Raw genomic sequence first — 72,089 nt, forward strand, 5'->3', positions numbered from 1 at the left:
CATTCATGCCAGAAGCAACAGTAGGAACCCACCATGCTTTGCCCATCATTCTACTGCCAACAATATCTCCTTTTTACCAAGGCTGCCTCCCCAGAACCTGTGCCGCCAACACCACCATGGACGGGATTCTGCCTCTGTGGCATCACAAGCCTTAACCATAACAGAAGGTCCATCTGATCCCACTGCATGCTGCTCATCATATCTTCACCATGCATGACCTCCATAGATCCTACATGCCTCTAAAATGTTATCAATATAAGGAAAATCGTAGCACAGTTCCCAGGGTGCTTTGCTCCCCAAATACTTGCATAGATACAAAACACCCTCAGCCAATTCAAATTTTACAATACCTCCTCCTCCCTCTGTTTCTGCTTCTCCAAGTAGTCCAACTCTGGTTTCGTAAAATTGATCTAACGGCAGGAGAAAAAAACCTCCACAAACGTCAACTTCCTAATCTTCTCTCTCACTTCCTGCTTCACATGTGCCCTCAACGGTCCTGAAAAAGCCACATAAGACCATTGCCATGCCACATCCATCACTTGTGGGGCTCTTCCACCTCTATCTCCTGCAATGGACAAAAAAACCAATTCCAACCTCCCTGACACCTCACTCTGCAACGACCCCCTGTCCAGAAATCCCTGAGTCACCTGGACTCAACCACATGTGATACACCTTTGTCCGACTGTAAAAGGGCAGTCTGTCCACACCCTGCCTCGAAACAGGTCTCTTGTTAAACCCACCAGTCCTTAAATTCACCCCAAACCCCTGTGAAGTCACTCAACCAATGCCTTTCATCAGCCCCACAACCCGTACCTTCCAACACCCCCACTATCTATATTGCTCCACAAGCGCTGTCTCTGTGTTGTGACCCCCACAAGCTCCTTGCGGCATCACCCCATGCCACCGCCTCTCACCAAATCTGGTGATCACCTTGGTGATGATCTCTGCCGTAGTAACTGCAGCTGATGACATTATCTTAGCACTGTCTTTGTTCCCTGGCATTTTCCGCACTGTGTCCCAACTCATGACCCACGGCAAGCCTTCCCTCAATTCGGACAACATTCCCTGCTCAGTGTCTGCAAACATCCCTCAGGTGCTCTTGTTCTCTGCTCTTCTGGCTGACTCTGATCCTAGCAAGTTGGACTGGAATACTTGTAAGCAGATTGATAGAGATGACACCTCTTCCTGGGCTGGTGCCCCACTGACACCACAGGCCCCACTCTGTGCCACCCACTTGCCATCCATATCCTCCATCACTGCTGCATTCTGGCCTGACGACTCATCTTCATCCATAAGGGCCTGCATGCACCTCATGTTCTGCCTCTCTACATCTCTTCAATCAGGGACACCAATCACACGATCAATGCCACCTCAGTGTGGGAAAAGGTCCTGCTTTTAAATATTTGGCCTCTCAGCCAATCAGCATAATGCTTACCATCTTACTGCAATATTAGATTGAGACATGTGACCTCCTCAAAGGTCCTTACGGGAGCATGCAACACACAGTTCAGCTATAATTGTATATACGATACATTGGTGGTTTAACCTCGAATCGTATCCTCACTCCGATCTCCTTGGCCGGGGGCCCGCTCCTCGGACGCTGCACTCTGTCCCCCTGAACTGATCTCTATGATCTCCGGCCAACAACTCCTGTATGTACATCTACTCGGCCCAAATAACAGGATATTAAAAGATACTAAACTCTCCTAAAAAACAGGTAAAACACATTTATTGTCCCAGAATGAGGCTAACATTTTGTAGTGGCCCTTCTGGGTCCTAGCGCATGTCGCCAGAAGAGCGGAGGACGTGATGTGTGAGCATAAAACATGGCGGTGCAAGGGATCCGGGAAGTCCCCCGCTTAGAGACCATGCAGCCCGTGTGCCTCGGAGCGCCGGGACAAAGCCCTGCTGTAACGCTGCGTGACATGGCGGCCAGCGAAGACTTACAAAAAAAGGCTTCAACTGCTAAAATCTAATAGGCCGATGATAAAGGCCATGGCTGCCATCTGGAAGGGAGCTGTCATGGTGGATGCCGCTAGAGCTGCCACAGTCCTCCGGTGGGGATGCCACAGTAACTCCCCCCTGGCAATTGTTAGTGCAGCAGCGGGAGTTGGGGATCAGCTTGGGTTCACAGTAGTTCTGAGACCCATCCGCCCCGCTACAAGTGACAGGGGTGATGAGGAATGATGGTGGTTGTAGTTCTTGCCCCTTTCTACATCATGCCTTGTATCCGGCTCCTGTATAATTAAAGGGACACACACATTTTAATAAAACTCTAAATAGAATTTAAAGAAACATAAATATTTAAATGAACTATGTACATCCTCTCTGCAGTGACAACTCTAGGTCACTACATTAAGGCCGGGCTCACATGAGCGGCTCGGATTCTGTGTGCGGATATCTGCAAATGATCATGGAAACTAATTGTAGATAGTTGCGTATCTTCTGCTCAGAAGAAAGAATGCAAGCAAGGAATGACATCAGAAAGTTGCCAAACACCCTGGAAACAACCTTCTATTACCCAGCTGACATTCTCTTGCACGGTCGCAGTGAGCGCTGCTCTGACACCTTCAGGACGGGTCGCTGCTCTGACACCTTCAGGACAGGACGCTGCTCTGACACCTTCAGGACGGGTCGCTGCTCTGACACCTTCAGGACGGGACGCTGCTCTGACAGCTTCAGGACGGGACTCTGCTCTGACACCTTCAGGATGGGTCGCTGCTCTGACACCTTCAGGATGGGTCGCTGCTCTGACACCTTCAGGACGGGTCGCTTCTCTGACACGTTCAGGATGGGACGCTGCTCTGACACCTTCAGGACGGGACGCTGCTCTGACACCTTCAGGACGGGACGCTGCTCTGACACCTTCAGGACGGGACGCTGCTCTGACACCTTCAGGACGGGTCGCTTCTCTGACACGTTGAGAATGGGACGCTGCTCTGACAGCTTCAGGACGGGACGCTGCTCTGACACCTTCAGGATGGGTCGCTTCTCTGACACGTTGAGGATGGGACGCTGCTCTGACACCTTCAGGACGGGACGCTGCTCTGACACCTTCAGGACGGGTCGCTGCTCTGACACCTTCAGGACGGGACGCTGCTCTGACACCTTCAGGACGGGTCGCTGCTCTGACACCTTCAGGATGGGACGCTGCTCTGACACCTTCAGAACGGGTCGCTTCTCTGACACGTTCAGGATGGGATGCTGCTCTGACACCTTCAGGACGGGACGCTGCTCTGACACCTTCAGGACGGGACGCTGCTCTGACACCTTCAGGATGGGACGCTGCTCTGACACCTTCAGGACGGGTCGCTGCTCTGACACCTTCAGGACGGGATGCTGCTCTGACACCTTCAGGACGGGATGCTGCTCTGACACCTTCAGGACGGGTCGCTGCTCTGACGCCTTCAGGACGGGACGCTGCTCTGACGCATTCAGGACAGGACGCTGCTCTGGCACGTTCAGGACGGGTCGCTGCTCTGGCACCTTCCGAACCGGTCGCTGCTCTGGCACGTTTAGGACGGGTCGCTGCTCTGGCACGTTCAGGACGGGTCGCTGCTCTGACACGTTCAGAATGGGTCGCTGCTCTGACACGTTCAGGACGGGTCGCTTCCCTGACACGTTCAGGACGAGGCGCTGCTCTGACACCTTCAGGACGGGATGCTGCTCTGACACCTTCAGGACGGGACGCTGCTCTGACACCTTCAGGATGGGTCGCTGCTCTGACACCTTCAGGACGGGACGCTGCTCTGACACCTTCAGGACGGGTCGCTGCTCTGACACCTTCAGGACGAGACGCTGCTCTGACACGTTCAGGACGGGACGCTGCTCTGACACCTTCAGGATGGGACGCTGCTCTGACACCTTCAGGACGGGTCGCTGCTCTGACACCTTCAGGACGGGATGCTGCTCTGACACCTTCAGGACGGGTCGCTGCTCTGACGCCTTCAGGACGGGACGCTGCTCTGACGCATTCAGGACAGGACGCTGCTCTGGCACGTTCAGGACGGGTCGCTGCTCTGGCACCTTCCGAACCGGTCGCTGCTCTGGCACGTTTAGGACGGGTCGCTGCTCTGGCACGTTCAGGACGGGTCGCTGCTCTGACACGTTCAGAATGGGTCGCTGCTCTGACACGTTCAGGACGGGTCGCTTCCCTGACACGTTCAGGACGAGACGCTGCTCTGACACCTTCAGGACGGGATGCTGCTCTGACACCTTCAGGACGGGACGCTGCTCTGACACCTTCAGGATGGGTCGCTGCTCTGACACCTTCAGGACGGGACGCTGCTCTGACACCTTCAGGACGGGTCGCTGCTCTGACACCTTCAGGACGAGACGCTGCTCTGACACCTTCAGGACGGGACGCTGCTCTGACACCTTCAGGACGGGACGCTGCTCTGACACCTTCAGGACGGGACGCTGCTCTGACACCTTCAGGACGGGACGCTGCTCTGACACCTTCAGGACAGGATGCTGCTCTGACACGTTCAGGACGGGATGCTGCTCGGACACCTTCAGGACGAGACGCTGCTCTGACACCTTCAGGACGGGACGCTGCTCTCCAGGCTTGTGGAGGAGCCCAGAAGAACAAGCAGAGGTTACAGACAGTCTGGATGGTTGTTGCTCCCAGACTCCGTCCTGCATTGTCTGCACACAGGTTCCTGCTTTCTTTATACCATTTGTATCTGGTCTCCTAGCAACATACATACAATCCGCGCGGCTGTACAATATGGTAATTATGTATGAACTGTGGATCAAACACATCTATAAAACCAACAGAATCTGCAGTAAAACAGCATGCTGCCATTTTTCTTCCACTTGTAGAATCCACAATTCCTACCCACAAGTGTAAGCGAACCACTGAAAGTCTATGCATTTCAATGCCGCGCATTATCGCATATCATGCGTGTGAACGGAGATCGCGGAATCCACAATTCCAATCGGCTCATGTGAGACTGCCCATAGACAAGGAGCCCTGTAAAGTTCTGCTGCAGCAGATGAAGTTTGAGAGCAGACATTGCAAGCAGAGAGGAGATCTTGGTCAAGCCAACCAAGAGAACGATGTATCAGGGAGGGACTGAGTAATGGTGAAGACTGTTCCCTGCTATCCCCTTTCCATAAAGACCGTCTGCTGCCCTTGTTCTGTAGAGACTGTAACCCGTAAGGTAGCAAGGCCTAGACCAGATACTGTTATCCTTGTGGTCCCTGGTCTCACGTCTTGTTCAGGCAACACAACACACTTTGGGTTGAGTCTGTCGACCAATGGAAACGTGTCAGGAGGCCGTCGGCTGCGTTGTTTTATTTTTAATAGGCTTTTTGTCCCTCGTAGATATCATTAGTGGGGCGATTACTGCAGTCTCAATGAACATTACAGATGTTGAGCGGCGCCAATAGTATGTTTTGTAGGTGTTGCTAACTTGTATAGCCTCAGATGGCGACGGTTTGGGTTGCCGTCCGCGGTCTTTTTTCAATTTATTTTTAGTTCTATTCTGTATTTTTAAACTTATTTTTCTTAGCATTTTTTTGTCTACAAGTCCCGCATGCAACGCAGTCAGACCGCTGGAGCCAGCGCCCCCTGGTGTGACAGGCTGGCCTTGTCACGGGCTCTACCATCTGCTGCCCAAGGGGTAGCTTGGGACTCAATCCCATTGGGGGAGATCACAGGGTTAGTAACAGGAGGTTACCCATAGTCCAACTGCCACTCGTGACGCCACTGTTCCCTCCTCTGCGACGGATCCCTCAGATGTAATAAAGTAGTCCAAACACGGTAATTTCTGAACGAGAACCGGAGACGGTTGATGCTATTTGTTTACTTAAACTCTTGGAAGTATATTCAAATAAAACAGTCTTTGTACAGAAACAAGTTATCGTGGTGCGGCAGGGCAGATTCTCTGGGTACTTGTATCATCCACAGTCTTAGTTATCTGTAAGATTTCTCTCCTGTCATACACTCACTCTCCTCTCGCTTAGTAGTGGGTTTCCATTCCTCCAGATGCATGCAGTCCCGGTGCTGCACACCCACGTGCTTCTGTCATGTCCGGGCGTTCACTCTCTACACATGGAAGCCATCAGTAGTCTCTCTGCAGGGCTGGGCCCTGGCAGGAGCTGCAGACCATCTCTCTGACTCTTCCATGTCTCCTCTCCTAGATTCTCTCTGCGTTCTTCTCTCACATAGACACGTGACCCCTCTTTTATACTGCACACCAGACAAAACAATACATTTTCCAGACATGACCAGACCATAACCCATTCATACCTGAAAACACCCGATACACATAAATCTGTCTCACTGTACACAAGTGCACGAGACAAACACATGTATTCTGAGGTGGTGGAGGGCACCCCCAACTCTGGGCCACTACACACGTTGGTCAGCTTTTTCCTGTACACTGTAGGAAACTTCATGTTGAGAAGTGGAAACTGTCATCAAGCTGCTTTTGTAGATCTGATTTTTGTAGTTTCTCATTTGTAAGCCGCGCCGTTGGACTGTAATACATAAATGGCAGATCAGATTGGGATGATGGGGCGTTGACCTAATATAGCTCCATGTGTAGGGGCAACTGATAAACATTGTCCCAAAGGACCAAAGTAACTCCCAACTAACGTCCCCTCCTCAACCAAACTAATGCTCAACTAACGCCCCCTCCTCAACCGAACTGACACCCAACTAACGCCCCCTCCTAAACAGAACTGACACCCAACTAACACCCCCTCCTCAACCGAACTGACACCCTACTAATGTCCCCTCCTCAACCGAACTAATGCTCAACTAACGCCCCCTCCACAACCGAACTGACACCCAACTAACACCCCCTCCTCAACAGAACTGACACCCAACTAACACCCCCTCCTCAACAGAACTGACACCCAACTAACGCCCCCTCCTCAACAGAACTGACACCCAACTAACGCCCCCTCCTCAACAGAACTGACACCCAACTAACGCCCCCTCCACAACCGAACTGACACCCAACTAACGCCCCCTCCTCAACCGAACTGACACCCAACTAATGCCCCCTCCTCAACAGAACTGACACCTAACTAACGCCCCCTCCTCAACAAAACTGAAGCCCAACTAACACCCCCGCCTCAACAAAACTGACATCCAACTAATGCCCCCTCCTCAACCGAACGAACGCCAAACTAACACCCCCTCCAGAACCAAACTGACACCCAACTAACGCCCCCTCCACAACCAAACTAGTGCAAACTACAGCGTCAGAAAGCTGAGCCCTGCTCCTTTTATTGATACCAGCTTCTGGCAGTTTCCGTCTCCACCCGCCAGCGCTGGAATTGTGCTCTACTAACAATGTGTATAATGGAAGACGCCTGAAGATGGGACCAAGAAAAGGTGACTGGAGAAGAGAGGAGCAAAAATCTAAATGGAAAAACAGCTGTCAAACCTTAAAACGTCTTAAAAAGTCTGCACTGCAAACCACAGGAGGAGCTTCACTGATTGCAGCCGGCACCTGAGGTCTCCGTTGAGTGACTGAGACGTCCAGCTGTAGTCGGTGCAGCTCGCGCCATGTTTTGCTGTAACGCTGCGTGTAATCGCCGCCTTAAAAAAATGGCTAAAACAAATATTTAAAGAACAGACAAAATGCGGATCGCCCGTCTGCGCCTCCCCTGTAGATTTGTCAAATAGGAGCTGAAAGGCAGAACTCAGCTGTCGGCCCGCAGCTGAATCCGAGTCAGAATCCGCACCAGCATCCACAGCATTCCTGCCATAAGTGACCACTTTTAGAAGAGCGAGGTGCTGCGCTACTTTTCCGTGCAACACCCTGTAGATTTGGCATTCATTACATTAATCTTTTTTGTATTACTAGTAAATACTAGGAAATTATAGTAGCAGTGTTTCTGGTGGCGCCCCTGACTGATATAATATAGTGAAAGGGATTGGAGTTGTAAGCACACGGCTGCTGTTTATGGACCTGCTGGTTTAGGACTTACTATGACGTCATTGTCTTTGCTTACATGCGCATGTCACACACAGCTCTGCTACATGTGCATCATACCCAGGACACACAGCTCTGCTACAAGCGCATCACACACAGCTCTGCTACATGTGTGACATACAGCACACACAGCTCTGCTCCATGTGTATGACAGCACACACAGCTCTTCTACATGCGTGTGACACAAAGCACACACAGCTCTGCTACATGTGTATGACACACAGCTCTGCTACATGCGATTCACACACAGCACCAATATATGTACATGACACACACCATACACAACTCTGCAACATGCACGTGTCAGACAAATACAGCTCTGCTACATGCACGTGACAAACACCACACACAGCTCTGAACATGTGCACATTATAGCACTGTTACACGCACGTCACACGCAGCTCTGATACATACATTGTTCATCAGCCTCTGCTGGTTTAGGATCTGTGATGATATCATCATGTGATCAGGGGGTGGAGCGAAGAGCCGGTGACTGATCACATGACGGTGATATCACAGGTCCAGTCAGCAAATGGCTGCTCTCAGGCTCCACATATCTTATGCCTTAGGACCTGCAATGATGTCATGGTCATGTGATCAGGGGTGGGGCATGTAACACACTCACTCATGGACAAGTGGCTGTTAGCACTTTGATTTGCTCTTGCATCAGCACACCATTATGTATAATGAACAGACCGACACTACGTGGAAACTGTACTGATAAGTCGCCCTCTCTAACCCTCCGGCACACAGTGCGGCTGCACTGACTCACCAGCCCTGCCGGTAGGGGCTTCACTGCTCTACTCACTTCCTTACCATTAAGATGTGGATACAAGGGACTACAGCAGTGACTTCAGCGACTCCAGAGGCAAAGGCTGCACATGGAAGATGCCGGCAGGATCATATAGAGGGATTGTTTTTTAAATTAAGTGGCACGTGTTTTCTTTGAGGTGATACAGTAGCAATATTTAATTAAAGGGATTGTCTGGTTACAATTAACTTCTTAAAATTAGGGCTAAATGGGTTGAAACAATAAAACAAATGGGTACTTACCCCCCGAGTCACAGTGATCCAGCTCTGCAGGCTCATGATTCAGTCAGGTGATCGCTCCCTGCCAATCAGAGGCCGCAGTGTTGCCACCTTTCTTCTGGCATCAGAGCTCACATCTTGGGTGCCATGATGCCAGGGGTTGGTGACACTGCGGAGTCTGATCGATTCTATCAAATATCAGAGAGAGATCTTGCGTCAGCTTAGAGATGTCAATAAATGTTTGGACGGAGACCTTACTGAACGTCTTCAAATTAGTCCAAAGATTTGGTTTGAGGAGAAAGGATGTGTTTGACCTTGTCAGTAAAGCAAGGCTGGGCCTGGAAACACAAAGGTGGCCACGACTCCAGCGCCTGATGTGCTCTGCTGGCCGTGGAATTCACCGCAGGATTTAACATCTGAATTCCACCTCAAAACCCTCAACTTTCTGCTGCGTTTTTGGGTGCAGATCCCGCGAGGAATTTGTCTTCTCAATTAGCAAACTCTGCATGTGGAATTCCAGTGTGGAAACGAGCCTTCCCACGTTAAGAAGAGACGTCACATCTTGACGAGGAAGATGTGAAAACATGATTTTGCATGTGAAATGAATTTTGCATGCAGAATATGTCCACTAACAGAGCAAGTTCCGTATGTGGATCCATGCTGCTGGGAAGTACATGAGTGGCCACTTTGTATCTGTCATATTATTGTCATTTTTCTTTTGTAACAATTTTTCAGATATGCAATAACTGTTCAAGAGGCCTTGAGTGAAGCGGGTGTCCCAAGCTGAGGAGATGCCGAGAATCCAGACTGATGCTCAGTGGCAGCACCATCTGTGCAGTGGGAAGGACGCACGCTCCGAAATATCTCATTATTTATACATTGTGCACATTCTTGGCTTGGGAGAAGTCTGCCTGACAACTACGGTGTTAATATTCTTGTTTAGTTTTTCAAACCAATGATAATAAATGAATTGTAATAAATTATAATTATTACAAGTGAGGCGTGTTTTAGCCTCATTGGAAATGTATATATACTGCTGCTGGCTATAAACAGATGACTTCCCATCGCATCCAATGCCTGTGTGCTCTGTAAGCATCCTCAATGCTTGAATATAAATAACTAATTTGGAAACCTAACTTGTAAAGGAAAAAATCCCCACGCTCCAGAATCCAGAAGGATCAGCCACAGACCCGCATGTTCATAGGGTTGGTTTATTCAATGCAACTCGTTTTGGAAATCTCAACTTGCCTTTCTCAAGCCTATAATACATAAAACACACATATATATGTGAATTAAAGTCCATAGCTGGTGGTGGACGCCGATGCAGGGGCAGTCCCAGCGTCATCAAGTGGGAAGCGCTTCCTACTCCGGTGCCCGAATACGTCACTCTCTTCTCATGATGGAACACAACATGTGTTCCATCTCCCTTTTCATTCATAAAACCGGCTTCTACTACAGCGGAGTATACGCTGACATGACAAATACCACCGTCGTATTATCACTGCACAGGAGAATTCATCTGAACCTTGTGAACCTCACATATAAATAGTAGAACTTCATAGATCTCGTCGAATAATAAAACATTAAAATATTCATTTTTATCAACAATCCACATTATAAAAGTCATAATTATTATTAAACAATCCTCGGAAATCTAGTTCTATCCAAGGATCAATGGAAATCCATTCTTCTAAAATATATGCTATATACTAACTCCTCATCCAGCTTTGTACAAAGGACTTCTCTACAGTAGATGGCGATTTCTAATCGTTTATATCAAATGCCATCATCAATACATCTATTTTATATACGAGGGGTGTGAGAAGGCTTCGGCTTTGTGTTCTTGTTTCTATGGTAACGGATGTTACATCACATGAAAGCCTTATGTGTCTAATATAAGTGTTTGTAGCTTATGGCAACAGTGATCTCAGCACCCGGGAAAACAACATGGCGGAGTCTAAGGCGATATTCACAGCCAATCAGAGCAGAGGAGTGATAAAGTCGGCGCAGGATATTCCTGGTGATCTGTGGCAGACATTGGGGGATCAATGCCCTTCATGTTCTACAGTTATGAACTGGGTGCCACTTCGGCCCCAATGATGAGGAACGTCCTGGATGACCCAGAGAGGTGGTTGTCCCGGAGATCGCCGATGCTGGGCACACCCTCATACTGGAGAATCGGCCGGCGGCAGGAATAGCCGCCATCATGGGGGTTTATGGTGAACGGGTTTGTGTCATATCCATTGTGAGGATTAGCGTTTAGGATCGGTAGCACCCTGGGCATAAGCAGTCAGAGACAGTGACACACGGGATACAGTCTGTAGTCCAGGCTTCGCCTGGGTTTATTTCAGTGCAAACAAAGCAAAAACACAGGCCTTAACTTCAGGCCAACATATAATAACTCCTGCTTGTCTGAGCGCTGACTAGACATGGAGCGTCCCTGTCTACACACTGGTAACCAAATGGTTCCTGCGCACAGCCAGCCAGGCTCTCAGACCTGCAGAGGTCTCAGCACACCTCCCTAGGATCGGCGGGTCCAGGCTTTATAAGGCCTGGTACGTGGGAGTGGCCATCCCACCCTTCGCTTTAACCACTCCAGGAAAAGCCGGCCCGGACTATGCGGCTTGGAGCCACTCACACACTACACCGTGTCAGTAACTTAGTGTTACTGACACCCGACTGCCAGCTTCCTGGGTATTTTTTCTGGGTATTTCTCTTTTTTAAGATAAGGGCTTGTTTCTTAAGATCTCCTTTTTTGTAGTTACGTCTGATTCGCTTTAATTCTCCAGAAGGGATATTTGTTTCCACTGTTGTGTGACGACTAAAGAAGTCTATAGAACCATCACGGTCTACTGTTTTAGAATGAGTCGTGGTGACGGTCCGCCCTCTTCATGCGTCAGCTCCAGATCCAGGAAAATCCATTTCTTTGATCCGTTGGTTCACTTCTCCTCCCATCCCAAATGACTAGAATATCATCTCTACCCCCCCCCCCCCCACGAGCCCCAGCTGAGGGCAGACGGATTCATTCACCATTTGCTAGTTTTATCGGATTGAGGCGCTGATCAATATATTTGTTAAATTGGAAACCTGAAAACATACCTATTTAGCAAAACTTTATTGTAACACCAAAAATGTCAAAAGCAGAAAGTCGGTTTTTAGAGGTGGATTTCACACTGAACATTTTGTGGTTAACTCCGCAATGTGAACCTACCTGAGACACTGATGCTGCTCCCACTGGCTGGCACTGCTTCATTAAAGCTGGTGTAGTGTCTTAGACTAATGAGGCATGCTAATACAGTGTACATCAGGTAATTGGAGAAGCTGGTGCAGCCATGTGTGTCTCTTCAGGCCGCTTTAAGGATGTGAGCAAACAGCCAGCGATATCTGTATGGAAAACACTGCAAAAATGGCTCGTTGCGGGGAGAAGTTGTCATGATGGTCTGGGTTTGATGAACAAGAAAAGGAACTGGAGATTCTGCAATCTGTGAGTTACTAATTGTTTATTCAGCCTCTGACTGCCCCTGGTCCGCTGGAAACATAGTGGAAGGGGAGTAACGGTTCTTTTATTTTTTGTGCCATTACCTACCCTGGAGAAAGTTTTTTAAATCCCTTTCTGCTAATGCTTCTTTCGTCAATCCTTTAAGTTCTACCGTTGTCCTTTCATGGTGAAGCTCCCGCTACACTACAGTGACGTTCCAGCAGAACTAAATCTGGTAGTGTCCGTAAAAACCCATAATATGGTGGCGGTGGCCCGGCTCCACAAAGCAGCATAAGCGGGGATGGAAGGCAAAACCCCCAAATGTGGATTTAATTTGTGCAGCAGGGCAAAATAATAGCAGACTGCGGGCTCCTCCACCCTGGCGAGCGCCAGATCACCACCAGAAAATCGCGGCAATATTGCCCTTTCCTTCCTGCGATGTTTGAGCGCTGCCGCCTGCCAGTTTCTCACACGATTTTCTTGTGCAATAGCCGACAGGTGTTGCTAATGTTGAAAACGCATCGCACAAACATTGCAAGTCCAAGTGTTGTGATGCGATAAAAGGGAGGCGCTACAAAATAGCCAGACGCAGTAAGACAGAGCAGGCCGCGGTCTCTAAACCTCACAACGCCGCAGGAGTGAAAACATCGCAAATGTAAAAATCATTGGGCTCATAATTCTGTTTCCAGTGGCATCAGTCGCCGGTGTGAAGGCAGCCGGAGGGGGGGGGGGGGGGGGGGGGGCTAGGATTCTGCACGCCGCCGTTATTGTTGAACCAAATCCAGAAGTGGATCCGGAGGGAAGCAGTCGATTCCCTTTACATTTATCTTTGTGTGAAACGCGCCTCTTAATCCTGCAGATCGCAACGACGAAACCGAAATGAATTGCGTCATTGTGATTCTTGCAGGTTATTGTAGACTGTTTGCGAGGTGTGAAGACGCAGGATGTGAAGGGATACATGACATTTACACGGGGGCGGTCCTGAAGGAGGTGATGTGATGTCACCTGACCGTCCCGCATGGTGACAAGGGGACAACTGGACACGAAGGACCTCTAAACAAGAATATTTCCATGGAATAACAGCAAGCAGAGATCTAGAAAATGGCGCAGAATTAAAATGCAAAATATAATAGCTGCAAGATGTCTCATTATGGAATGACTGGTCTGAGGGGGCGGAGCATGATGCAGAGAGAAGCCCCGCCCCTCACACAGGGGAAACCAGCAGCATTTGAGTGGGGTCTGTGTCCTTGACAAAGACCCCTCATGGGGTTGAAACGTTGCATCGTGTGTCTCTGGAGTTGAATAAAGGAGCCTCTCCATGGGTGCAGATTGCTTTTACGAAGACGCTCGGTGTGCGGCTCATCATTTATCTTACATTTGGGATCATTCTACTGGACTTTGGAGTCAGCTCTGGACCCTTGAGCTTTGCATGACTATTTTCACCTCCCACAAGCAGTGGTTATTCTCTGGAAGTGCTGTGGCGACAAGTTTTCTTTGTGGGTGGAGCCTAAGACCGCGCAGTACATCCAGGCCCTCGCCCCATAGCCATCCCAGCAGTGGTTGCTCCTGTGCTTCTACGCAGGAGGCTCATCTCTCAGTGACTGGAGGCGAAGAGCGGCGGGGGTCTAATGGGAAGCCTAACAGGAATCGTGTGGCCGTTCCTCGCTGCGGCCTCACCCTTCCTCCTCCAATCTAGAGCCATATCAGCCCTTCCTGCTTTCATTCTAGGACGATCTTCGCCCGGACAGTGGACATTTTTTGTCTATTTCTGTGCAGTCCCTTTAACGGCGCATTGAGGACCCTTTGCCTTCTGTTAGGGCTCGTTCACATGGCGGTAATTATTCTGCACATTACCGGCATATTGTTTACACACGTGATTGTTCCCAGTGAGAGAAACCAAGGGATCCTGTAGATACGAGACCTTTAATGGCTACAAACACACATGATGTTACAGCGAACATCTCGAGCTCTTCGTCAGGCTACAATGGAATAGATCTGAAGAGGCATGCATATTTATACACACTTATGACAAGGCACAGACATGGATGGGATTGGATTGCACTTAAAGGAATACTGCAACAGGGACAAACTCTTTTAACCAGACACTGATAAGGGAGTGGGAGTTTTATGGTCCCTGAATTACTGTTGGGGGGTCACCAGGCCAGAAGTCTTATCTATGCTATAGATGTCTCATACCTCCCAGTCACCCATAAATCCTCTGGAATAATTTAGCCCTCCATTGAACATGTCAAAAGTTGTTATAAATTTATATTCCCAAATTCTTCTGTGGTTTTGTGACTTGATACCGCCCTTCAGTATCATAACTCTCCTATGTCACGTCCATGATGTAATTCTAGGACCATAAACTCTCCCTCCCTCATTAGTGCTGAGTTAAAAAGGTTTATGTCTTTTGCACTATTACTTCAAGTGCGAACCAATCCCATCCATGTCTGTGCCGTGTCAGAAGTGTGTGTATATATATAAAGCTGAAAGCCCTCACTGACTCACTCACTGACTCACTCACTGACTGACCCGCCACTAATTCTCCAACTTCCCTATGCCGTAGAAGCATCTTGATTATTCAATTCTAAGTGTAAAAGAATTAGCGTCCAAATTTTATGTACGTAATCTAATTCTCTCACTTCCTGATGTCATTTTATATGAAGGAAACGTCGCATGATTACCTCCACGTGGTGTTTCCTGGGTAACGCAGAGAACTATGCAAAATGGTGAACATATGTTTTTCCTCAGTATCTCTAAAGTAACCACGACTTCATAAGATTTTCCGTGTGAACACCAGATAAACACCAGTACCAAATTAACTCGGGCGAAGCCGGGTATATCAGCTGGTATATACATATATACATACATGTCTGTGCCTTGTCATAAGGGTGTATAAATATTCATGCCTCTTCGGATCTATTCCATCGTAGCCTGACGAAGAGCCCGAGAGGTTGGCTGTAACATCATGTGTGTTTGTAGGTCCCATATCGACAGGATTACGGGGTTTCTCTTGCTGGGAACATTCACATTTATTGTACTCTACTGGCGCCACCGGAACGAACCTTTGTTTTGTTTACACACGTAACGTAGAACCTCTAAAACACATTGATTTCCACCGATTTGTACACATCGCAGCACGTTCTAATTGGGTGCATATTATACACCGAAATCCTCCATAGAAGTGAAGCGGCATGCACAAAACCACAAGGCATAGACATGAGCTGTGGGTCTGCCGCACATTTGCACAAGTAACGAATGGCTTTTCTTGTTGGGTTTTTGTGCTTGTAGATTCGCTGCATAATATGCGAAAAACCTGCAGAGCGGCGCAAATCATCAGGAAAAGCCGCTCCATGAACACTCAAGAACTGAGATACTCCGAGGCCCATGTGAACTCGCCCTAACAGGAAGCCTTCTACATTGTAGCAACCAACGTCTCTCCACGGCGCAGCAGACCTGCAGGAGGACCCATACAGCTATGTAACAAGCTCAGGGCAGACTTGGCACTTGGAAATGAGGCATCATGGGACATTGATAAAATGGGGGTTTATGCCTGTCCGTTCTACATGCTCTGGCCTCCTTCATGTCCCTCCGGGGGGCATCAGATGACGGGAGGGCAACTCCAAGTAACAGAGGCACTAAACATCTTTACATCAACTTTTGTACGAAAATGTCTGAGGGGGTATAACTCTTCGAATTACTCTGAAAACTCCATTTTGTCAGCATGGCTCCTCTCGGGATCTCCGCAACGCTTCCCAATACATCCCAATCTCAGCAGGTTGCACCTCGTGGGACGTTACGATCTTGCGGTACGCACATATCGAGAATGGATGTTTGTCTGCAAAGAAGGTTGTGTGCTCGTGGAGCTCCTGCAGTGGGATCTTCAGCCGCTCCAGGCACATACCCACATACACGTCCTCCAGCTTGAAGAAGGGCATTCTCATTGATACGTTGTAGATCTTCTGTGCCACGTCTATGGAGAACACGTAGCCCGTCCCCGAACAGAACGGTGGATACCTCGCCATGGCATACTCTCGTTTACTTATGTACCACTTGCTGAATGGCATGCGGATGGGCCTATCGTTCAGCTTTAGCTTTCCCGTAAAGAGGTTGGAAGTCTGGTTCTTCCTCAGAAGTAGTTCCACCAGATAAAATGTATTGACAAACATATCGGAGTCCGTCTTCATGATGTAAGAGGCCTGAGGGCAGTGATGCGTGATCCACTGGATGCCCATTAAGGTTTTAATGGTCAGGTTGTAATAAGTGTCTATGAAGTCCCGCTGGATGATGTCCTTGTAGATGTGGCTCTCTTGGGCTAGAATGACCTTCTCTTTTGCGCTCTCATTTTCCCTCTGACCCAGGAGAAAGTAAGCGACGACCCTCTTCCCTTGGATCACTCTTTCCTTACCCCACGTCTTCCGAATGGCCATTCGTGCCTCTTTCTGGCTGTATGTGGTGGTGATGAGAAGAACGAGGAATGGAGGTGTTTGTCTGCAGTCCACTTCAGGAAGTTTCAGAAAGACTTTGTTGTTGTAGTCAAACTTGTAGTGAAAATAGCTGCCAGAGCAGCTGAGACAGAAATACCCGAGATCGATATCCTGCATATGGATGAACAACCCAAACATGACCAAAGAGGGAAAGATCAGCAAGGAGGTGAAGATCACCTTTTTACGAGCCATCTGAAACGAAAAGAACAGAAATGGTCAGACTGCCTTCCATGCCTAATTAGACCAAGCAGACCAGGAAGAAACCACCTACGCTGAAATCACAAACAGTTGTTGCCTATGATGCATGAGATGGAGACGCACACAGCTCTTGGGGGGGGGGGGGGGGGGGGGATCGTTGGCGTGACTCTCCCATAATTTAGTGGAATATGCCAGGTGTCTGATAGGGACAGTCCAACATCTAGAGGTAGATGGGGGCCACCACTAACCGTAATCCAGCTCCACTAACTGCAGTAGTTTACTCCATGTGCAATTATTCTCCATCTACATGTTGCTCCGAGGTTTGTCGCATATCGCTGGAGAGCATTTACTTGGGGAGCGAGGAAATGTAGGAACACCTTTTCAGGGTTATATTGACTGTCAATGACTCTTCTAAAGATGCATCACGAGTCATAAATAGTCCAAGACTCCGCGACATTTACAAGTGAGATAATAGATTTACTAAATCGCATTCTTATAAAAGAAGGAAGATAATACACACTCATAAGTACAAGGAGGTCCCTTTGGTTGTCTTAAGGGGGATTTCTGACACTTGAAAAAAGAAGTTGAGGGTACAAAATAACAAACTAAACGGATGTTCCCTGGCGCAGCGCAGCCGCAATGGTCACCTATCGTTCATGAAGAAGCACTGAAGCCTGCGATTGGCACAATGATGGTTTGTGATAAGGCTATTTTGGTTGGGCCTCTGGGGTCTGAGGCTTCCCAAGGGCCCATATAGGTCTATGGTTGCAGCGTCTCTGCTGCTGAACTAGTGGGGAGATGTGCAGAAATGAAGCCTAGTGCCAGCCGGCAAAGCTTCACACGACCAGTCCAGCTCAGTACCGAGTATTGAACAGCAGCACTGAGGCGGAGGAGGCTCAGCGGTGGTACTGAATGTCCAATGCCTCCTTGTACCAGGCATAGAAAATATTTAGTGGACAGACGTTTATCTGCCAATCAACACAGCAGGGAACCTAAGGTGAAGGTTTTCTTTGCCATGATGATGCCTATCTGCTCTATGGTGAACTGTTATCAATACTAGTATGGAAATAAGATCTCTAGACGGTGGCAGTACGGGCCGGTGTGATGTCCCCAGCAGCATTCATGCCTTCTTAGATACATAGCCGGCATGTTTTATTCCCCCAGTAGCACAGGGAGATCAGCTGAGGTTCCATCTACTTTCTGAGAGGAAACAGATACAAAATAGGATGTAAAAGTTGGTCCTTCTCACTATGGGCATTGTCACACAGAGAAGCAAGGTGGCTGCTAGACCATGAAGAAAATCTCTTTATTAAACAAGTGTTTCACATAGGGTCCAGACCAGAGGAGGCGGCTCGATTCAAAAATGAATCTTGATCACCACACTCACAGAAAAACGGCATTTCCTTTAAAGGAAACAGAATTAAAATGTGATTAAAAACAGGGTGTTGTTGCGGACTCTGAACCCCTGCTAGGCCGGCACAAACTAGAATAAGGCCGTATGCTACATATAGGATCCTTCAGTGTTACTAGGATACGGATTTATCCATAAAGAGGCCATTAATGGAAATACATTTGATAAAATACGGATTACCGGGAACACTAAATATTGTCAATCTGTTAAATCTAAAACATTGTATTATAGATATTAAATAGATTCACAGCGAGAGATTATAGACCTATAATAGATCCCATCCAGGACTGAATCCAGTGGGATCCCTAGCAGCTCATTTATGTATCCAACATTGCTGCTGGTCCATTTCAGGTTTTCTCCCTTTTCTTACTGTCTCAATACCATAGAAATGTATCGATGTCCCCGTCGGTCTATGAGATGCTCGGCTGCTCCGGACTTTCCAACTTCTCGGTTTTTAACAAAGCGCAGGTGTTGACTCATATATCATAGAGTGTCACTTGTAAAGTGTGGAGGCCGCACAAGCCGTAAGCTTAAGATTGGAATGAGTGAGCGTCTATTCACAGGAGTGGCCTTCAAGGCGTGCGGAGAGCGAGGGCTGGAGGCCTGAAGAAGCGGGCTACCTGTGGGGCTTTAGAGAAGCACACACCCATTTTTTTCGTGTTGTCACCTTTCAATAAAAGGGTGTATTTATTTTCCATGGGGTTGAGGTAAACTTGAGATCATTTATTGTGGTGGATGTATTTATCACAATTACCCACAATACATGCGGGATCTCCCTCCAGCCAAGCTCAGGTTTACCTCAATAACATGAAGCCCCGTCAGGTAGCCCGCTGCTTCGGGCCTCCAGCCCCCCACCCTCCGCACGCCCTAAAGCCCCTCCTGTGGGTGAATTAATTAGAGCCAAGCCATCTAATGAATTAGAGTAGGAGATACAAAAGGATCAAATAACGCGGCTATAAGGAAAATACAGTAAAAAGGGCCGTTACTACAGCAGAGGGGGGAGACAGCGGACATCTAAGTAATGCTCACACACCTAAAGGAACACGTCAACAAGGGCTCGTGTCTCCACTCCGAACGGTAACAAGTCAATGACATTAAAGACATGTTTTCATCTTTTGTCCATTTTACAACAAAACTGTGAGATTAGTGAAATCACCAAAAAGGCAGAAATGTGAGCAAGAGTTTGTCCAAGTTTATTTAAATCCTCTTCAGCACCCTGGTGGGAACATAAAGGTTCCTTCAACGTGAGAACCCCAGCGACATAATTACAACAAAACGGAACATTACTCCATCAATCACTGCATTAATTGTGAGAGCACCAATGTAGAGTATATATATATACTGCACTACAGTGTGCTGTACGCAATAGAAGGCGCCGCTTGTGACAAAACGTAGATTGGTTGGATCACAAGAAGAATGAAAGAGAATCACAGAACATCGACGCTACATTAAGGACAAGGAATGGGTCAGCTCAGGAGTGGCTGAAGACACGGCTGAAGATGCGGCTGAAGACGTGGCTGAACGCGTGGCTGAAGACGTGGCTGAAGACGTGGAGCAGAGCCGACACATTGTTGTTCTATGGAATCCAAGGAGTTTTCCACAATGGAAAACGCAGGGCCGGTCAGGAGTGGATACATAAAGGAGGAGCCTCCTGGATTTCTAGGTTGGGCACTAGAGCCCCGAGGGCTTCGGCTGTCCGTCTGATTGGTTATCCATCTATCTGGTTACAATGATACAATATTAGGGCTTCATTTGCCATTTAATTGATTTGTTTTTGTATAACAATGATTTATATACAAAGACATTAAACCAGCGAGAGCTGTGATTGGACGATTGGGCGGCGTTTCGTTATACGTGGATTTCTCCTGTTCTATTGATTATTATTGCTCCTGGTATCGGAGTGCGCTTCGGCTCGGATGCTTACGGTTATATGGCTTCATGTTCAAATCCTTCTCTACTCATGTATTTACTGATCAGGCCATGTGCGCCCCGCCGAGGCTTTATGGATTTATAACGCCTGGTAGAGGTGAAACGCGTCCGTTATCTGTGAATATGCACATATTGTAAGCAATGAGCAGGAGGTTGGTCCACCAGAGAGGCGGTAAGGCTGTATGAGCACTTGGAGGCGCACCTGCTGCATGGAGCCAGGAGCCGTCCAAAGGGCGACGAAAGGCTGTTTTTCTAGACCTTTTTGGCAGTGTCATTAGTCCCTACATGTATCAGTAGGAATGGGTGATGTTCTGGAGGACTGAAGAGTCTCCACAGCCAATCAGACACGTCTTTGTTCCCCTGAAGACGGCACACCTCCCGGTGAAAATGAGAAAATTCCATGAAAAATGTAACCAAAAAATGGAAAGGCGATCAGTGGAGTGCGGCGTATTCTTCAATGAACTATTTCTTAATGTGCCAATCATGGAGAATTCCAGTAAAATACTATATAGATGGTATCCAACGCCTCACAGCCTCAACAAAACGTCTCCTCCATTTTCCAAATGATGGTGGAGGTGCGGCTCATCAGATGGGGGGGGGGTTGCCCACGTGCTTCTAAACTTTAGATTTAGGTCTTCCAACTAAATACAAACTTCAACAATAATCAGATCCAACCTGAGTCTGCTCTAGCTTCCTCACACATGGATGCAGAACCACTTCCCTCGGCTCGGCACATCTTCGCTGCGTGCAGAACTTCACAACACCGGACAGTAGCTGCATCCCTTCTGTTTCCGATATAACCAGATGGTTAACAGATATTGTTGGGCTGACGGTGCGCACACAAGCCTAGAAGAGAACGGACGGGATTGGCACTCCTTCTGCTCCTTGCCCGACTTCAGGCTCTAACCGCCTCCCTGCTTCCTTCTGCCTTCTCTCATTGGCTGCCCTCATCTAGCTTCACATCTACTTCTTTATCAGTACTCTTCTGTGTTGTAGCATGAAGCCCCGGCGCCCGTGAGCGCCATCATGCCATCTCACTGCTTGAATATATATATATACTCCGCATTAACTAGGGAATAGTGCGACTTGCATTTTATTACAATTAGTGCAGCCTCGCATTTCCTGTCACAATTGCTGATATTTCCAGTAATCGCTCATTTTCCGGCTGCCCTGTTAAGATGTTCAGTTTTAACCCCGTATCTACAAGCCGCAGCGAGGACGATCACCTGATGGGAAGTAACTCGTTTGACAAGATTCCGTGTGTCTTTGGAACAAGTTGTACGACTTTTACAATGTTTGTTGTAGACTTCTGTTCCGCTCCAGGATCGGAGATGTGAAGAGCGATTGTTCCACAGGATTTCCACTACAGGCCTTTGTGAACGCCGTCTGTTCTCCACCTCGGGTTGTTTCACACAGGCGATTGGGATATCGCTGCAAGAAAATCGCAGCAAAGTTGCGTTTTTCTTCCCGTGATTTTTGAGTGTCAGCGCTGCTTTTCTTTTGCAAAAATATCGCCGCCGCACAATTTTCTCGCGGGATTTTGCAGCAATTTTTTAGCGTAAAAGTCAATAGGATTTTTTAGTGTTAAAAATGCATCATTGGGGGCGTGGCCAAGCCTGCGGAGTGTGAGGACGCACTGAAACCGAGCTCCAGAGCCATAGACGTTTTGTGGCTTCTTTTGGTGTTCCTAAGCCAGCAGCTGCCCCTCACACCGACCCTAACAGCTTACCTGCAGCGCGGGGATCATTTGGAGCGGTCTCCCCACAAAGTTGGTGGAGTGGAAGGTTCGGGTGCCTGCACAGAGCCGCGGCCTTGATCTCAGGAGAGGAGGGGGAGGCAGCGCACGCGGAGGCTCCTCAGAAGGGCTGAAGACCACAGCGGTTCTACCTCGGAGAACATCTTACAGCTTCCATAGCAGCAAGGAGGAGGAGGGAGCCCTGCAAACACCGAGCGGGAGCATAGAGACCCTGCCCAGACGGTCCTGGGAGCGGTGGCACCCGATACGGAGGAGAGCTGAATCCACTACAAGGGCAGTAAGTACCAACGGCCCCAGAGAGACCCTCCATATAACGGACAGTTCCTTAAGGGCCACGGGAGCAGCGATAACAACTAGCCTCCCTGCTTCCTCCGCAAAGCACAATTTCCCGCCAGAACTCTCCGCCATCTTCCCCCCACCCCCCACCCCCTCCCTGGCTCTGCAGCTGTGAACGGATGGTGAGGGTCAGGAGCTAAAGTGCCTGCAGCCCGTTATAAGCAGCTTGACTACCATACAGAGGCGCAGAAGTATATAAAGGGCGCTGCCCTCATTTGTCTGGAGCTGGCTTAGCCAGCTCTATAAGATACACAATTTTTTAAGGCCCTCGGGTCTAGGTCTGATCCAGCTATATACGCTCAATACCCCTGTACTCTGATACAGCACCACCAATTCACAAGTGGCTGCCAAGTCCGCAAGGACACAGAAGACAAAGGGCAGAGCCCTTTAATTAAGACAATCTTTAAGGACTCCAGATGTAAGTCTGTCATTGGTCTATCACAATACCACCTGCCCACGGGCAGCTGGCATCCGCAAAGATGACTGACTGACCCGCAAATAGTGTGGAGGAAGTCGCCCCCCGACTCGCAAAGTGAGTCATACCTCAAGATCTTTGTACCCCAAGGCTCGCCTAATAGGCAGAGACACTCTAAGCACATAGTACAAAATGGTGATGGGCAGCAGGGAACGCAGATGCGATCCACCAGAAACACCAAGAAGGCAAAAAGCCAAGCGGACATGCAGAAATTTCTAAAGACAAGCTCACAATCCCCAAGCCCCATGGCAAAAGCACCCCCTCCGCAAAACGAACCGGACCTCGCACCTCAGGATTCAGAGATCGAGAGCGAAATAGAAGAGGAAGGATGTGACCTCGGAGCCCAAATCTCGAAATCAGAAAGCACTCCTCAAAGCTACTCAACCAATAATGTCAGAACCTGCGGACATTAAATCCGAGTAGCAACAAATTGGTCATAGGTGACCTGGAGGGATCGTGCTCCGCCATTATCAAACATGCAAAAGCGACCTCACAGGTAGTGGAGGTCCATCGCTCATATCTAGACCGGGCCCTCACCTTAATTGAAGATCAAGAAAACCGCAGTAGGCGCTGCAATATCAGGATAAAAGGCCTACCGGAATCCTGGGCTACAGGGTCTCTACGCAAAGTGGCCGGGGAAATCTTCACAGATTTGTTAGGAGAGGGCCACACTAATTGAAGGAATATACAGAGGAATTAGACCCAAACCCAAGAAGGTGACCCGCCAAGAGACGTAATCTGCGGTTTACTCTCCTTCACAGAGACGAGTGCTACACTAAATGCCACAAGAACACACCATCCGCTCAAATACAGCGATTCGCCAATTCAGTTTTTCCAGGACATTGCACCTTCTACTCCAGCGAAAAGGCGACTACTGCGACCCCTACTGGAAGTCCTGAAATCAAAAGGAATCCAGTAGTCCTGGGTGTTTCCCTTTGGTCTAGCAATCAATGATTCAGGACGCAGATTGTCAGTTAGCGCTCCTGAAGATCTAGAAGCCGTCTGGCAATATCTGAAGATAGATCCAATTGAAATACCATCCTGGCTGCCAACACGATATGACCTAACCATCCCTCCACTCCCAGAGAGCGAGCCTTGGGAAACAATCACAAAGTTTAAATCCCCAAAAAGCAAGAAATATGGTACAAAACCATCGTCTTAGGACATTAAAAGAGACTCCTCTCACAGTGTGACGAGCCTTCCGTGGAGCGGGGCATCCGACCAACTAGAGAGAGGCAAGGCCATGTTAAAATCCCTGACCTAAGCCACAGTCTGTCCGCAGCAGATGTCGAGCGGAACGAGAAAACTATTGTTACCATGCAGGAGGTCCCCCTTCAGAGGAGGGGTAATGTTACCATGCAGGGCGGTGCGGGGTCCCGCGGTCGGCGGCGTCGGCTCCGGCATCCTGGAGCTCTGCGTGGGGCGGCCGGTGGGCAGCAGTGTGGGCGTGTCTGCCCATAGGGTGCTGCCCGCACTCCTCCATCCTTCTTAATCAGCAGTTGCCTCCTCCCACTCTCCGCCCCTGGGCGGAGCCTTGTAGTTAAAAGACTGGCAGTGACCTGAGCTCACTGCCAGTTATTGGTTCTGTCAGCGTCTAGTCAGTTCTGTCTGCAGCTAGCCTTAGTCAGTCCCTAGTTTGCTCGTCAGCTTCTAGTCCAGCTTGCCTGTTGCGCAGTATTTTCTGTTGGTCACTCCATCTGCCTTTTCTGTCGGCACTCTGTCCCCCGCTAGTTAGATTCTTCCTTGTAGTCGCCAGGTCCCTAGCCAGAGTAGGGACCGCCGTCCAGTTGTCCGCCTGGCGTTAGCCAGGGTCGAGCCAAGTAGGCAGGGACAGTGGGGTGCGGTAAGTTCAGGGCACCCCACCTGGCACTCGGGGGGTCAGAGTGCCATAACAACTATGGCTCTTAGGTGGTCTACCACCAGTAAAGTCCTCAAAACTCTTTAACGGATTATCAATTTGGCGAACCTACACATGCCGACGTTGACTCACCAAGATAGATGGAGCCTCCGATACAACAAAGTGACTTTAAAGAACCCTTAGTTCTGATTCGGACAGACGATGTGGCAGAGGAAGGAGGACGTCCGCCTCAGAGAATTGAGACTTTGCCTATTACTTTATCTTAGCTAGTAAGAAACCATATACTGAACTCAAGCCTGCATGAGGGAGGCGGTGCCTGGGGTGGAGCGGAGCCCGGGGGGTTGTACGGGGGTCGACTCTCCTGGGTCCACCACCTGGGGGACTGCATACTATATGAGATAGAATAGGTAAGAATAGAATACAGGTTTACTAGCTATAAGGATACCTCATGCCCTCCTATCTTCTCTACCCTCCCTCCCAGGTCTGCCACTCTCTCTAACTGCATACAGATCAAAGTGCGTCAGCTCCCACAGTAGGACGATACGTCCTCCCAACGAGAAGGCAAGAACCAGCAGACGGAGCGAACGGGGTAGAAGACAGCATGCAACCCCATATCGCCGGAGGGTGCTTCACACGTGAGTGAGACAACCACACACAAGACACATATGCTACCCCTCACCCAAGGATTGTCCTTGGATGAGAAAGACACCGACAACAGAGACCCGCCTGTGGGGTGTCGGGGTGCTTCTAATCCACACAACAACACCTCCTAGTTTTTTCTCCTACAGTTGACCAGACATTACATCTCTGGTCAAGAAGTTTACGTTTATTGCAGGTCCCCTTTTAATTTAACTTTAACCTACTTACCCCTCCCCCCCCCCCATACTCTACGTCCACCTATACAGAAACCGACAAAACCCAAAACATGCCTGCTGAACACCCACCCCGAGCCAATATCCCACAAGGTCCACGAAACAACAACAAAAAAAAACGCACCCTCTCATATAGGAAAAGCAAATATCACCCCCTTCAACACTAAAGGGCTTAATTCGCCAAACAAAAGACATCCCATGTTATGGCTACTGAGGAAAAGTACAACGAAAATTGCATTCTTACAAGAAACCCACTTTAAAGGTTACAAGATCCCAGCCCTCCCGAAAAAATACTTCACACAATGGTTCCACAGTGGCAGCCCATCTTCGGCCTCTAAGGGCGTATCAGTCGCCCTCCACAGAGACCTCCCCTCTCAGAGCGAGAAACATCTCGCCGACACAGAGGGACGTTCTGTATTTGTAAAGGGCACGATAAATGGCTCTTACTACACCCTAGCCAACATCTACGTGCCAAATACTAACCAAACGGATAGTAGGTACACTCCTTGTACTAAAATCCTTTGCGGTAGGTCATATAATCTTAGGTGGAGACCTGAATATAACACTCAACCCACTACTAGACTCCTCAAGGGGGAGGTCACGGGTCTCGCAGAGAGCCCTAAAAAGAGTCCACTCAGCTCTACAGGAATTACATTTGATCGACTCGCGGAGATTCAGTCACCCAGTAGTAAAGGACCAAACCTTCTACTGACACGTTCACGCCTCATACCAGAGACTCCACTACATCTTTATAGCAAATAAACTAGTAAAAGCTTGTTCCAAGAGCGATAACATCCCAATCCCGGATCACGCCCCAATGCACACCAGTATAAACATACTATCTCATAACCTAGGGGAATGGAGATGGCATCTAAACGAGTCGATCCTAAGAGAGGAGGAACACAAACAAGAGTTAGAGACCTTACTGAATTCTTCAAAATCAACACAAAAGATCATACAAACGCCCCCATGGTCTGGGAAGCACACAAGGCCTACGTGAGGGCCTCTTCATCTCTTTGGGCTCAAAACTCAAGAAACAGAAACAAAAGAAAATAGACGACTTATTAACAAAAATAGCCTCCCTAGAACAAAAAAGGACACTCTCAGCAGTAGAGAAAGCACAACCCGAACCCAACTCACTTAGAGACCAACTAAACTCACTACTGGACAAAAAGTCCACCAAATCCGCCATATACTACAAACAAAAGATCTACGCCCATGGAGACAAGGGGGGGGGGGGGGGGAGACTGATGTCCGCTCTCAAGAAAGACACAGGGATGAAAACCACTTCCACCCAAGGCATAGCCACAGAATTTCACACCTACTACACAAAACTGTATAATCTAGAAGGAAAACGGTCACAAACCGATCGAGAAGGAAAATACAAAAACATGGAGAGATTTCTTAAAAACCTTACACTCCCCAAAATTAACCCAGAAGAGGCCGCAGATCTGCTGACCGCTGTGAGTCAAGACGAACTAACAGAGATTATAGTTTCCCAAATGGTAAGAGCCCGGGCCCCGACGGCCTCACAACTATAAGACCCTACAACACATACTGGAACCCCACCTCAGAATGACACTAAATGCAATCATGGCAGGAGCCCCACTCCCAAAACAATCCCAAGAAGCACACATCACCCTAATACATAAAGAAGGGAAAGACCCAGCCCAATGCAACAACTACAGACCAACCTCCTTATTAAGTGTAGGTATAAAATATGGGCCAAACTAATAGCCAACCGCTAGAGCAGAATCATCTCAAACTAATATCAGACGAGCAGACGGGCTTTGTGAGGGGCAGAGAGGGCAAAGACAACACCTCTATACTCCTTCACTCCATACAATACGCCAAGAAAAGAACATCCCTCTAATATTCTTGGGGATAGACGCCGAAAAAGTGTTTGATCGTGTCGATTGGACCTTCATGAGGGCAGTTCTCCACAAGTTTAATTTCCCCGCCCAATTTATTGAAGCCATCTTCTCTCTGTACGCAAAACCATATGCAAGACTGAAGGTAAACGATACCCTCTCCCAACCATTTAACATAACGGCACACGCCAGGGGTGCCCACAGGGATGCCCGCTCCCCCCACACTATTCATCCTTACTTTAGAAATCCTCCTCCAAGCGGTAAGACAAAATCCAGACATTAAGGGATTAGACATGGCAGTGAATTGATCCAGTCGGCAGCATTCGCAGATGACGCACTATTCCTGATCACGAACCCCATCCAAGGCCTCAGCAGTCTGCATCACCTTCTGGGTCTCTATGGAGCTTCTCCAACCTAAAAGTCAATAAGAACAAATCAGTTATCCTGAATATATCTGTACCTCCCCACAGAGGAAGTGAAGAGATCCTCCCCATATGTCTGGGCACAACGCTACATAGAATATCTAGGTATCAAAATCACAAACAATCTAACAAATCTCTATGAGTGTAACATGGGGCCGCTACTAACGGAAGTAGCATCACTCCTATCTGCATATAACCTGCCCATTATCTCCTGGGGCGGAAGGAAAAACCTCATTAAAACCTACATCTTACCCAAAATTCTATGCAAGCTACAAATGCTGCCAATACACATCCCCAAATCCTTCTTCAAGAAATTAGGACACAATTCTCACGCTTCTTCTGGAAATACAAACGCCCGCGGATAGCATATTCACTAATGTCCAAGAGAAGGCAATACAGGGGGGGGCTGCCTGACATGACGGATTACTACAAGGCAATCAACCTGAACAGATGGTTGGACCGGATATCTCCGATAAAAAATGCAAGTTGAGGAAAATCACGCAATTAACCTATGGAAACAACTCCCTCATGTGGCTCCCCAGCCCTAAAATATATCGCTCCAAGGGCTTTGACATACTATTGAGGGGCATCTGTGAGACCTGGGACTCCCTCTCACACCAACCAGCACCTCCACCATTACATCTCAAATGTAATCTCAGACTTCAAAAGGGAACATCCATCATCAAGACCGACAACAGAATTCGAAAGACTAATAAAAAATCAAAATATGGAATAAAGGAAAATCTCTTACCTAACCCAAAACTTTACAACAACTCAGAACTTAGCCGGACCGACCGCCATCACGTCCTGGGAGAAGGAGCTGGACACAAAATATCAGACGCAGAACCTGAAATAATACTTAAATCCTCCCATGGCATCTCAACATGCGTGCGTCTCCAGGAAAACCACTACAAACTCCTATCTAGATGGCATAAGACCCCGGAGTGGCTACTCACCTACAGACTCTCAGACTCAGATAGGTGTTGGCGTTGCCAAGAGAACTCAGGCTCATACCTGCACATCTGGTGGGACGGTAAGGAAATAAAACCTTTCTGGGCAGAAATCGAAAAGGAAATCACAACAATCCTGAAGAAAGCCTCCCAGCTATCCCCGGACGCCATAATATTGAGTAGACCGAATAAGACATTTAACCCTCAAAAAGATGCTAGCAGCACTGATCCCCCTCTATTGGGGAAGCACAACACCCCATCCATAAAGATGTGGAAAGAAAAGATGGCGCCGATCCATCAGTTTGAGGAGATCCTTAGTTGGACAAATTCAACATCCACCTCCTTCCTGAACATCTGGTCGCCTTGGGTAAGCTGCCGCTCCAACACCACAACAGGGGACTAGGCCCCGAGGCTCGGGACCCCTCATCTTGGCGAAATCAACCTAAACTACACACGACTATATCACACCACACCAACTCCCAGAGAGCAGAGAGTCACGACACATTAGGTGACGATAGCCTCAAATAGCAAACTGAAAAAGACTCAGTGGACCTCACCCCAACATCCACATCTAACCCGAAAATAACAGGCTTCCCAAACTGGACGGAAACATGATACACCAGCTAGGCGGTCCGCCGCCTCCTAGGTCCTAAGGCATAACCAACCCTTCACTCCTGCCCGTAATATTTCCCCTGATGGGTTCGAGCGAGCCTAGCTCGAGGGGCATCGAGTCGGGCATGCCCTCTGGTGGCTGCCTCTCTGCAATCCCCCGGCGGAGATGCGGCAACTCATCTAGGCTGTTTCGGCCTGGACCGGACACCATTAAAACTCCTCTAACTCTGTAAACGGAGGGTGCGACGACTCGTATGCAGGGGCACACGCGGAGAACCCGGTGTCAAGAGCAGCGGCCCGCACGGACTGCAGGCCGAAGTTAGCAGCATAAACAGAGTGGGTCAAGATATTGGACCCTACCCTGTAGTCAACAGCGCCACCCCCGCCCCACTTATCCTTCTTCTCTCTTCCTCCCCCCCCCCTTTGTTAATATTCTTTAAGGTTATTACATGCTTTCAGAGGCATGAGCGCTCAGGGACAGGTGGCAGCCGCTCATGCCGGCCTAAAGCCTTTAAGTGAACGAAACTGGGCAGGAAGGGGCGACTGCGACTAGCTATGAGATATAGGAAATACTTACAGCGATGTCTATATATGACTCGAAGCGGCCTGCCCGATCCCTGCAATGCTAATATATATATATATATGTAAAGCCCCCCCCCCCCCCTGTGATATTTAACTCTGGTATAAAGAAAAACGTTCCATAAAAAGTGAATAAACAAAAACAAAACGCATCATTGAAAGTCGCTAGTTGGTGGGTTGTGATAAAAAGGAGGCTCCGTGGGAAACCGCGGCCATTAAAAACAATCTGCAGGAAGACGCGGCGCTATTTCTTTTAATTGCAACTTTGCAGGAGTGAAAACATCGCAAATGTGAGGGAAAGCACTGGGAAGCAGGGATTGTAGAATTCTGCGCTTTTGCGCTATTTTATCACCGGTGGGGGGGGCACCCCGATTGTATCGGCCTTATCCTCCAGCCGTGTTATTAACCCTTAGTGGAAAGAACAGCAATAATGGCATCAATTAAAAACAAACTATTTGTAAACAATAAATCTTAAGAGCCTCCACAATGTATCCCCGATATATACTGCGGGGACAGTATCAACACTAGTAGGAGGGAGGGTGCAGACCCCCGGATTGGGAGCTGATGGTGAAGTAATCGAGACCCGGCGCGTTTCTAGCTGATTAGGTGTCATCAGGGGTGCGATAAGTAGAGTCCATATAGAGGCTGGAAACAGACTGCCCCCTCCAGGCAGGGTGGTGGAGTAGGTGGCACATACCACTGACGAAGGCTCTGTGCAGCCGATACGCCTCTGGTCCAGAGATGTGTAGCCCTGACGAAGGCTCTGTGCAGCCGATACGCGTCTTGTCCAGAGAAGTGTAGACCTGACGAAGGCTCTGTGCAGCCAATACGCCTCTGGTCCAGAGATGTGTAGACCTGACGAAGGCTCTGTGCAGCCGATACGCCTCTGGCCAGAGATGTGTAGACCTGACGAAGGCTCTGTGCAGCCGATACGCGTCTTGTCCAGAGATGCGTAGACCTGACGAAGGCTCTGTGCAGCCGCTCCGCCTCTGGTCAGAGATGTGTATACCTGACGAGGGCTCTGTGCAACCGATACGCCTCTGGCCAGAGATGTGTAGACCTGACGAAGGCTCTGTGCAGCCAATACGCCTCTGGTCCAGAGATGTGTAGACCTGACGAAGGCTCTGTGCAGCCGCTCCGCCTCTGGTCACAGATGTGTATACCTGACGAGGGCTCTGTGCAACCGATACGCCTCTGGTCAGAGATGTGTATACCTGACGAAGGCTCTGTGCAGCCGATACGCCTCTGGTCAGAGATGTGTAGACCTGACGAAGGCTCTGTGCAGCCGATACGCCTCTGGTCAGAGATGTGTAGACCTGACGAAGGCTCTGTGCAGCCGATACGCCTCTGGTCAGAGATGTGTATACCTGACGAAGGCTCTGTGCAACCGATACGCCTCTGGTCAGAGATGTGTATACCTGACGAGGGCTCTGTGCAGCCACTCCGCCTCTGGTCAGAGATGTGTATACCTGACGAAGGCTCTGTGCAGCCGCTCCGCCTCTGGTCAGAGATGTGTAGACCTGACGAAGGCTCTGTGCAGCCGATACGCGTCTTGTCCAGAGAAGTGTAGACCTGACGAAGGCTCTGTGCAGCCAATACGCCTCTGGTCCAGAGATGTGTAGACCTGACGAAGGCTCTGTGCAGCCGATACGCCTCTGGCCAGAGATGTGTAGACCTGACGAAGGCTCTGTGCAGCCGCTCCGCGTCTTGTCCAGAGATGTGTAGACCTGACGAGGGCTCTGTGCAGCCGCTCCGCCTCTGGTCAGAGATGTGTAGACCTGACGAAGGCTCTGTGCAGCCGATACGCCTCTGGTCAGAGATGTGTATACCTGACGAGGGCTCTGTGCAGCCAATACGCCTCTGGTCCAGAGATGTGTAGACCTGACGAAGGCTCTGTGCAGCCAATACGCCTCTGGTCCAGAGATGTGTAGACCTGACGAAGGCTCTGTGCAGCCGATACGCCTCTGGTCAGAGATGTGTAGACCTGACGAAGGCTCTGTGCAGCCGATACGCCTCTGGTCAGAGATGTATATACCTGACGAGGGCTCTGTGCAGCCGCTCCGCCTCTGGTCAGAGATGTGTAGACCTGACGAAGGCTCTGTGCAGCCGATACGCCTCTGGTCAGAGATGTGTATACCTGACGAGGGCTCTGTGCAGCCAATACGCCTCTGGTCCAGAGATGTGTAGACCTGACGAAGGCTCTGTGCAGCCAATACGCCTCTGGTCCAGAGATGTGTAGACCTGACGAAGGCTCTGTGCAGCCGATACGCCTCTGGTCAGAGATGTGTAGACCTGACGAAGGCTCTGTGCAGCCGATACGCCTCTGGTCAGAGATGTGTAGACCTGGCAAATTTTAAATATGTTTAAATAAAGGAAGATTATACATTTTATTCTGCAAGCAGCCTGGATGACACTTTGTCCTGCATGTAATTCTCTGCTGTTTAAGCCCAGGACCGGGGCCGGTGAACCCGCCGGAGCAAGCAGTGGGTCGTGAGACATATGAAGTGAGCGGACAGCACAGCACACTATTGTCAAGTGTCTTTTTCTTAGGTGGCACAGCATGTATGCGGCGGGGGTAATCATAGAGCATCATGTTCGGACCAAATGATGGAATTAATGCCGTCGTGGTTCTGTGCATACAGGACGCCTGAGTGGATCCGGTCTCTATGGGTGAACTATATAAACAGGGACTGGCAGCAGATCCGGGCGCAGTGGAGCCAGTGGTCTTTATTCACCCATCACCAATGACAGCGACGTTTCGGCTGAAGAGCCTTCCTCATGGTCATACTACATGCCAGGTAATGTGTAGCCTAATTATCGTTAGCATCTGCCAATCACAGTAGTTCATACCTCACAGTAATCCACCTGTATCTTGATAGCAGTCCGTATATCCACCATGCACTGTAAGGCTGCATGTCCGCGGCGTCCCAATGGGGCTATCGCGCATGCGCGGGAATGTATCAACTGCACATGCACCCAAGAATCCTCAGAGCGCATGCGCAGTCGTGCTATTTCAGGCATTGGTCGTTGTTGAAGTTAGGATGCCCGGAAGGTCCAGAGTTCGTTAATACTCCATTAATGGCCTACAAAAGGGGATCCAACATTGGTGATGGAGTGGTACATTCAGAAACAAGTAACCCTTAAACCATCAAAGAAAGGCAATTCTCCATGTCTGAATCGTTCTTGCTGTGGAGCCCTTCTTATATCCACTGTGAGGCAATAAGTATACAATAGAAGAGCGATACCCACGTGCTTCATCATTCGTGGTCTACCTCATCACCTGCCCATGTGGCCTAGGGTATGTCGGTGAAACCTCCATGGTGGTTAGATCACGAATGGTGAAGCACAAAAGTACCATCAGGACTAAGAATAAAGATTCACCGGTCTCAGGGCACTTTGTCGAACGGGGACATGCGATCAGTCAATAGATACAGAGTGATAGACCATGTCCCGATATTACCAAGAGGCGCGATACGAACTGGATACTATGGCACCAAAGGGGTTAAATATGGAATATGCTTAGCAGCCACATACTTGAGACCTAAAATCATCATTTTCTGGAGTTTGTTGGGTATTTCTTAGTCTTTCTGTATATATGTGAATATCTTGTATCTGATGGCCGTATCCACCTGACCTGCTGCGGATGTCCAGAAGGTCTTATAAGAAATAGTCCAACTACATTTGGGGTCTTTATTTAGGACTTTCCCCCTTTTGGTCTTTGAATCTATATGTTCAATAACGATATATTGGAGACTTTACATCTGGTTCTACATGTAGGGGTGACTTCATCCTGATTTACATATGGGAGCGTATGACATGTTATGTATTACATTCCCACTAGGATAGAGCATGGCCAAATAGAGCATGATGTCCGTGTTTGTGATCAGTATGTGGAATATACATCATGGGTCACATTATATATCACATATACCCTGTTATAATGAACTCCAATTTGTAGATATGGCCTCTTTCTATATATATATATATATGTGTCATCGCGCTATTGGGTATGGATTCATGGAATGAACATTCACCTCTACATGGCAGATTGCTATATCTTCTCATTTCTCTGGCGGACGCTCGGTATTGCTGCAATCCTCCTTCCACCTTCAATCACTATATGTTTTCTACATATGGACCTCCAACAGAATGGCATTACGCTGCAATACAGACTTATATCTCTGCGCGAGCGCAATACATTGATTGGGCCATTATACACTTGGGGTTTATTCCCAATTGATATAGCCCGTATTTGGTCTTCAAGGAAATGGCGCCGTGCATGTGCTCTGAGGATTCTCGGGCGCATGCGCAGTTGATACATTCCCGCGCATGCGCAATAGCCCCATTGGGACGCCGCGGACATGCAGCCTTATAGTGCATGGTGGATATACGGACTGCTATCAAGACACAAGTTAACCTACAGGTGGATTACTGTGATTGGTGGATGCTAATGACAATCATGCTATACATTACCTGGCATGCAGTATGTTTTATGGACATGAGGAAGGCTCTTCAGCCGAAACGTCGCTGTCATTGGTGATGGGTGAATAAAGACCATTGGTTCCACTGCACCCGGATCTGCTGCCGGTCCCTGTTTATATAGTGGACTGTGCTTTGGTTTTAAGCTCCTCACTGGCGACTTCATGGAGGTCCGACCCTTGGGAGGGGGAGAAGCTTTCTGCTGCGGATTCATCTTCTTTATCCTGCGGTCTCTATGGGTGAGACCTGCCAGACCCGAACATGAGCCGCCCGCCGCTAGCTGTTCGCTCATGGAGACAAAGTGGTTCCTACATCTCTCGAGCCGCCCCGCACGGCCTCTTAGTGCTGAACAGCAGCGATGGCGGAATGAAAATCATGCCGGTCCAAGTTCTGGCCGCCAGGGAACAGGAGATAAAGGAATTAGATGATAAAACACAAAGTGAGGAAGACAAGCGGCGGCCTAGAGCCATCCCTGTGCATAAACTATTAGGTCGCTACTCAGCAAATGAAGCCTTTAGCTGAAAGCAGCTACTAGCCGGAGGGCTCTTATCTGCATTCAGCTCTAGTTCTCCAGCAGGTACAAACTGACACCGGAAAACTGACATGTAGCAAAAGTTCATGAAACGCAACATCAGGAAAATTAAGATTTTGAAAAAAGTTAAAAAGTCCTAGCCCGCCGCCGCAGCCTTAGTTTCCAAGCCTTGAGTCACGCCTCTGCCGGCCATCTTTTTACATCATCCATGGGCGGGCCGAGTGTATACACAGATCCTCTGGATGGAGCCCAATTCAACATTTTGGCCATATTTCGCTGCGTCTTACACGATTTTCTCGTCCGTGTGAAGCTGGCTTTACTCAAAAAATAAAAATGTACAAAAGCAAAAAAACATAAAATTTCTATCAATTCAAAGTAAAAGTAGATATATTTCATGAAATGCATAGAAATACCAGTAATATTAGTACATTCAGTAATCAGCGCCCAATCAGCTTTCCCGCCATTGTTACATGAAAGCAGGCGTGGCTGGCACTGACTAAATACCAAGAAACCAAAGACACAAGACAGGAAGTGTGAAAAACGCCAAAATACACAGAAAATGGAAACTTTATTGGACAAACAAGTAAAAAACATGTAAAAGTGCATAATGCAAGAGGGGCCAAAACACCAGGGGGCGTCATAATAAGGACTACTGCCCCTCCGGCCCCCTCAGACAATGCAGCCAGGACACCAGGGGGCGTCATAATAAGGACTACTGCCCCTCCGCTAACCCAACGGACAATGCAGCCAGGACACCAGGGGGCGTCATAATAAGGACTACTGCCCCTCCGACCCCCTCAGACAATGCAGCCAGGACACCAGGGGGCGTCATAATAAGGACTACTGCCCCTCCGGCCCCCTCAGACAATGCAGCCAGGACACCAGGGGGCGTCATAATAAGGACTACTGCCCCTCCGGCCCCCTCAGACAATGCAGCCAGGACACCAGGGGGCGTCATAATAAGGACTACTGCCCCTCCGGCCCCCTCAGACAATGCAGCCAGGACACCAGGGGGCGTCATAATAAGGACTACTGCCCCTCCGCTAACCCAACGGACAATGCAGCCAGGACACCAGGGGGCGTCATAATAAGGACTACTGCCCCTCCGGCCCCCTCAGACAATGCAGCCAGGACACCAGGGGGCGTCATAATAAGGACTACTGCCCCTCCGGCCCCCTCAGACAATGCAGCCAGGACACCAGGGGGCGTCATAATAAGGACTACTGCCCCTCCGGCCCCCTCAGACAATGCAGCCAGGACACCAGGGGGCGTCATAATAAGGACTACTGCCCCTCCGGCCCCCTCAGACAATGCAGCCAGGACACCAGGGGGCGTCATAATAAGGACTACCGACCCTCCGGCCCCCTCAGACAATGCAGCCAGGACACCAGGGGGCGTCATAATAAGGACTTGTGGTGGAAGCCCAGTATATATCTATATGGATCGGTGGGCCTTGGCAGTAGACAGTTGTCAATTTAACATTCTGTATACATATTTGCTTTCTGTCTTGCTACAAATATAATGTTCTTACAGTTATGCAATAGGCACTTCCGCTTATATGAAATATCTGTTTTATAAACTCTGCTGGATGGAATTTAGCACGCAACCAAGATATAAATATATCTGTTTGTCCGGTTGCATGGGTGATTAAAGGAACTAGGAAGTAGACAATGAACCGAATCTGAGACAAGCTTCCGCTTTCAAGTTACCGCGAAAATTTCCCCAGCGACTTTACTGGAAACAGACGCGAATAACATGGGAGGTTTGTGCAATTTATAGTTCATGATGTGACATCCAATCATATCGAAGGAACCCCACGTGGCTCCAAGACAACCCACTCATTCCATCCACCACCTGATGGCCAATCACAGATGACCGGAGGATGGAAGAATTGCAAGATGCTTATCCAATAATTAAACAATACGTTGTATCTATGTAATCTTTGACCTGCCCAGATGGGCAGATATGTTAAACTCTTAAAACAGGCTACACGCCGATCATTAAAGTTAGAATTGAGGAAGCTATGCATGCTGAACCTCGTGTCAGTGTGGAAACTTCTTATGCGCATTATCAATTCAGAATTAATATGGAGGGGTGTAAACATTCCAAATTGAGTAAGCCGTGGTTCCGCAAAGGAATTCTACGACAGACTACTGCCCCTCCGCTAACCCAACGGACAATGCAGCCAGGATACCAGGGGGCATCATAATAAGGACTACTGCCCCTCCGACCCCCTCAGACAATGCAGCCAGGACACCAGGGGGCGTCATAATAAGGACTACCGCCCCTCCGGCCCCCTCAGACAATGCAGCCAGGACACCAGGGGGCGTCATAATAAGGACTACTGCCCCTCCGACCCCCTCAGACAATGCAGCCAGGACACCAGGGGGCGTCATAATAAGGACTACCGCCCCTCCGGCCCCCTCAGACAATGCAGCCAGGACACCAGGGGGCGTCATAATAAGGACTACTGCCCCTCCGCTAACCCAATGCAGCCAGGACACCAATCCACTTGTGGCCTCACAGGAAGTCATTGATACTTGAAGATCTGGAGCAAAGACTCCGTTAGCGTCTGACTAGAACTCCCTCCACGGTGGAGGCCAACCACCAGGCATCCATGAGTGGGGAGCCCAGCTGTGTGACCACCGCCCTCAGGCTGGGACTGCTTGACCTCAGGACGGCAGGTTGTGTGATTGGCGCAGTGCATTGCTCCGCTCTCACACTTTCCTACGGTGCGGGCCGTATTCACACAGATGACCAAATACAAGAACAGAAGTTCCACAGGACAGAAGACAATCATTTGAATGGCCTCATTCACACAAGGGATTTTTTACTCCGACTAATACTCCAAGTTTTAAAAATCGCTGCCGCCGGTCTGATCCGGGGAAAGCGGAGTGGATCTAGGCAGACGCTGAAGAGTATATACAGTATACACAACCCAGGCACCGAGGGATTAGGGGCATCCGAAGGTCCTGGCCCACAGCCGTGATATTTTCGGACCCGATGCATTTCTGCCCGTCGGTGTGACCCCTGGAACGCACAGAATCACATATCATGACTAGGTACAACGGAGTCGTCGCTGTGACCACTTACCCCCCCATTACCCCTTTTAACCTAGCTTATCTAAAATAAACACCGACAACTTCTTTTTGGATTAAATTTGGCCACAGCAGCCAATTTTATTATAACATACAACAATAAATCCTGAATAACACTTTTTTAACCCTGATCCTAACTACTATGGAGAGATCCTTGGAGTTCCCCACAAAATTATCTGTCGCCTCACCCAAAAAACAAGGAAGATAGGTGTAACTGTCTCCCGTCTCCTAAAAATCCTGACTCGGGAAACCCTATCTTCCAAACTACGCCTCCCGTCTCCAATCACCTGACTCAGGAGACTCGCCATTTACCTCGAGTCACCAACCTCCCGACCCCGAGGCTATCTAGCCATACCCCGGCTATTAACAACCACAACTTTAGCAGGTAACCCCCTGCCAAACAAGAGGCGACAGACCCACCTACAATTTAAAACTAACCAGAGGGGGGAGGAGGTAACTCTACTAACCCCTGCCTCCCCCCTTACCCCCTCTTATATTGACTCCAAGGACCCCTCCCTAACCGCTGCTATGACGATTTACCTAACCCCCTCCTACCCCTAACTCTAAGGGCGGGTGGGTGGGACTCTTCTCCCCGTCCAGGTTCCAGGTCCTTCTTCTTCCTCTGCTGCTCCCGGAATGACTCCTCCCCCTTTTCTTCCCGGTCTTTCTATCCCATAAACCTTTGCTCCCCCTCATTACACCCCCTCCCTTTTAACCTCCACCTCACCTTATTTTCATTTAAAATATTAACCCTTTCCTCCCCGTTAACCCCGTCATGATCGCCTTCACCTACGGCCCTGCGGGCCCCGGTTCCGGCCTCCCTTGTTTGGTGTCCATGAGTAGGTGGATCCATGATGTGAAACATGGCGGCTGCAGCTCCACAACTTGAAGGGCCGACTGCTGCAGTTGTAGCCCCCCGGGTAGATAAGGAGGCGCCTCACCCTTCATCCCGATCGATCATCATGTGCCTCGTGTGGCCTCACTGCGTTCATAGAGAGTATCTGCTTCCTCTCTAATGGGGGACCCCAAACCTCCAGTTAACCCTTTCACACAACCCGGTTAATCATGGCTGGATGTGTGCAGATGGAGTATGGAGTGGGCTCGGATTGCTGGGCTCGCTCCATATGCAGCGCACGCCGACACCCAACCGCTTAACCACTTAGATGCTGCGGTTCAATGCATTTAAATGGCTGCCCATGGGATTGTGGGTGTTTGCTGCCCATGGCAGTCTGGGCCCTGCCGGAGCTCCTGCTATGGGTTTGAATCTATTAAGCCCTGCCTGTGGGGTGATTTAAGATCGCAGACCGCGCTACGCGTTCCAGTAAAAAAAAGGAACCAGAACAGAATGGAATCCGAACAAAAGCGCTGAAATCAATGAGAAAAACAGCAACACTTCATGCCATTTAAATTCTGTCTTTCTGCCCCAAAAATGAAACAGCCGGAATAAAAGCAAAAAAGCGAACGAGCCCGGAGCATGCGACTCAACAGGACTGGTGGTGCCACGTTTTTCCATTATTCAGGGGCACACGTGAACCACGGCAGCTGCGGCCCCGACAACGAGCTCCGCTGCCATCAACACAACACTGCGCTAATTATTCCCACAGCCTCCATATTGTAATCAGCTGGGGACACTGGCACGAAAAGTAATGAGAGCGGCCAGGAGAGGAACTCGTCACATACAGAGACCTTATAACGAGACGCCGGAAAAACAGTGACAAACTCAGCTCTGCTATATCAGTACCTGCAATTTACAGCAGAGCTAAGGACTCGCGAATGACCAGTCCTGTTCAGCCCTTCTCTAGTCGTTATATGAAGAATACTACGCATACTGTACTACCCTCTACCTGTACTACATGTCCTGTACCGCCATCTACCTGTACTACCCATACTGTACCGCCATCTACCTGTACTACATGTCCTGTACCGCCATCTACCTGCACTACACGTCCTATACCGCCCTCTACCTGCACTACACGTCCTATACCGCCCTCTACCTGCACTACACGTCCTATACCGCCCTCTACCTGCACTACACATCCTATACCGCCCTCTACCTGCACTACACGTCCTATACCGCCCTCTACCTGCACTACACATCCTATACCGCCCTCTACCTGCACTACACGTCCTATACCGCCCTCTACCTGCACTACACGTCCTATACCGCCCTCTACCTGCACTACACGTCCTATACCGCCCTCTACCTGTACTACCCATACTGTACCGCCATCTACCTGTACTACATGTCCTGTACCGCCATCTACCTGTACTACATGTCCTGTACCGCCATCTACCTGTACTACCCATACTGTACCGCCATCTACCTGTACTACATGTCCTGTACCGCCATCTACCTGCACTACACGTCCTATACCGCCCTCTACCTGCACTACACGTCCTATACCGCCCTCTACCTGCACTACACGTCCTATACCGCCCTCTACCTGCACTACACGTCCTATACCGCCCTCTACCTGCACTACACATCCTATACCGCCCTCTACCTGCACTACACGTCCTATACCGCCCTCTACCTGCACTACACATCCTATACCGCCCTCTACCTGCACTACACGTCCTATACCGCCCTCTACCTGCACTACACGTCCTATACCGCCCTCTACCTGCACTACACGTCCTATACCGCCCTCTACCTGTACTACCCATACTGTACCGCCATCTACCTGTACTACATGTCCTGTACCGCCATCTACCTGTACTACCCATACTGTACCGCCATCTACCTGTACTACATGTCCTGTACCGCCATCTACCTGCACTACACGTCCTATACCGCCCTCTACCTGCACTACACGTCCTATACCGCCCTCTACCTGCACTACACGTCCTATACCGCCCTCTACCTGCACTACACGTCCTATACCGCCCTCTACCTGCACTACACGTCCTATACCGCCCTCTACCTGCACTACACGTCCTATACCGCCCTCTACCTGCACTACACGTCCTATACCGCCCTCTACCTGCACTACACGTCCTATACCGCCCTCTACCTGCACTACACGTTTTATACAGCCCTCTACCTGCACTACACGTCCTATACCGCCCTCTACCTGCACTACACATCCTATACCGCCCTCTACCTGCACTACACGTCCTATACCGCCCTCTACCTGCACTACACATCCTATACCGCCCTCTACCTGCACTACACGTCCTATACCGCCCTCTACCTGCACTACACGTCCTATACCGCCCTCTACCTGCACTACACGTCCTATACCGCCCTCTACCTGCACTACACGTCCTATACCGCCCTCTACCTGCACTACACCTCCTATACCGCCCTCTACCTGCACTACACGTTTTATACAGCCCTCTACCTTACCAACTCCCTATATCGTCCTCTACCTCCACTGTGCATGTCTTTTACCGCTCTCTTCCTGTACTACATGTCCTGTACCACAGAGAACAGTACTGGAGGGGTCACCGTTACTAGTGGGGTACCACAGGAGGCAGTGTTGGAGGGGTTACAAATACTAGTGGGGTACCACAGGGGTCAGTATTGGAGAGATTACTAGTGGGGTACCACAGGGGGCAGTATTAGAAAGATCACTGTTACTAGTGGGGTGCCACAGGGGGCAGTATTGGAGGGGTTACAAATACTAGTGGGGTACCACAGGGTTCAGTATTGGAGAGGTTACTAGTGGGGTACCGCAGGGGGCAGTATTGGAGAAGTCACCCTTACTAGTGGGGTACCGCAGGGGGCAGTATTGGAGAAGTCACCCTTACTAGTGGGGTACCGCAGGGGGCAGTATTGGAGAAGTCACCCTTACTAGTGGGGTACCTCAGGCGGTTGTAATGGAGGGGTCACCATTACTAGTGAGGTACCACAGGGGGCAGTATTGGAGGGTTCACCATTACTAGTGGGGTACCACAGGGATCAGTATTAGAAAGATCACTGTTACTAGTGGGGTGCCACAGGGGGCAGTATTGGAGGGGTTACAAATACTAGTGGGGTACCACAGGGATCAGTATTAGAAAGATCATTGTTACTAGTGGGGCACAACAGGGTCTGTATTGGAGGAGTCATGATTAGTAGTGGAGTACCACAGGGGGCAGTATTGGAGGGGTAGTAGTGTGGTACCGCAGAGCGTAATATTGGAGGGGTCATGGTTACTAATGGGGTACAACAGGGGGCAGTATTGGGCCCTAATCTTTTTAATCTACTGATTATTGACCTAGTAGGAGGATTGTGCAGTAAAATATTAATATTTGCTGATGATACAAAACGATGTAAGATATCAAGAGAAGAGGACAGAATGAGGGTCCCTATAGATCTGTATATGGGTGCATATAGATGCAGAATACTGTCAGCTGAGGGGTAACACGGATACAGGTGAGGGTCTGCACACGGCAGGAGATACATGTCACCATTACACACTGCATGGGAAACCACTGGGGACCCCAACATAGAGAAGGACTGGGGGGTTATAACTGTAAACCTAACTGGAGCAACCAGTGTCAGGCAGCTGCTACCAAGGCACAAAGGACCATGGGGGCATCAGAAGAGGTCTAGGGGCGCATGACGAGAACATTATTCTTCTTCTCTACAATTCACTAGTCAGACCACACATGGAATATTGTCAGTTGACCAAATTTTCCCAGAGTCAAAGAGAGACAGAGGGGTGTGACCAGGGGGCGGGGCCTATGAACACATGTGATTTTAGCTCCGTCATTATAAAAAGTGCAGGACCATTTCAAAAAAGGCAGGGAGCAAATTCGGCAGCATTTCCACATCCAAAAAAACCTGTTAAAATCGGCACTGTTGGTGTCCACAGCTGATGTCATAATATGCGGCGTGCCTGCTCACCTCCTCCGAAGGCTTCCTACTGTCAGAGTGTCCTGGCTTCTGGTTCCCAGCGGTCTGTAGTAGCCTCACCTGACCAGCAGTGCTAGAAACCAGAAGCCGGGGGCGCTGACAGCGGGAAGCCTTTGAAGGAGGTGAGGAGAGCGCCACATATTGTGACATCAGCTGTGGATGCGCGGCTCATTTACAATCAAGATGGTCTATTGGATGCTAAAATGTGGCCGAATTTGCAGCAGAAGTTTCTGCTGTGGATGTTCTGCTGAAATCCATAGCCTAAGTCTGCTAAAGGGTACGCTTCCACATGCAGAGTAGTCTCCGTAGTAATAGTGACCCCCACAGTGGCCTCAATACTAATAGTGACCCCTATATTAGCCTCTGCAGTAATAGTGACCCCCACAGTGGACCCAGTAGTAATAGTTACCCCGACAGTGGTCTCATTCATAACAGTGTCCCCTATATTAGCCTGAGTAGTAATAGTGGCCGCTGTAGTAATACTAGCCCCCACAGTGGACTTAGTAGAAATAGTGTACCCCATATCAGCACTAGTAGTAACAGTGACCCCCACAGTGGCCGTAGGAGTAATAGTGACCCCTATATTAGCCCCGTAGTAATAGTAAACCCCATAGTGGCTCCAGTAGTAATAGTGTCCCACACAGTGGCTCCAGCAGTAATATTGAATCCCACAGTGGCTCCAGTAGTAATAGTGTCCCACACAGTGGCTCTAGTAGTAATAGTGTCCCACACAGTGGCTCCAGTAGTAATAGTGTCCCACACAGTGGCTCCAGTAGTAATAGTGTCCCACACAGTGGCTTCAGTAGTAATATTGAACCCCACAGTGGCTCCAGTAGTAATAGTGTCCCCAATGTTTGCCCCAGTAGCAATAGTGACCCCCACAGTTGCCTCAGTAGAAACAATGACCTCTATATCAGCCCCAGTAGTAATAGTGACCCCCACAGTGGCTCCAGTAGTAATATTCTCCCCCATAGTGGCTCCAGTAGTAATAGTGTCCCACACAGTGGCTTCAGTAGTAATATTGAACCCCACAGTGGCTCCAGTAGTAATAGTGTCCCACACAGTGGCTCAAGTAGTAATAGTGTCCCACACAGTGGATCCAGTAGTAATAGTGTCCTCCCACACAGTGGCTCCAGTAGTAATAGTGTCCCACACAGTGGCTTCAGTAATAATATTGAACCCCACAGTGGCTTCAGTAGTCATAGTGTCCCCAATGTTTGCCCCAGTAGCAATAGTGACCCCCACAGTTGCCTCAGTAGTAACAATGACCTCTATATCAGCCCCAGTAGTAATAGTGAACCCCACAGTGGCTCCAGTAGTAATATTGTCCCCCATAGAGGCCACAGTAGTAATATTTACCCCACAGCGGCCTCAGTAGTAAATGTGCCTCCTATATCAACCCCAGTAGTAATAGTGACCTCCACAGTCGCCTCAGTAGTAATAGTGTCCCCCACAGTGGCTCCAGTAGTAATATTGTCCCTTACAGTGACTCCACAAATAATGACTCCGAAAGTGGCTCCAGTAGTAATAATGTCCCCCCCCCCCCCCTGTGGCTCCAGTAGTAGTAACCCGCACACTTGCCTCAGTAGTAATAGTGTCCCCCTAGAGTGGCTCTAGTAGTAATAGTATCCCCCACAGTGATTCCAGTAGTTATAGTGTCCCCCACAGTGGCTCCAGTAGTAAAAGTGACCCCCGCCCCGCAGTGGCTCCAGTAGTAACAGTGTCGCCCACAGTGGCTCCAGCAGTTATAGTGTCCTCCAAAGTGGCTCCAGCAGTAATAGTGACTGCCACAGTGGTCCCAGAAGTAATAATGACCCCCACAGTAGCCCCAGTAGTAATATTGTCCCTTATATTTGCCCAAGTAGTAATAGTGATCTTCACAGTGGCCCTAGTGTGTAATAGGTTCCTCTGCAGTGGCCACAGAAGTAATAGTGTCCCCTTCAGTGTCCCCCATTAGTAATAGTGTCACCCACAGTGGTCACAGTAATAATACTGTCCCCCCATAGCTCCAGCAGTTATAGTGTTCCACACAGTAGCTCCAGTAGTAATAATGTCCCCCACAGTGGCTCCAGTAGGAATAGTGACACCACAGTGTCCTCAGTAGTAATTGTGTCCCCTATATCACCCCCATTAGTAATAATGACCCCCATAGTTTCCTCAGTAGTAATAGTGACCCCTATATTAGCCCCAGTAGTAATAGTGACTCTCGTAGTGGCCTCAGTAGTATTATTTTTCCTTCTATTGGCCCCAGCAGTAATAGTAACCTCCACAGTGGGCCCAGTAGTAATATTGTCCCCAACAGTGGCTCCAGTAGTAATATTGTCAACTATAGTGACTCCAGACGTAATAATGACCCCCTAAGTGGCTCCAGTAGTAATAGTGACCTTCACACTTGTCTCAGTAGTAATAGTGTCCCTTACAGTGGCGTCAGTAATAATAAAGTCCCCCTAGAGTGGCCCCAGTAGTAATAGTATCCCCAACAGTGGTTCCAATAGTTCTACTGTCCCCCACAATGGCTCCAGTAGTAACAATGTGCCCCTCAGGGGCCCCAGTAGTAATAGAAACCCCCCAGAGTGGCTACAGTAGGAACAGTGACCCCAGCAGTGGCCTCAGTAGTAATAGTTATCACCACATTGGCCATAGTAGTAATATTGTCCCCCGAAGTAGCTCCAGTAGTTAGGGTGGACCCCACAGTGGTTCCACTAGTTATAATATCACCCACAGTGGCCGCAGTGGTAATAGTATCCATCACAGTGGCCCCAGAAGTAATATTGTCCCCCCTAGTGGCGTCAGTAGTAATACTGTCCCCTACAATGGCCTCGGTAATAAGTGTCCCCCAACAGTGGCCTCAATAGTTATAGTGTCCCCCACAGTGGCCCTAGTCATAATAGTGTCTCCCACAGTGGCACCAGTAGTAAAAGTGTCCCCCACAGTTGTCACAGTAGTAATACTGTCCCCCACAGTGGCTTCAGTAGTTATAGTGCCCTCACCACATAGTGGCTTCAGTACTAATAGTGACCCCCACAGTGGCTCCAGTAGTAACATTGACCCCACAGTGGCCTCAGTAGTAACATTGACCCCCACAGTGGCCCTAGTAGAAATAGGGTCTCCTTGAGTGTAATAGTGTACCCCACAGTGGCCCCAGTAGAAATAGTGTACCCCACAGTGGCCCCAGTGGAAATAGTGTAACCCACAGTGGCCCCAGTGGAAATAGTGTAACCCACAGTGGCCCCCAGTAGTAATAGTGTCCCTCACAGTGGTGACCTATAAACTATGTATACATATATCAGGGGTCAGTACAGAGATCTCTCCCTTCATCTGTGATACCTAGGACTGTAACAAGGGGGCGCTCTCTACTTCTAGAGCAGTGAGACTCTGGAACTCTCTGCCTGAGGATAGGGTGATATGATATAAGAGTATAAGAGGTTCTGGACGTCTTTTTCGAGTGTTACAATATTACATGTTACATCACTGATTTACTCAGGAGGGTCCGTGATCCGGGGATTATTCACAGGGGGGTAGTAGGCTGAACTGGAGGGGAAGGGGGGGCTTCTTTTGGCCTTACACACTAAGTTACACAGTAATAACGCACCCAGTGATTAGGGGTCTGACTTTTTGATGACATAGTTTGTGGCTAATATAAGTGTGACCGCTCCTCTTTATGGCTAGCCCTCCCTTTCACATATTTTTACATTTTACACACATTTAAGTCTTTTAAGTCCCTTTAAAGGAGTTCTCCAACCTTATAAAACTGATGGTCTTTCCTCAGTCGTCCATTTGTATCTGATCAGTGGGGGTCTGTGGCTTGGGGTGCCCGCTGATCAGCTGACTGAGGGGGGCGCCATGCTTGTATGTGCTCTGCAGCCTCTTCATTGTTTACTTCTGAGCATGACTCTCTTCATACACAGAGCGCCATATTATTGATAGTGGTCGTTCTGAGTACTGCAGTCTTGTGTCATTCACTTCAATAGGTCACGCCTGCAGTACTCAGACTGGCCACAAGAAATAATAAGGCGCTCTGTGTGCGAAGAGAGTCATACTCAGATGTAAACACTGAGGAGGCTTCAATTAGGTGACTGGTGGGAATTTCGAGTAATGGACGCCAGGAAACCCAAAGCCTTTCTGTTGCTTGAGGCAAAGTGTGAAGTGCCCCCATAGGTCCCCCAGTAGTATTATTGACTTCTGTCAGTGATCCTATTAGTGGCTGCAGTAGTAATAGTGGCCCCATAGTTGGTCTATAGTTCGGGCCCAGTTTTCGCTTCTGTGATCAGAGTGTGACCTCTGACCCCCCCCCCCCCTCCCCCCCCCCAGTATTTTTGCTGTGTGCAGGATCGGGGAGAGGTTAGCGGTCACACTCTGATTACAGCAGTGGAGGCCCCCGCCACTGCCAGACCAGAACTACAGGTGGCCATTAATATGGCTAGTAAAAAATAAATACCAGCTGGGAGGCAACCCGCCACCTCCCTGAGGTCGCCTCATGGTAGGGGCGCCCCGGCCGAACCCCTATTGATTGTAGACCTTTAGTTTTACGAGGCTGGAGAGCCCCTTCTAATGCATGACAGATCTCTCGCTGCCGCCCGTCATGCGTGGTCAGTCGCTTATCATTGTAAGGACCATCAGTTTGCCGTCCCGGTGGCCTCATGACTTGTGTTCCTTCAGGAGGTCCTTCTGGGTAGGTCTTCTGGATTCTCCATGGAGACTTCCTGAGTTCCCCAATTGTCCCCACCCGTTTATTTGTGCGCTTTATTCTCCTTTTTCCTTCTTGGTCAAATGTTTTGTTTACTTCCAGGATTTATCCCTCACTGTCCAGAATTAGAACAACATGGCTAACAACAGCGCCAGACCTGTCGGCAGGTTGTGTCTGGTATTACAGCTCAGCCACACTGCAGTGAATGGAACTGAACTGAAATACCTCTTACCACCTGTAGGCCACGTTTTTCTAATTCTTTCCGCATCCGAGCGATCGGCCACAGGGAAGAACCTGCAAATGGTTGACTAATCCGATTTCGGCTGTTAACCCTTTCAGCAGCACATGAATGCTTGACTTTCTACAGTTGCGGTCTGGAGCCGCCGCCTTCTTTATGGTTGGGTCTACAAGGACAGCCAATGGCGTCTCATCAGTGGCAGTGACCGCTGCGCTGGGAAACATTATCATTCGGAATGCTCATATTATAAGTGTCCGGATAATCCTCTTAGAGGACATCAGAAGCAACATTGTGCCATCCGGAGGATTATCCTGCCCGCTGCAGTAATCTCCCAGCTCCTCATTTACTTCTCTACTTTCCATTATTACTATTATGTAGATATCTGGATGTTCTAGAGCCCCGCGGCGTCGGCTGAGCCTAGAAATATTCAATGAGGCCACAAATCTGCCAGGACTATATACAGTGCAGGTAGAGGGCAGTATAGGGCATGTACCACAGTCTGTGAGGCTGAAGGGAGACCATGTCCATCTAGTTCAGCCTGTCCCCCCCCCCCCTTGTTGATCCAAAGGAAGGCAAAAACCCCAAGAGCAGAAGCCAATTAGCCCATTTGGGGGAAAATTCCTTCCCGACTCCCTAATGGCAGTCAGAATAATCCCCGGACCAACCTCTGATAGTACCTACCTGTCTGTAAGGCCCGGATCACCAACCCGCTGCTCACCTAATGTCTATATCCTGTAATATCATAGACAGACATCCAGTCCCTCCTAACCTCCTCTATGGATCCTGCCATCACCACGTCCTCAGGCAGAGAGTTCCACAGTCTCACTGCTCTTACAGTAAAGAATCCCTTTCTATGTTGGTGATGAAACCTGCTTTCCTCTAGACGTAGCGGATGCCCTCTTGTTACCGTCGCAGTCCTGGGTATAAACAGATCCTGGCAGAGATCCTTGTATCGTCCCCTCATGGATTTATACAGAGTTATTTGGTCGCCCCTTAGCCGTCTGTTTTCCGGGGTGAATAATCCCAGTTTTGGTGCCTCTCTGGGTATTCCAGTCCCGTCATTCCAGGTATTAGTTTAGTTGTCCTTCTTTGTACCCCTCCAGCACTGTACCATCTCTCCCATGGTTTTGACAGAACTCTGGTAGTACGGGGTGTGAGGTGGGTCTCCTGCAGGCCTAATATGTGCGGTCTCCAGGGGTTATTATTACAGATGAGCGAGCACCAAAATGCTCGGGTGCTCGTTACTCGAGTCGAACTTTCAGTGATGCTCGAGAGTTCGTTTCGAGTAACGAACCCCATTGAAGTCAATGGGCGACTCGAGCATTTTTGCATATGACTGGTGCTCCGCTAAGGTTTTCATTTGTGAAAATCTTAGCAAATCACCAAAGTCATGTAAAAAACACAGAAATGGATAGGGCAGGCGAGGAGCAACATGCAGAGCTGCATTTCGGGCTCCGAGGTCTCACTATTAAGCCACAATAGTGGCAAGAGTGAGACCCCCCCCCCCCCCACTATCAGCATAACGATCGTTCTCCTCTGCCACAGCTGTAACAGCTGTGGCAGAGAAGAACGATGTTAGCCCATTGAAAGCAATGGGCTGCCGGCGAGCGCGGGATGAATTTTCGGGAAGGGGTTAAAAATATAAGCCCTTACCTGAAAAAGAAAGATTTTAGTGTAAAAAAGAATAAAAATGCAGGCATTCTCTCCAATGGAGCCGCTGCTGCCGGCGACTCCATTGAAGACAATGGTCCGCTGGCACACCTGAATTCTTTTTCAGGGAAGGGCTTTACATATAAGCCATTCCCTGGAAATGAATTAAAAGTGATTCAAAAAACAAAAAAAAAATAGATACTCACCTCCCTTCAGCTGCCGGGGCACAGCCGCGTCTTCTCCTGCTGTCCCCTGCACTGTGGTGCTGAACTGTTGTCATTCAGCTGAGAGCTGCCCTGAGCCAATCGGAGGCAACACTCACTCACCCATTCATGAATTCATGAATGGGTGTGAGTGAGATCTGCCTCTGATTGGTCAGGCTGTGACCAATCAGAGGCAGCTCATTCAGCAGGCAGGAGAACTGCCAGCTGGCCGCAGCTGAACTCCGTCTGCCGGGACCAGGTGAGTATATATATTTTTTTTATTTTTACACATTTCTGGATGAATTGCAGGGAAGGGCTTATATTTTTAACCCCTTCCCAAAAATTCATCCCGCGATCGCCGGCAGCCCATTGCTTTCAATGGAGCCAGCTGTACTGCCGTCTCCATTGAATTCAATGGGCTAACATCGTTCTGCCGGGACAAGGTGAGTATTTTTTTTTTTTTTTTTTTACTTTTTACACATTTTAGGATGATTTTCAGGTAAGGGCTTATATTTTTAAGCCCTTTCCGAAAATTCATCCCGCGCTCGCCGGCAGCCCATTGCTTTCAATGGAGCCGGCTGTATTGCCGGCTCCATTGAATTCAATGGTCAGTGCTCGTTTAATACGAGACGAGTACCGCGTGGTGCTCGTCTCGAGTAACGAGCATCTCGAACACCCTAATACTCGAACGAGCATCAAGCTCGGACCAGTGTGCTCGCTCATCTCTAGTTATTATTGATCCCACGCCTCTGACATTCAGGGACACAATGATTACCTCCGCCATGGGTGATGACAGGTCAATGGAGTCCGGATGGCTTTTCCTACATGCTTCTGTCTGCCAGGCGCCCCCCCCCCCCCCCCCCCGCTGACGTTTCTATCATACACCGTGTCATAGTATTTCAGTGTATTGTTAGGACAGTTATGGAGCCCGTGATGCATCCAGTATGTCATTACGGCAGTGAACTATCAGCTCTAGAATTTCAATAACTTGGGATTAAACAGTCACCAAATACTCTGTAAAGTTAGTATTCGGGGCATTAGGGGGAACCTACATGGCTTAAATCTCGGCTATACCTGAGGTGCAATCAGGTGGGTAATCTGTAGACAAAACAAACAAAACCGGCATCAACCCAATGAGTGTTAGCAAAAAGGGAGGGGGGACCTATCCCTCTCTCCAACACCCCAAAATCGTTTTTTAGTGCTGGGTCACAGTGTCAGCGGAGTAGGGAGAGGAGGGAGAGGGAGGGAGGGGGGGAGGAGGGAGGCCGAGGATTTTGGACAGGGGGGGAGACCCAACACTGTTCGCAGCGAGAAGAGGCGCTGTGACCCATGGCAAACGATAGCGATCCCGGTGGTCAGCCTCAGGCCAGTATAAAGTCTCTGGATTGTGTTTAGGCGGTTTAGGGATATGTCCATTTGTGGCGCAGGAGTCGCAGCACCTGGTTATGTATACATTAGTCATTCTGGTCGGCGTCTGGTGTGCAGCCAATCTTCTGCCTCCGATGGTGAAGAGGAGAAGTGGGTGCGGTCTCCATCCACCTCTCGCAGGCGCGCCGGATACGCCATGGAGTACGGGAGCTGCAGGTCTCCGAGTTGTGGTTTAATGCCGAAGAACAAAGCCCTTTGCTTTTGGAGATCCGCTGAAAAATCTGGGAAGATGGATCCTGCAGCCTTCTCGTAGCGCAGAGGGCCTCCCAGCAGCCTGTAGGATCGTATCTCTGTCTCAGGGATTCAGTAGTTTTGCCAGCAGAGGTCTAGGTGGGGCACCCGGTATAGGCGCTTTCATTGGCACTCTGAGGGCTCTCTCCACCACGAAGACTTGTGATAGGCTGGCATTGGGGAAAGTCCACGCAGCCACCGGTCCATAAACTTTCAGGTCCCGGTCCCTCCGCACGCTCTGGCAGTCCCACTATGCGTAGATTATTCCGCCGCGAGCGATTTTCAAGATCATCTGCTTTTTGTCGCCGATCCCCGCCTTTCTGTGTGAGTTCTCGTACTGCAGCCGACATTGGGGGGACGGGGTCATCCAAAGTAGAGATTGTTTCTTCTGTGCTAGCGACTCGCTCTCTCAGGTTTTGGCGGTCTTGTCTCAGTAGGCTCACGTCCATCTTGACCTCGTCTATTTTCCCAGTATGGGTAGCCGTGGACGTTTGAATTGCTGCCAGGAGCTGCTCAGATAGCTGTTGTAGGGTTTGCACCGGACCTTCAGCTGGGCCTGGGCTTGCGTCGTTCGCTGCTGGTCTTGTCGCTGAAGCGGGTGGGTTCAGGGCCAGGGTCTTTACGGGTTTTCCCTCTAGTGAATGCTTTAAGCTTGTCGACGGATGAATTCTGCCTGGTGGGACCCATGAGAAGGCCGGTATATATTTTTGCTTTGAAGAGAATTCTGCAGCTTATGCAAGGTACCACTTATGGGGCCTATAAATGACTCCTGTCTGGGGTGTGGGTTATTTTGAGTGTCCGTTTAGAACAGCGACTGTCAGTGAGAACACTAACGTGGAAGCGTCCCTTTTTGTCCACTTGTGCAGCCACTATAGGAGTGGGTACAAGATGCTCTCCTGCCTGCCGGTGACAGGTTATGCTGCTCTGAAACACGTCAGTAGCGTGTTGGAATCTGATCCTCCCTGGCTTTCAGTGACGTTAACAGCCTAGCGGTATCTGTGGCTGGCTTCATCAGGGTGGATCTCTCCTCTGCCTTTCTGCAATGCCTGCTCTGCAGCTTCCCCGCTGCCCCCCCCCCCCCCCCCCCACGATGGCAGGAAAAGTTCGGCTCTTGTATTTAGAGCTGTACAGGGGTTTCAGCCCCACAGTCCTACCTACCTGCGTACTCGCAGCACCTGCGCCGTCACTGCCGCTCCCTTCCTCGTTCAGGGGAACCTTTCTGTGTCCTCTCTCACCGTCCTTACTCCCTCCAAGGCCGCTCCGTGCTGCCGCAAGATGGCAGCGCCCACAGTGCCGCGGGTACGCCGCCAATACTGTCTCCATCGGAGGTGCCGCAGAAGGCTCTGCTCTCTCCCCCCGCTCCGGGGAGGTATGGTCGGGTCAAAGGGTCCTCAGGATCAGTGCAGGATGGTGGTTTCTGCCGGTTTACGCGGGAGCTCTTTTTACATGCGGCCGGTCAGCTCGGCTGCTTGGCCACGCCCCCGGTGTCAAATGCTTTAGAGAAGTCCAGATATACGAGATCAATAGACTCTCCAGGTCCAGCCTAGAGCTTACTTCATGGTAGAAGCTGATCAGATTGGTCTGACATGATCACCCCCTCATGAACCCGTGCTGGTGAGGAGTTATTCTGTTGTTCTCCTAGGATGGCGTCTCTCAGAAACCCCTAGAATATTTTTCCAGTTATTGAAGTGAGACTTACCGGCCTGTAGTCACCAGGCTCTCTTCTAGACCCTTTTTTGTATATTGGAACCACGTTGGCAATGCGCCAATCCAATGGTACCAACCCTGGTCTTGATAGTGTCCATAAATATATGAAATAGCGGCCTAGCTATCATATCACTTAGTTCCCTTTGAACCCTTGCGTGTATTCCATCTGTACCGCCCTCTACCTATAGTGCAGGTAGAGGGCGGTACAGGACATGCAGTACAGGTAGAGGGCAGTACAGGTAAAGAGCAGTATAGGACATGTAGTGCAGGTAGAGGGCGGTACAGTACAGGTAGAGGGTGGTACAGGACATGCAGTGTAGTCAGAGGGCAGTACAGGTAGAGGGCAGTATAGTCCATGTACAGGACCCCTCTAATACTGCCCCTGTGCTGCCACACTAGTAACGGCAACATTTCCAATTTAGACCCCTATGATACCCAGCTAGTAACCCTACAAATTCTTCCCCCTATGGTACCCCACTAGTAGCAGGGACCCCTCCAATACTGCCCCTGTGGTACCCCACTAGTATCATCTCCAATACTGCCTGTGTGGTGCCCCAATAGTAACTGTGACCTCCTGTTGTAGCCCACTAGTAACTCCACTAATGCTGCCCTCTGTGGTACCCCACTGTTAATGGTGACCCCACCAATACTGCCCCCTGTGGTACCCCACTGGTAATGGTGACCCCACCAATACTGCCCCCTGTGGTACTACCCCACTGGTAACGGTTACCCCTCCTATACTGCCCCCTGTGGTACCCCACTAGTAGTTGGAATCCCTCCAATACTGCCCCCTGTGGTACCCCACTAGTATCATCTCCAACAATGCCTGTGTGGTGCCACAATAGTAACTGTGACCTCCTGTTGTAGCCCACTAGTAACCCCACTAATACTGCCCTCTGTGGTGTCCCACTGGTAATGGTGACCCCACCAATACTGCCCACTGTGGTACCCCACTAGTAATGGTGACCCCTCCTATACTGCCCCCTGTGGTACCTCACTAGTGGTTGGAATCCCTGTGGTACCCAACTAGTAATGGTGACCCCTCCAATTCTGCTCCCTGTCACATCCCACTAGTAACAGTGATATTTCTAATACTGCCCCCTGTGGTACCCCACTAGTAACAGTGACCCCTCCAATACTGCCCACTGTGGTACCCCACTAGTAACGGTGACCCCTCCAATACTGCCCCCTTTGGTACCCCACTAGTAGTTGGAATCCCTTCAATACTGCCCCCTGTGGTACCCCACTAGTAGTTGTAACCCCTCAAATACTGCCCTCTGTGGTATCCCACTAGTAACAGTGACCCCTCCAATACTGTCCCCTGTGGTACCCCACTAGTAATGGTGACCCCGCCAATACTGCCCCCTGTGGTACCCTACTAGTAACGGTGACCCCTCCAATACTGCCCCCTGTGGTACCCCACTAGTAGTTGGAATCCCTCCAATACTTCCCCCTGTGGTACCCCACTAGTAACGGTGACCCCTCCAATACTGCCCCCTGTGGTACCCCACTAATAGTTGTAACCCCTCCAATACTGCCCCCTGTGGTACCCCACTTGTCACGGTGACCCCTCCAATACTGCCCCGTGTGGTACCCCACTAGTAACAGTGACCCCTCCAATACTGCCCCCTGTGGTACCTCACTAGTCACGGTGACTCCTCCAATACTGCCCCCTGTGGTACCCCACTAGTAACGGTGACCCCTCCAATACTGCCCCCTGTGGTACCCCACTAATAGTTGTAACCCCTCCAATACTGCCCCCTGTGGTACCCCACTTGTCACGGTGACCCCTCCAATACTGCCTCCTGTGGTACCCCACTAGTAACGGTGACCCCTCCAATACTGCCCCCTGTGGTACCCCACTAGTAACGGTGACCCCTCCAATACTGCCCCCTGTGGTACCCCACTAATAGTTGTAACCCCTCCAATACTGCCCCCTGTGGTACCCCACTTGTCACGGTGACCCCTCCAATACTGCCTCCTGTGGTACCCCACTAGTAACGGTGACCCAATCAGAGTATGTACCCTTTATAACCACCTCCCGCTTCCTATCACTTACCAGTTACTTACCCCCTTACACACATTCTCCCCAGACCAAGCATCTCATCTTATATACCAACCTTTTATGCTGCACAGTATCAAACTGTCCAGATACACAAGATCCAGTGACTCCTCGATCCATCTAGAACTTACCTCCTTGTAGAAGCGGATCAGCAGCAATCTCTTATAAACCTGTGGATACGGAGTTATACAGCTATTGTCCTTGAGGTCCTCCAGGATGGCATCTCTTAGAAACCATTCAAACATTTTACCCACAATAGTCAGACTTAAGGCTCATTTACACGGAGTGATGATTGCTCAAAAATCACTAAAAAGCGATCTCTGGAGTGATAATCGTTGTGTCTAAACGTGCGGCCATCATGCACTGCTGGCTGATGGTTAAATTCAGGCCAAACTAAAAATCGCCGTTCAGCCTTATCAGCAGTTCTCCACGGGGAGTACTGACAGCATTGTTACCCCTTGGAGAACAAAGGAGCTGAAAGCAGATAAGAGCCCGCCCACCCTCTGGCTAGTAACGGCTTTCAGCGAAGGCTTCATTTGCTGAGTAGCTACTTAATAGTTTATGTAAAATGATTGCTCAAAGCTGTCGCTGCCGTGTGAGCGATCATCACTGCGTGTAAATGGGCCTTTACCGGCCTGTAGTCTCCAGGGTCACTATTTGACCCCTTTATGAATATAGGCACCAGCTTGGCTATGCGCCAATCCAGTGGAGCAGATCCGTCACAAAAGCAAAAACAAAAGGATTCTTTACATTTTAAGTTATTTTTAAAATGATATTTATGTTACAATAAGTCGAGGAATCGGCGCGCCATTTTGTTTTGCACGTTTTGATATATAATAGAAACAAAGATGGCGGAATAGTGGGTTTTTTACATTTCACTCCATGTAGAAATTTTTACAAGTCTTTCAGCGCATTATACGGCATATTATATAGTAGCACTGAAAAACAACAAGAAGCCCTCCGACAGCGGCAGAGAAATACAGTTAGGATTTTATGAAAGTAGGGAGGAGAAATCGAAATCTGGGTGCACGCGCTGCGAAGTCTCCCGTTGAAAACATTGGAGAAACTCCATGATATTCCGCCGCGGCTGACAGACGCAAAGAAGGATTGTTATTTCTCCGAAGTGATGCAAGGCGCTTTTGATAGAAAACCTCTTCGCATCCACAGCAAAATCTCTATAGAGACCCGGGTTGTACCGCCGGATTGGCTCATTGCCAGTGTAGTTCCAATATACAAAAAGGGGTCTAGAAGAGAGCCTGGTGACTACAGGCCGGTAAGTCTGACTTCGGTAACTGGAAAAATATTCAAGGGGTTTCTGAGAGACGCCATCCTAGAATACCTCAAGGAGAACAACAGAATAACTCCTCACCAGCATGGATTCATGAAGGGTCGATCATGTCAGACCAATCAGATCAGCTTCTACCATGAAGTAAGCTCTAAGCTGGACCTGGGAGAGTCTATTGATCTCGTATATCTGGACTTCTCTAAGGCATTTGACACCGTGCCGCATAATAGGCTGATATATAAACTGAGAAGCTCGGATTGGGTGAAAACGTGTGGAATTGGGTAAAGAACTGGGTCAGAGATAGAAAGCAGAGGGTGGTAATAAATGGTTCGTACTCTGATTGGGCCCCCGTCACTAGTGGGGGGCCACAGGGTTCAGTATTAGGCCCCACTCTGTTCAATATATTTACCAATGACCTGATAGAGGGGCTGCACAGTAATATGTCAATATTAGCAGATGATACAAGATTATACAAGACAATTAATAATAATTAGAGGATGAATGGGGATCTTCGCACCTCGGGCGCCATGCGATGTGGGAAAACACCGCCCACGTATGGGAATCTATTCCAAAGAATAGGGTTGATATTCACGGGAGACGTGAGTCTCGTAACGCACAAATCTCGGTCATGTGAAACCGGCTGAAGTCAGAGAGAATCTGACCTCCATCACAACCGTTTCATCTGGGATTTTCGGAGTTAATCGCTCACTTTGCATTGCTGTAAAATGTGATTTTTACGTGTGTGGAAAAAAAGTAGCATGTGATTGCAGGAGTTAGAATGGTAAAAAATGCATCACTCTTACACGCAAATGACATCCAAGCGCAACGCTATCGGAAATGGCGGCTGATTCTCCAACAAGAACAGGAGAGGCGGCGATCCTCGGAGTTCAGCCTTCAGTCTCGTGTGTATTAATGGGTTCTATTCTTCGTGCGACTGGACACGATTCACGCGTGAAAATACAAGCTAAATAATATCAAAAGACGCAACTCGCTGCGCAAAAAATAAGCCCTCAGGCAGCCGCGCCAACGGAGGAATAAACTATAATAAGTGGGAGGCGCCGATCCAATCCAGAAGAAGCCGGCGACAAAAACAGCTTTTTCCAGGTGATAAAAATTAACCAAAATTCTAAATAATCAGGAACAGAATAATAAAAGCGGCGAACCGGAAAATCCCATCATTAGCAGCGAAAACCTCCGAAGTAACTGAAACGGGGCAAAATAAGAGCAAAAAAAGGCTCTAAAATAGGATTATTGTTCTACTAAAATATATAGAAGTAAAAAGAGGAATCCGAGGCAGAAGATCGCGATATATAAAAGCAGGAGCCGGCCGTGCCGACAGCCGATACATTGTAGCGACAGCCGTGCCGACAGCGGATACATTGTAGCGACAGCCGTGCCGACAGCCGATACATTGTAGCGACAGCCTGCATTGTGCCGACAGCCGATACATTGTAGCGACAGCCCTGCCGACAGCGGATACATTGTAGCGACAGCCGTGCCGACAGCCGATACATTGTAGCGACAGCCTGCGTTGTGCCGACAGCCGATACATTGTAGCGAGCCCGGCCCGCCGCCGCCCCGCTGGACATCCTCCTACCTCTTAGCTCTTCAGCTCCGGCTCCATCAAGGACTCCGATGTGTCCGCAGTCGCCGCCAGCGCTGAGTGCTGCAGAGCGTCGCTCCCCGGAGAGATCGGCTGCTTCCAGGGAGGGGGCAGCCGCAGGAGCATGCAGGAGGGGGAGGGCTGGCAGCGCCCAGGGGGTGGCAGCATTATGACAGCTTGCATCCACCTACCGCGGAGAATCCCAGAGCAGACCTGTATCTGGGGCCAGGTGACAGCAGAGCACACCTGGGAAGGGGGGGGGGGGGATGGTTACCTGGGGGGAGGGGGCATGGGGGGAATTGTCACCTCGAGCCCCAAAGGCTTGGAAACCGGATCTGCTCACAGATATATTTTACAGCCAGGGGACCCTAGTCCACACTCCAGATCTCCTGGGCTTCTTAAAGGGGTTGTTCCAGACTTAAAGGGGTGCTCAGAGTTGGATTGTTCCATTAAGAGCCTATTCCCCATGAAATAAAATAACCGGCATATACTGCTTGGCGCCGCTGCTCGCTCCTCTGCATGCCTACAGCCTGCAGCCAATGACTGTAATCAAGCACTGAGATCTACCGTTGGCCGCAGCGCCTGGGATATCCTGTTAACCAGCTGTGTTGGAGGGGAGACTTGGAGCGGGGAGTACATACCGGGAAACGGAGTATATACTGTGGAACGGGGAGTATATGCCGCGGAGCGGAGAGACTGTCAGATCACACAATATATAAATACAAAGCTGTTATCACATGGGAGTCGGGACCCGTATCCTGTGGTAAGAGCTTTGCGTTTATATTTCGTGTACCTACTTGAGAAAGCAGATGCGATCTGTGCCTTAGGGCTCAGGATGCGGGTCCTGACTAGCATGTGATCTGGCAGTCTTGTTTCTTGCCTTCCTTGTATATATCGCTATCCTACTTCTATCATGTATATATTGTTATTGCATTGTCCCAGTCCTCTCCCTGCAGCCCAGATCCTCATGTTCTCCCACTATATATATATATATTATTCTGTGTTGTGATAAGGTTTATCCATTTTACTTACGCTGAGGCCTTAGTCAGACGGGCGTTTTTAGCCGCGATTTGCGCATGCGCATGCGTCCGGCGATTTTATAAAACCATTGCTTTGCAATGGTATCGGACACATGAGCGCTTTTTATGCGCTCGTCCGATAAATTATAGAACAAAAAAATCGCAGATCGCACCTATCTGCGATCTGCGATTCCTGTTCGCTTCTGTATATGCGCTCAATGGGGCCGGTGGCAGCAGCGCCGACCCCATTGAGAACATATAGAAGACAAATCATTCTTCTCTGTAACAGCTGTGGCAGCTGTGACAGAGAAGAACGATGTTAGCCCATTGAATTCAATGGAGCCGGCAATACAGCAGGTTCCACTGAAAGCAATGGGCTGCCGGCCATCGCGGGATGAATTGTCGGGAAGGGGTTAAATATATAAACCCTTCCCTGCAATTCATCCTAAAATGTGTTAAAATAAAAAAAAAATTGTATACTCACCTTTCCGCTGCAGCCGGAGTCCAGCCGCGGCCGCTGTCACTTCTCCTGAACTGCTTCTCGGCACTATTCAGCTGGCGGGGCTTTAAAATCCCCGCCTGCTGAATGATCTGCCTCTGATTGGTCACAGCCCTGACCAATCAGAGGCCGGTTTCACTCACACACCCATTCATGAATTCATGAATGGGTGAGTGACTGCTGCCTCTCAGCGCTGAGCCAATCAGGGGCAGGTCTGACTCACACCCCCTTCACACCCACTGCAGGACGGCCACGCGGAGCTCCGGCTGCCGAGAGAAGGTGAGTATACACATATTTTTTATTTTTACACATTTTAGGATGAATTGCAGGGAAGGGCTTATATATTTAAGCCCTTCCCGACAATTCATCCCGGGCTCGCCCGCAGCGCATTGCTTTAAATGGAGCCGGCTCTATTGCCGTCTCCATTGGATGCAATGCGCTGGACAGCTCCGGCCCGTTTCTAATGAAACGCGGCTAGGAGCAGATTTGCGGGCGATTTGCGGGTGACTTGCGCGCACCGGTCACGCGATTTGCGGATGCGCATCCGTCATGCGATCCGCAAATCGCGCGAAAAAACGCCCGTCTGACTAAGGCCTAAGATCTCTCTGGATCCCTTTTTGTGTTCTCATAGCAACATGGTAGAGTGTTTTTTGCATTGTTTAGCAATTGTGCCTTTTTTTGGAGTGTATATACCACGGAGAGTGGAGTAGGAGTATATACCACAGAGCAGAGAGTATATGTCGCGGAGCTGGAAGTATATGCCGAGTAGTGGAGAGTTGGGAATATATGCCGTGGAACAGAGAGTATATGCTGTGGAGCAGGGAGTATATGCCAAGGAGTGCAGGGTTGGGAGTATGTCGCGGAGCGGGGAGTATATGTCGCGGAGCGGGGAGTATATGCCACAGAGCAGCAGTATATGCCGAGGAGTGGAGAGTTGGGAGTATATACCACAGAGCGGGCAGTATATGCCACAGAGTAGTGAGTATATGCCATGAAGCCGGGATTATATGCTGTGTAGTAGTGAGTATATGCCGCGGAGCGGGGAGTATATTCCGTGGAGCAGGGAGTATATGCCGTGGAGCGGGGAGTATATGTCAAGTAGTAGTGGGTATATACCGCAGAGTGGGGAGTATATGTCGGGGAGCGAGGAGTATATGCTGCGGAGTGTGGAGCAAGGTGTATATGCTGCGAAGCAGTGAGTATATGTCACGGAGCGGGAAGTATATGCCGCAGAGTGGGGAGTATATGCTGAGTAGTACTGAGTATATGCCGTGGAGTGGGGAGTATATGCTGAGTAGTACTGAGTATATGCCGTGGAGTGGGGAGTATATGCCGCAGAGCATGGAGTATATACCGCAGAGCAGGGAATATATACCGCAGAGCAGGGAATATATGTCGCAGAGCGGCGATTCTATGCAACAGAGTGCAGAGTAGGAGTATATTCTGTGGAGGAGAGAGTATATGCCATCGAGCGGGGAGTACATGCTGCAGAATAGTGAGTATATACCGTGAAGCGGAGAGGATATGCTATGTAGTAGTGAGTATATGCCGTGGATTGAGAGTATGTAGCGTGGAACGGGAGTATATGTTGTGTAGTGGAGAGTATATGCAGCGGAGCAGGTAGTTTATGCCGCGGAGTAGTGATTGTATGCCGCAGAGCGGGGAGTATATGCCGCAGAGCGGGGAGTATATGCCAAGGAGTGGAGCGGAGAGTATATGTCGCAGAGCGAGGAGTCTATGCCACAGAGAACGGAGTAGGAGTATATGCCGCGGAGCGGGAAGTATATGCTGCAGAGCATGCAGTATATGCCGCAGAGCGGGGAGTATATGCCAAGGAGTGGAGCGGAGAGTATATGCCACGATGGACAGGCAGACCTGCGCAGCCGCTGATTTACCTATAAAGTCTCTACAGCGCATGGTTGTCACGTGACCCGCCGGCGCCCAGGAGGTCTTGTGTGAACTCGTCCCATCTGTTGTGATGCCCTGTGTCCATGTAGGTTCTTACAAGTCTTCATACCGCCAGCGGCGCAGCGCGCCCGTGGCTGATCCCGCATTATGGACCATTGAAAGAAGGTTTGATAGCTTTTCCATCTTCATACCTCGTGGAAAGGGGTTTTAGCGCGGCGCCAATCTTCTTACGAAAAAAAAAATGATTGCAGCTGACTGGATAATGAGATGTGAGACCATCCGAGGGTCCGGCTCGCCCCGCTGACAGAACTATGTGTGCAGTCATTTTATTTTACTAATTTTACCAGAGCCCCGTGTGGCGCAGAGTGTTAAGGCAGCAGCAGTCCTAAGCTCTCGCTCATAACCGGAAGGTTGTGGGTTCAGTCCCTGTGTGGTCCAGGTAGCCGGCTCAAGGCGTCCACCTCCGGCCTCTGCAGCAAGTACCAAAGCATGTTATTGAAAAATGTTTTTCCGGCTCACCAGTGAACATTAATTGCAATTTTCTGCTCGAGAAGGACAAATTGCAGCATGCTCTATTTGTAAGCAGCTTCCACGGGGATGGCTTCCATTGAAGCCGTCCGCCCTGCGGCCCTTACACAATTGACATTATGGAAAGAGCATGGATTCTGCGTCATCGCTAGGCAATGACGCGGGAAAAGCAAGGCTTTAGGAAAACAATCTGTACTGTGCATGTCCGAAGATGAGCCGCGCACACCATCCGCAGGACGGAAAAGAAGAAATGACAGGTACATGCGGATGCCGGCCCGGCACAGGGTCTGACTCTGCTGACGGCTCCCGCATCGGACCTGGTTGTGTGCAGCCCGCCGTAGGCAGGGGATCTACCGAAAACAAAGAAAATCAGCAAGCGCTCTATGGGGCAAAAACATTTGGGAACTCTAATGGAAACTATGTGATTGTGGGGTATTATAAGTGTTCTATGGATTTAAAACTGCGCAATGACAGACACCATCGAATATAGCGGGAGAAGCTACTTCACAAACTAGGGACATATGTCTAGATGAGATAAGAATATCAAGGAGCTTCCACATGTCGGCTCAAGAGGCCCTACCAGAGAATATCAAGATACTAAGGGGGGGGGGGGGGGGACGCCTCACACTAAGGATAGAGAATACAGTAGTTCATGAACTGGGTATATGTGAGTATATATATATGTAGGTGTACATGTATGTGTGTGTATATGTATGTAGGTGTACATGTATGTGTGTGTATATATATGTAGGTGTACATGTATGTGTGTGTATATATATGTAGGTGTACATGTATGTGTGTGTATATATATGTAGGTGTACATGTATGTGTGTGTATATGTATGTAGGTGTACATGTATGTGTGTGTATATATATGTAGGTGTACATGTATGTGTGTGTATATGTATGTAGGTGTACATGTATGTGTGTATATATATGTAGGTGTACATGTATGTGTGTATATATATGTAGGTGTACATGTATGTGTGTGTATATATATATATATATATATATATATAGGTGTACATGTATGTGTGTGTATATATATATATATATATGTAGGTGTACATGTATGTGTGTGTATATATATGTAGGTGTACATGTATGTAGGTGTACATGTATGTGTGTGTATATGTATGTAGGTGTACATGTATGTGTGTATATATATGTAGGTGTACATGTATGTGTGTATATATATATATATGTAGGTGTACATGTATGTGTGTGTATATATATATAGGTGTACATGTATGTGTGTGTGTATATATATATATGTAGGTGTACATGTATGTGTGTGTATATATATGTAGGTGTACATGTATGTGTGTGTATATATATATATGTAGGTGTGTGTGCCTGTATGTATGTAGATATATGTATTGTGAGACAGTGGCTGACAAAGTGCTGGAGGGTGGATACGTGCCACCGAGCGGCCTGGGCTCGATGGAGGAAGCCAGCATTTCTGTGTCAGTAACACTATGTTACTGACACATTGTAGTTTGTAAGTGGCTCCAAGCCGCATAGTGCGGGCCGGCTTTTCCTGGAGTGGTCAAAGCGAAGGGTGGGATAGCCACTCCCACGTACCAGGTGAGGCTGGTACCAGGCCTTATAAAGCCTGGGCCTACAGGAGAGAGAGAGCGTCTGGCTGAGAGCCAGAGAGAGGGCTCTGTGGAGCAAGGAGCCCGGCTAGCCCAGCGTGTGTGCTGAGAGAGCCAAAGGCGAGGTTGACAGGGTGACGCCCCTAACCTCAACACCCAGGACGGTGTGGTGAGACCTCCACAGGTCTGAGGACCGGACTCACTATGTGACGTTTTGAAGCGAGTAGTCAGGGCCGGACTCTGTGTAGTAAGCGCTCAGACGAGCAGGTGATTATTTTATGTTGGCCTGAAGTTAAGGCCTGTATTTTGCTTTGTTTGCACTGAAATAAACCCAGGCAAAGCCTGGACTAAAGGACCTTTTGTTGCCCGGTGTCACTGTCTCTGGCCGCGGATGCCCACGCTGCTACTGCCCCTAAACGCTAATCCCTCACATAAGGTGTTTGGATGCGGGCAGCGGTCTTAAAGAGACATACACCAGTTAATGGACATTCTGCTGCAGCAACTGGAGAACCGTTGCTAAGGGCAACCGCCCAAAGAGAGATTGTCTGAGCGTGCCATAACCCCATGTCCCGGGTGGAAGCTGCAACGGCGCAGCAACCAGATACAGCCAGTATGGAGGAATGGCTGAAGCAATGGATGCCAGAGATAGTGCTGCAACAGGAGAACATGGTGCAGCAACAGGAGACCATGGCTCAGCAGCGGAAAGCACAACAGGAGGCCATGGCTCAGCAGCGGAAAGCACAACAGGAGGCCATGGCTCAGCAGCGGAAAGCACAACAGGAGGCCATGGCTCAGCAGCTGAAAGCCCATGGAGAGGCTATGCGGCTGCAGCGGGAGAAAAGGCAACTCCTAATAAAGCAGTTGGCTACACTGACAGAGTCACTCAAGACTACAGGGAATGAGCCCCTTATACGACAAACTGAAACGGATCACACGGCTGTGTTGGGAGAACAAGCCCCTAAGTGTGAAAAGTTGAAAACACAGTTTGAGAAAGAAACTAGTCTTCAAGAGGTGGAGCAGCTGAAAACAAAAAGTGCAGCTCTCTTAAAGGAGAAGGAGCATTTTGAGAGGTTGGCTAAGGAGGAAGCTGATCGCCGACTGTTGCTGCAACAGAAGAATGTTCAGTATGAACAGCGCTTAAAAGAGATGAGAAGTAAGAAAGAAAAGTTAAAGGGATATCTTTCATCAGCCCATGAAGAGATACAAGACCTCAGAGATGTAGCCAGAGATGAGGCTGACCGCAGAGTATGTCTGGAGGCACAAGCTGCGCAGTGTGAACAGGACTGTAAGAAACTGCAAATGAAAACCCAAGAGTTGGAGATGACGTCTTGCACGTTAGAAAGAGCTTCTACAGATGCACGGAATCAAACTACAGGTTTGCAGAATCAGGTTGCAGAGTTGAAAATGCAGCTAGCAAAGAAAAATGGTGACTGGGAGCGCCAAGTAAGTCAGCTCAAGGAAGAGCTGGAAATACAGAAAGCTGCGTGCAGTCAGACCAAAAAGCAAGCAGAGTTCTTGGAAGACTTACTGGGTCACAAGGAAAACCAGGAAGTGCTGCTTGAGAGACTGGTGTCCCAGCTACAGATGAGCTTGGATGAGGAAGCTGAAGTACATGGAACCCAAATCCAGGAGCTGGAGCGGAGTCATGCTGTAGCTGTGGGGAAACTGTCCAAGCTGTTGAAGCAACTTGAAAAAGTGAAAGAAACATTGGAAAGTGAGTGTCTTGAGCTGTCCCAAAAGGTGAAGGGGTTGTTGGAAGACAAGTATGCATATGAATGCAAGAAAGACACGGTAGAGATGCAGCTTCAAGAGCTACAAATAAAGAGAACGAAAGGTGACAGTGTGCAGACAGCATTGTCTGAGCAGGTGAGCAGGCTGCAGGAGAAGCTGGAAGCTCAGACTGAAGAGTCTCAGAAGTTACTGCAAGAACAGAAGCAGCAGAAGCTTGGTCTCAGTGCACACCTGAAGGCTATGCAAGGTGAGAAAAATTTGCTCCTCAAGCAAGTAGGGAGGATGCAAAAGCTAAGAGAAACCTATCAGAGCAGATTGCAACACTTCAGGCTGAGATGGTGGATCTGGAAGATAGACTGGAGAAGAGTGCTTTGTGTCTGGATTCTGTGGAAGAGCAGAAAAGAGAAATACAAGGAGAATTAGAAACTACAAGGCAGCAGTGTGAAGAGAAGACAGCTGCTTGTGACAAGCTCGAGAAGGTTAAAGTACATCTTCAGCAAGAGATAGAAGGTGCTTCTGTGAAGCTTGGTCTCCAAAGGGACCTTGTATCCAAACTAAGAAAGACACAGCAACTATGTGAACAGCAGCTCACAGAAGAGAAAATCAGGTCTGCAAGATGTGTCACTGAATGTGAGCGTGCTGAAGAAAGGGTCTGTATGAAAGAGACCGAAGTGTTAACTTTAACACCCACCCGGAAAAGGATGTCAGAGAGGGAAGAGAAACTGTATGAGAACCCTGCATGCTGGGGCACGGTTGAAGAGCAAGACGGTGAAATCCTAGAAGTGGAAGCGCTAAATCAGCTGATTTGCCTTCAAACTGATGTCTATGATGAACTTGAGAAGTTTACAGTGTGCCTTCAGCAGGAAGTAGAAGACATTAGTGTGGAGCTTGGTTACCAATGTCAGATGGCATCCAACTGGGAGAAGAAGCAAAAGAGGTGTGAACAGTGGCTTACTGAGGAGAAGTCAGTGCTTCCTAAAGTTGCAAAAGAAAAGCATAACAAGCGGGTGCGCACTGAAATGCAAGACTGGATAAGCACCAAGACAGATGCTGAAAAGAGAACCCTGATACGGGGAAAGCTAAACGGGGTGTTCCAACGACCGGTAGCAGAAATGGAGATCCTGCTGGAGAATATTAAGAAAGAGACTGAAGCGCTAACCCTGAAGCGCCCCCTGAAAATAGTGTCAGAAAAAATAGCAGAGCTTCAGCAGTTCTCAGAGAAGTTGTGCATGAAGATGAAATGCTGCAAATCAGATAGCCAAGCGGCTGAAAGAAGGGTTCTGAGACCAGGGATGTCTAAGACCTTGTTCAGACAGAAAAGAAAAAGGGGATTTTGTTAAAGAATCTGAAAAAGTTACAAGTAGTAAAGAGTGCCAATTTATGTTTACAAAAGGAGACTACTGAGGCTCAGAAGGTCTCACAAGTGGCCGCAGAAGTCCTGAAAGAACTGCAGCAAAAGAGTAGTGACGTACAAAACCAAACCCCAAAAGTGAAGAAACTGTTTGTCCAAGTGGTAGAAGCCTATCACAGGGATGCTGGCTCCAAGGACCAGCTCATCAGCGAACTGAATACTACCAAGAAAAAGTCAGAGTCAGAGGTAAAGGAACTGGAAGAACACAGAGACAAGGTTCTTGCACTAGAAAGAGACCCCCGAGCCTGGAGCTTTGACCCTGGAGGGCCAAGAAGAAGAGACGTTGAGCATGGGACCGAAGCCCAACACCCAGGCCTCGTCAAGGACGCATTTCAGGACAGCTAAGTGTCCGAACCCACGGGCTCGAACAGAGGGGGAGGGTATGTGAGACAGTGGCTGACAAAGTGCTGGAGGGTGGATACGTGCCACCGAGCGGCCTGGGCTCGGTGGAGGAAGCCAGCATTTCTGTGTCAGTAACGCTATGTTACTGACACATTGTAGTTTGTAAGTGGCTCCAAGCCGCATAGTTCGGGCCGGCTTTTCCTGGAGTGGTCAAAGCGAAGGGTGGGATGGCCACTCCCACGTATCAGGTGAGGCTGGTACCAGGCCTTATAAAGCCTGGGCCTGCAGGTCAGAGAGAGAGAGCGTCTGGCTGAGAGCCAGGGAGAGAGCGTCTGGCTGAGAGCCAGGGAGAGAGCGTCTGGCTGAGAGCCAGGGAGAGAGCGTCTGGCTGAGAGCCAGGGAGAGAGCGTCTGGCTGAGAGCCAGGGAGAGGGCTCTGTGGAGCAAGGAGCCCGGCTAGCCCAGCGTGTGGGCTGAGAGAGCCAAAGGCGAGGTTGACAGGGTGACGCCCCTAACCTCAACACCCAGGAGGGTGTGGTGAGACCTCCACAGGTCTGAGGACCGGACTGACTATGTGACGTTTTGAAGCGAGTAGTCAGGGCCGGACTCTGTGTAGTAAGCGCTCAGACGAGCAGGTGATTATTTTATGTTGGCCTGAAGTCAAGGCCTGGTTTATTTGTGTTGTATGCTGCAATAAACCCAGGCGAAGCCTGGACTAAAGGACCTTTGGTTGCCCAGTGTCACTGTCTCTGGCCGCGGATGCCCACGCTGCTACTGACCCCAAACGCTAATCCCTCACAGTATATAAGTGATATTTGAAATATTACGTCACAGAATCATCCTGAAATGTACTACACAAATGGCTGACCACATGCTTAGCTAAGTACAGGGAACACATATGGGGATAAGATAAGAGCTACTTGGGCCCCTCAGCACTCCATCAAGAGGTTATTTACTGCTGACTTGGAAGTTTCTGGAAGGTATGCAAATGAAGGATCAGAATGTATCCAGTGAATGTCATGAAATGTCTGAGAAGTAACCAATCAGAGGTCGGAATGAGAACTGTGCAAAGAACTAGGATATTTCTTGTAGTAATGAGATGTAACCAATGGAAATGAAGAAGGGTTAAACTGACCTATGAGGAATGTTGGATTGGAAACTAACCAATAAACGGGCTTGGATAATTGTCCAATGATGCTGCGACACCCCAATGTAAGGGGGCTATAAATAAAGATGGCCGACATCTATTTGTTGGGAATTCTTTGATGGATCCATAACTGTGTGGGCTCTGTCATTTAATTCCTCCATCATATGACGTACTGAACTCTGGGTGTGGGCAGCCCTACTGCACGGGTCACCGGGACTTCAGTCACAGGGCACACTCTGCTGTCCCTCAGCAGGCTATCGCCCTAACATGGGTCATATGACGTCATTCACAAGGTACACTCTGCTGTCCCTCAGCAGGCTATCGCCCTAACATGGGTCATATGACATCATTCACACGGTACACTCTGCTGTCCCTCAGCAGGCTATCGCCCTAACATGGGTCATATGACGTCATTCACAAGGTACACTCTGCTGTCCCTCATCAGGCTATCACCCTAACATGGGTCATATGACGTCATTCACACGGTACACTCTGCTGTCCCTCAGCAGGCTATCGCCCTAACATGGGTCATATGACGTCATTCACAGGGTACACTCTGCTACCCCTCAGCAGGCTATCGCCCTAACATGGGTCATATGACGTCATTCACACGGTACACTCTGCTGTCCCTCAGCAGGCTATCGCCCTAACATGGGTCATATGACGTCATTCACAAGGTACACTCTGCTACCCCTCAGCAGGCTATCGCCCTAACATGGGTCATATGACGTCATTCACACGGTACACTCTGCTGTCCCTTCGCAGGCTATCGCCCTAACATGGGTCATATGACGTCATTCACACGGTACACTCTGCTGTCCCTCAGCAGGCTATCGCCTTAACATGGGTCATATGACGTCATTCACAAGGTACACTCTGCTGTCCCTCAGCAGGCTATCGCCCTAACATGGGTCATATGACGTCATTCACACGGTACACTCTGCTGTCCCTCAGCAGGCTATCGCCCTAACATGGGTCATATGATGTCAGTAACAGGGCAAACTCTGCTGTCCCTCATCAGGCTATCGCCCTAACATGGGTCATATGACGTCATTTACAAGGTACACTCTGCTGTCCCTCAGCAGGCTATCGCCCTAACATGGGTCATATGACGTCATTCACACGGTACACTCTGCTGTCCCTCATCAGGCTATCGCCCTAACATGGGTCATATGACATCATTCACAAGGTACACTCTGCTGTCCCTCATCAGGCTATCGCCCTAACATGGGTCATATGATGTCATTCACAAGGTACACTCTGCTGTCCCTCATCAGGCTATCACCCTAACATGGGTCATATGACGTCATTCACACGGTACACTCTGCTGTCCCTCAGCAGGCTATCGCCCTAACATGGGTCATATGACGTCATTCACAAGGTACACTCTGCTGTCCCTCAGCAGGCTATCACCCTAACATGGGTCATATGACGTCATTCACAAGGTACACTCTGCTGTCCCTCAGCAGGCTATCGCCCTAACATGGGTCATATGACGTCATTCACACGGTACACTCTGCTGTCCCTCCGCAGGCTATCGCCATAACATGGGTCATATGTCATTCACAGGGTACACTCTGCTGTCCCTCAGCAGGCTATCGCCCTAACATGGGTCATATGACGTCATTCACACGGTACACTCTGCTGTCCCTCCGCAGGCTATCGCCATAACATGGGTCATATGTCATTCACAGGGTACACTCTGCTGTCCCTCAGCAGGCTATCGCCCTAACATGGGTCATATGACGTCATTCACACGGTACACTCTGCTATCCCTCAGCAGGCTATCGCCCTAACATGGGTCATATGACGTCATTCACAAGGTACTCTGCTGTCCCTCAGCAGGCTATCGCCCTAACATGGGTCATATGACGTCATTCACACGGTACACTCTGCTATCCCTCAGCAGGCTATCGCCCTAACATGGGTCATATGACGTCATTCACAAGGTACTCTGCTGTCCCTCAGCAGGCTATCGCCCTAACATGGGTCATATGACGTCATTCACAAGGTACACTCTGCTGTCCCTCAGCAGGCTATCGCCCTAACATGGGTCATATGACATCATTCACAAGGTACACTCTGCTGTCCCTCAGCAGGCTATCGCCCTAACATGGGTCATATGACGTCATTCACACGGTACACTCTGCTGTCCCTCAGCAGGCTATCGCCCTAACATGGGTCATATGACATCATTCACAAGGTACACTCTGCTGTCCCTCAGCAAGCTATCGCCCTAACATGGGTCATATGACGTCATTCACAAGGTACACTCTGCTGTCCCTCAGCAGGCTATCGCCCTAACATGGGTCATATGACGTCATTCACACGGTACACTCTGCTGTCCCTCAGCAGGCTATCGCCCTAACATGGGTCATATGATGTCATTCACACGGTACACTCTGCTGTCCCTCAGCAGGCTATCGCCCTAACATGGGTCATATGACGTCATTCACAAGGTACACTCTGCTGTCCCTCAGCAGGCTATCGCCCTAACATGGGTCATATGACGTCATTCACAAGGTACACTCTGCTGTCCCTCCGCAGGCTATCGCCCTAACATGGGTCATATGACGTCATTCACACGGTACACTCTGCTGTCCCTCAGCAGGCTATCGCCCTAACATGGGTCATATGACGTCATTCACACGGTACACTCTGCTGTCCCTCATCAGGCTATCGCCCTAACATGGGTCATATGACGTCATTCACACGGTACACTCTGCTGTCCCTCAGCAGACTATCGCCCTAACATGGGTCATATGACGTCATTCACACGGTACACTCTGCTGTCCCTCAGCAGGCTATCGCCCTAACATGGGTCATATGACGTCATTCACATGGTACACTCTGCTGTCCCTCAGCAGGCTATCGCCCTAACATGGGTCATATGACGTCATTCACAAGGTACACTCTGCTGTCCCTCCGCAGGCTATCGCCCTAACATGGGTCATATGACGTCCTTCACAGGGTACACTCTGCTGCCCCTCAGCAGGCTATCGCCCTAACATGGGTCATATGACGTCATTCACACGGTACACTCTGCTGTCCCTCAGCAGGCTATCGCCCTAACATGGGTCATATGACGTTATTCACAAGGTACACTCTGCTGTCCCTCAGCAGGCTATCGCCCTAACATGGGTCATATGACGTCATTCACACGGTACACTCTGCTGCCCCTCAGCAGGCTATCGCCCTAACATGGGCCATATGACGTCATTCACAGGGTACACTCTGCTGTCCCTCAGCAGGCTATCGCCCTAACATGGGTCATATGATGTCATTCACATGGTACACTCTGCTGTCCCTCAGCAGGCTATCGCCCTAACATGGGTCATATGACGTCCTTCACAGGGTACACTCTGCTGCCCCTCAGCAGGCTATCGCCCTAACATGGGTCATATGACGTCATTCACACGGTACACTCTGCTGTCCCTCAGCAGGCTATCGCCCTAACATGGGTCATATGACGTTATTCACAAGGTACACTCTGCTGTCCCTCAGCAGGCTATCGCCCTAACATGGGTCATATGACGTCATTCACACGGTACACTCTGCTGCCCCTCAGCAGGCTATCGCCCTAACATGGGCCATATGACGTCATTCACAGGGTACACTCTGCTGTCCCTCAGCAGGCTATCGCC

General features: G+C 49.4%; 1 protein-coding gene across 3 annotated transcripts; it reads right to left on the reverse strand.

Annotated features, from left to right (window-relative positions):
• Positions 1-11,296: 11,296 nt before the first annotated feature.
• B3GALT5 (beta-1,3-galactosyltransferase 5) lies at positions 11,297-58,411 on the reverse strand. Of its 3 annotated transcripts, XM_066598950.1 has the most exons (3): positions 58,259-58,411; positions 27,894-28,069; positions 11,297-17,141 (listed from the first exon to the last, which is right to left on the reverse strand). In XM_066598950.1, the coding sequence occupies exons 2-3, from the start codon at positions 27,948-27,950 to the stop codon at positions 16,182-16,184; spliced, it is 1,017 nt and encodes a 338-aa protein (XP_066455047.1). In that variant the 5' UTR covers positions 27,951-28,069; positions 58,259-58,411; the 3' UTR covers positions 11,297-16,181. The 3 variants fall into 3 exon arrangements, with proteins under 3 accessions (XP_066455047.1, XP_066455048.1, XP_066455046.1); XM_066598951.1 differs by lacking the exon at positions 27,894-28,069 and having other exon boundaries at positions 58,259-58,394; XM_066598949.1 differs by lacking the exons at positions 27,894-28,069; positions 58,259-58,411 and adding an exon at positions 21,163-21,520.
• Between the last annotated feature and the right edge of the window lie 13,678 nt (positions 58,412-72,089).

The sequence above is a fragment of the Eleutherodactylus coqui genome, chromosome 4 (assembly GCF_035609145.1).
Source record: "Eleutherodactylus coqui strain aEleCoq1 chromosome 4, aEleCoq1.hap1, whole genome shotgun sequence".
In the NCBI taxonomy this organism is placed as follows: domain Eukaryota; kingdom Metazoa; phylum Chordata; class Amphibia; order Anura; family Eleutherodactylidae; genus Eleutherodactylus; species Eleutherodactylus coqui.

What these genes read in the sequence shown, in the direction of transcription:
- B3GALT5 (XM_066598949.1), bottom strand. Translation starts at nt 21,267, where the DNA reads ATGCAGCTACTGTCCGGTGTTGTGAAGTTCTGCACGCAGCGAAGATGT. An exon ending in GGAAGCTAGAGCAGACTCAG is followed by an intron (nt 17,142 to 21,162) that starts GTTGGATCTGAT and finishes TTTTCGTTTCAG; the next exon opens with ATGGCTCGTAAAAAGGTGAT.